Source organism: Gouania willdenowi, chromosome 8 (assembly GCF_900634775.1).
Source record: "Gouania willdenowi chromosome 8, fGouWil2.1, whole genome shotgun sequence".
Lineage (NCBI taxonomy): Eukaryota > Metazoa > Chordata > Actinopteri > Blenniiformes > Gobiesocidae > Gouania > Gouania willdenowi.
The window spans coordinates 9,342,522-9,402,264 of record NC_041051.1 but is presented as its reverse complement, the minus strand read 5'-3'; the positions used below and the strand labels follow the sequence as shown (position 1 = coordinate 9,402,264).

The following is a 59,743-nucleotide window of genomic DNA, read 5'->3' as shown; positions in this document are numbered from 1 at the left end:
ACTAGGGCTATGTGCAATGCACTACAACACTTTAAATATATATATTTTTATTATTATTATTTATTTAATTTTTAATTTTTTTTTATTAAAAGGCAATTCAGGGCTATTTGCAATGCACAGTGGCACTTTAAATAAATTATTATGATAATGTAAATTTATTGTTGCACTCCTGTAATTGACCAACCCTGACTATGTGGAAGTGAACTGGTTTTCTTTCCCCTGTACATTTCTTGGCCCTACAGCATCCTGTCTTTTCTCTTGAGTGTAGTTGTTCTGGTCCCAGTGTTCCATTTATATGAGATGTTACTGTATTTTATGATCCCTATGTTTTTTTGTCTTGTATGTAATCTTTTTATATATTTTGTGTGTTAAGTGTAACATTTTATTACATCAGCCTGTCTAGGGACAACAGATGGAAATTAGCAGTTGGCTACTATCTGGTATATTTACATTTTTTTTTGAATGTTCATTAATATGTATTGTCCCTACTTAAATAAAGAAATTAAAAATTTAAATTGTAGACATTAATATACACCTAATATTATTATACCCTTGCAGGCTCATCTCAAGACCTTTTAATTGCACTATTTAGGGTGTGTTCTTGCAATTATCATCAACATGACAAATACCCTTTAAGGGTTTATTATGTGATTTGTTTGCACTTCAGGCAGTGATGCAAAATGTGTCACTCAGTTGGAGAGAGTAGTGACTGCTTGAAAAAGGGATTTGCATCTTCTTTATAAGTACAATAACAAGCAGGTTGTCTGATTCACTCAAACATAAACATTAAAACACAAACAGATTGTGACATGTTGAGACGAACTGCATCTCAATTTGATCTCCGCAAAAGAAAAAAACAAATTCTCAACAAAAAAAAAATCACATCATAGAAATGTGTAAGTAATAAATATTATCATGTCATTGCAGGATAAGCCATAAACCTTATAATTTATGACATCATAACACATATGTACATGTGTAATGACACATATTAGCAGGGGGTGCAATTTTTTGTGACAATTTGATGTTAAGGGCCTTTAAAGTATTATGTCAAATACTTATTGGATACTACTTTAATCTTATTCAACTAGTGTGAATGGATTTGTGTGGTAAAGTGATATTTGTAAAATGGTGAAGGGTTTAAATGATTTGTTTGCACTTCAGGCAGGGATGCAAAATGTGTCCCTCAGTTGGAGAGAGTAGTGACGGAGGAGAAGACTGTTTGAAAAGGAGATTTTGCATCTTCTTTAAAAGTGTAGATCAGTATAATAACAAGCAGGGTGTCTGATTCACTCAGTCAATTTGTGTATTTACAATCACACAGTGCAGCTTAAACCTCTTTGGAGAGAATATTGACAAAAGTATATTGTATTAACAGAATGAGTGCTTTACTTGGAGTTTCTTTTCTGAACTGATGTAGCAATATGAAGACAATTCTGATATTTCATTTGCAGACTGACAATTTTTAATATCGTGCCCCAGTTCATCATTCTGGGCTGTACCTGGGTTCTGAGCCTGTACCATACAAGCCTTTTCTTTCAGGTCCTTTTTATTGTATTGAACTCCCAGCAGGGCACCTTTCTCTATATTGTCCACTGTCTGCTCAACAAGGAGGTAAAACACACATGGTGTCAGCAATTCTCCAACAATGACAGAGTAAAACTTTACTTTCTCATTTTCTCTTCAGGTGAGGGAGGAGTACATCAAATGGCTCACCTATTCTGGAAATACTACCAGAGAGGAACCTATACAGGAGAGTTTAAATCAGGAAATTGAAATCTTTAGGTGAAGTTAAATAAAAACGCTGTGAACAAGTGACTAAAAAACCAAGTAGGTGAATTGATTTCTTTCTGAATTTGTAAGTTTGACAGTTTGAATTTACAAAAATTCCACTCAAAACCTTTTCTGTTTTGCTTCTTTCAAAAACACCATCATAACTAACATTGCACATGCATAAGGAACATGAAACTTGAATATTCCACATTCCATCAATCATCTTTGCTCCTTTTTCCTCATCTTCCTCTTCTTTTTTTTTTTTTTTTTTAAAAAAAGCTACGCATCCATACTAACAGATTATAAATGTTCAAAAATCAAACTCAAAACTTATCTAGAGGTCAGGGTAGACTATGTGTCCCCGAAACTGTGCAGGGTTTATTCTGCCCTGGAAAACAAACCACAGCTTTCTACCTACAGGTTCATTCTACTGTATTAGGTGGTCTTATGACCTGACCCGATGAAGTCATTGTGGGAGTCTCTGGAATAACCTTAATGTGAGATTTGTTCCTCCTCAGAGTTCCTGAAGGCAGGTCCATGTGGTAGGATCTTGTGCTTGATTCGGACCCCTCACTGTATGTGTTTTCTTTTGTGTTCTTCACCCAGACACTTTGTCCTGGTTTGAGCTCTTGTTTCACCTTCACGTTGTGTCTTTTGTTGAACCAAGTTGAGGCATCTCCTCCACCTCCTGCTTTAGTCTCCTGACCAGCTGCTGTGGAACCCGGTAAGGTCGCTGACTTCACCAGCAATGCTGCCTTCAAGTCTCTGTAGCAGTGAGCCCGCTCTTCATCCATCGCCGTGTAGGCCTCCAATGCCTTCCCCGACAGAAGCGGAACAAGCCGGCACGCCCACTCACTCTCTGGCCAGTTCCAGGTTTTGGCGATGCGTTCAAAACGCAGGAGATAGTTTTCAATATCCTCCCCTGTGTTAAAAGGGGGTATTTTGGGGTCACTGTAGTACCTGTGGTCAGGTCTTTGCTCCTCAAGTGGGTACATTGTCGTGAAAAATAATACTCAACCAGGTACTTTGAAGAGGTTCTGATGCTGGCAGACGGTGTAATGAAGAGTGTGGGTTACTACACCCAACAACCAAACATTTTGACTCATCCTCTCGTACCTTTGACATCCTTGAGCTTGGACTACAAAATCGCAGCGAGAAATAAAAATGACGGATTGTTTTAAGTGTTCGGCCGTAAGTCGATGTCCTAAAATGGCAGTTTTGCTGCAAATACTGTGACATAATACTCCAAAAAATTTAATAAAGGACGGAAAAATCAAAACAGAAGAATATGACCAAAACATAATATAAAGATATCAACGCATCACCTGAAGAGACTATTTTCAACTTTTCAACTAAAGACTTCAAATACAGAAAAAAATGCATTTAAGGGCTAAAAAAGTGGATTACACATGATACGTCCCCTTTAATGTGGGATCAGACAGGGGTTCATTCTTGACCCAATGTTGTTGGCCTCGCTGCCTATGTTGTCTGGTTCAAATTGAACAAATTATCCTAAATAAATGAATACAAATTAAAATGTCGCATTTAATTATTTATATTAGCAAAAGTCATTCAACACATACTGTAAGTATCCCATTGATGAGGGTTTGGCTCGGAGAGAACACATTCACTGTCAATAGAAAAATTATTGAATTCTTTGGTATCAGAAGAAGGGTCATCTTTTAACTACAGTCTCCCTTACTCTGTATTATGATATAGTACTATAATACTAGTCTAGTAAAGGGTCCATTCTTGGCATCGTGTCCTAACCCATTGGATCCAGGAATCACACAATCTCTTACAAAATAAGTTGCAGTTTCCCTTGCCAGTTGCTCAGGCTCAGGCTATAAGAACCAAATCCCAAACCCTTACATTTCTCAGACTCGACCATATTAAGTGTCATCATCTGGCAATTGTTTTGTATAGATGTGTTCCAATGATGTTTGCGTTTGCTGATCCTCTATCGGGCATTTTAAACACAAATCAGTGGCCACAAGAGGTGCACATTTAATCAGTCATCTTCACCTCAGATTTATCAAAAGTTGCAGTATGGGTTATGTTCACCTGTGAGTCCTTCTTCACGTGAGACAAAAAACAATATCTGACCTATTTGCATTGTTTTGCATTGCATTGAAGACAGTATTAACTCATACACACCTGATGAGCAATATCATAATACTGGGGGCCTGTCATGATGAACATCATCATCTCTTTACTCCTGCTCGGTGAGTGTTTGATAACTATCGATATTTAATAGAATGAACATTTGGAGTGAACTTTGTCACAATGTTGAAGTACAACTTAATTTCACAGATATTTTAGTTTAACAAAGTTATTTTAAGAACTTGATGAAATTTAAGTCTACAGTGAGGCCTAAAGTTATTTAAACTGATTTTTCTGGAGTTGCAAAGCAGATAAATATGATTTTTAGCACTAATGTTATATCAGGACTGTACTATAAGCAATGAATACATGGTCCAAAGGTATTAAAAACTACCTAAATCAATAAATAATTCAAGCAGTTAAGACGTCACTCCTAATTTAAACTTTCTGGATCAAAATATAATTTTTTTAACATGAATTTCAGCTGGGATTTCCTTATCAAAGCACTATTGCAATTTTTTTTTTTTTATTTTGTTATTTTTACTTAAAGCAGATGTGACAAACTCATTGACTCTGAGACAAATCTGGTCCACAGTTATTAAAATGAAAGAGTACACAACAATTGCAAGGTAAAAACACCATATAATAAATGTCCAAAAATCTCTGATGGAGTGCTGTACATTTTTGTTCATTTTATCTGATCTTTGTATTAAAACTAAGGTATTAATTAAGGCTCACAATATTGTTGATACTGTACATTTTCCTTTAGAAAGGAAAACTGACATTGACATTAAATTATTAATTATAAAATAAATAAAAAATGTTTACTTGGTATAAAAGGCTATAAAATTTCTGCTTCAGTTCAGCTTGTTCATTTTTTCAAAGGTCCCCTACAGAACGTTTTAGCTAACTCCATTTAAACCTGATTTGACACCCCCTGTCCAATACTTTTTAATATTGTTTTTGTTTTTGGAGTGCTAGTAATTTGAAAACCAATATTTTTTTTTGTAATAGGTTTTCTCTTCAACTTTGGTCACTCTGTCTACCCTCCTGGTAAGGGAACTAAACAAAAATATCAAAGTTTGTTTTATCACTATTTTGATTCAACACTTAGATTTGCTGTTGTTGGCAGGCTCGTGTGATGATTACACAAACATCACTGAACCATGGCGCAACAGAGAATTTACGTCAACATCATTTCCTGGTTTTCCAAAGGATGATGGTCATCTTCTTGGGAAGTGGTGGCGCTTCACAGGGATTGGAGGAGACAGGATTGTCACACAATGTCTTTCAGGTCATGGTGGCTACAGCCGCAACATTCATTTTGCATTTGCATATCCGATTAATGAGTCAATAACAGCAGCAGTGGGATATGCATATGTTTCTTATGTAACATGCCGCACATATGGCAATAAGATGAAAGTGGTTCTCTGTCCTGGAGCATTTTACATATACAAACCGGATAATCATAAAGTTTCCAGCTCTGGTTACCTAACCTGTAAGAAACACTTCTCTACGGTTCCCTTTCAATTTCATGGAGATCAATCTAACTCAGAGAAAGAAGCTTTACTATTAACTGCCTTTGTCTGTGTTTGTTAATTTTGTTAAGATCACAGTCTATGCTCTACAACCTCCTGTGGACCGCTTGCTGAGTGTACAAGTGAGGGAGGCTGTGTTTGTGTGACTGGATACGAGACCATCCCAGAAATCCTTCCTACACCAGACTCATATGGATGCGTTGGTGAGTGCCTTTACAGTTTTTTGTAATCCTCACCGTGATGTATAGGATGTAACAGTAACACATGATTATTAACACTCCAACATCAAAATGTAACAGTTATGAAAAAAGTCTTTATCATTCATTGTCAGACATAGATGAGTGTAAGAAAACTGCAGGCATATGTGGCCCAGACTCAGAATGTGACAATGCAATTGGGTCGTACATCTGTACATGCCTGGCTGGATACCATGGAACTGATGCTTTAACACCACCTGGAAACTCCAACCCATGTACAGGTACCACTTGTTTTTTTATTTTTATATCAGAATATATATGGTATCATTGCAGACTGAAATTATTTGAGCTTTATTTCATTTGTTTATTTAATTAAATGAAGATAATTTCCGCCTGAAATGATGATACAAAAATCTGTGTACCCTTCGTTCTTTGGTTATTTCATTTTAAAACCAAATCATCAAATAAACAGTGTGGTTATTTTGTTTTGCTGACTTAAAACCAAAACATAAATGCAGAAAAATAAAAAAAAAAACAGACAAGCATCGTTCTGTTTTATCATTAATCTTGTTCTGTTTGTGTGATATTTGGATATTTAAGGGAAGCTATGTACGAGAGCACCACTTAGAAGACGGAAGATGATTGTTACCCTGCTGCGTTTGTTATCTTGTAGTATGTTGTCCACCCCACACCGATGACAAAGAGGCATAATTTGTGTGTTGATGACATCTTGTTAAGGAATCTGTGAATATCGCGACAACTTTACTGAACAGTGTTACGGTCCAAATAGCATCCATATAAACTGGTGACTGACTATTGATTGTGAGGCTGGTGTGAGGAACAATAGATGTTAGAACTTCTTTGACACATTTGACACTTTTGAAAAAACAATTACAGCTTTTTTGAGGGCAGTAAAAAATATTTATTTTGCACGTTATAATACCGCTCGTCACTAACAGCAGCTGTCAACACACACGGAAGTTGTGTTGGAAGAAACAAGGAGCACCAGTAGATTCATTACATGGCCTTTAATCACATATCATGTGCATGTTTTTCGTAACATTTTTTTTTGCTCTGATTTATTCCTGTAATAATAACGCTTCAATTAACCAGTTCATCAGTACTGTGACTTATGCATTGCTCCTTTTTTGTCCAGGAGTAAAAGTCGCCCCCGTCTGTGGGTCCACTCTGTGTGGTGTGCTTAAAACATGAAGCCCTTGTCCTAGTTTCTCTTAAATATCCAAATATCACACAAGCATGTATAATGTTAAAACAGAAAAATGCGGCTTGTCTGGTTTTAGATTTTTCTGTATTTCTGTTTTGGTTTAAAGTCAGTAAAACAAAATAACACTGTTTATTTGTTGTTTTGATTTGGTTTTAAAATGTAATAACCAAAGGGTACACAGAGTTACAAAATTATATAACTGTTCATACTGAGGGGAAAGCAGTTAATCAGTCTTTTCTTCTTCTAGATATCGATGAGTGTCTTGAGGACATCTGTGGTGATGGTGGATCATGTGCCAACAACGTAGGAAGCTACACATGTACATGCAATACAGGCTTCCATATTGTACCCGATGCAACTCCTGTTTGCCAAGGTCTGTTTCAACTATCTGAGAAAGAACCATGGCTCAAAGGAGCTCAGTTTTTCATCAATTATTATTTTAGTTTAGTGGGGAAAAAATGGAAAGATTGACAAAAATAATATTGTGAAAAAAATGAGATCAATGCCTATGGAGCATTTTGTCTTGCATGTAGTTAATTGTAAAGGAAAATTACTCTATTTCCTTGTACAAGTGGGTAGATAATCAGATAAACTTCCATTAGTGTCCACTTTATTTTGTCTATGTATTTTTTTTTATACTGTTTTTAACCTATTTTCTCTACGGTGACCTTGGACACCTTAAAAGGCGCCTTATAAATAAAATGTATTATTATTATTAAGATCAAATTGGGGCTTTTGCCTTTAATTGGCCATGTAATGTTAGTGCATACATGGAATTTGTCCTCTACATTTAACCCATCCCTGAGGAGCAGTGGGCAGCCATTTTTGTGGTGCCTGGGGAGCAGTTCGGGGTTAAGGGACTTGTTCAACATCCCACAGTGATGGCCCAGGTGAGGCTTGAAAGGGCAACCCTCCGATACAAGCCTAGGGCCCTTAAACACTAGGCCACCACTCTATTTTATAATCATTGTTATGAAGCTGGAACTTCACTCTAAACTTGATTAATGTATTCGTTTTGAAGATTTTTGAAGGCACATTGAGTGGTTGTTGCAGCCTAAAATGCCCGATTTTATGTCAAGTTTTTAAAAAAGTTGTGGCAAAAGTTTTGACATTCTAAAGCTTTGTATGTCAATTTGCAAAATAACAGATCCAGAAGAGGGCTTCAATTCACAACAATTTAACAAGATGATAATAGCCATCACATTTTTTTAATGGAGAGATTATTGGGCAAAAGATGAGTGAAATAATAGATAAATGCAAGAATGCATGCAGTGCAAAACAATTTAATTCCACTTTCTTGCAACACATCAGAAAACTGACTTGCCTGATGCTTAACCTTAATATTTGTTGGTAAATTTTTCATTTCAAAACTAACTTGTTTACCTTTTGATTCTGATTTTTTCTCTCCTCACAGATGTTGATGAGTGTTTAAACTCTATCGTATGTGGCCCTCATTCTGACTGCAGCAACACAATTGGATCTCACATCTGCAATTGTCAACCTGGATATGAGCCAACAGAGCCGGACCAGCCCCCAAATGAGGAAAACATCTGTGTTGGTAATCATTCTGAGACACTACCAGTATCTCAGAGGGTCCAAATCTCATTCTACATTTTACTCACAGGATTTGGATTTTCCATTATCAAAAAACTTGTAATACAATTTAATGGATATGCTTTATAGGACATTTCTAAAAGGCCCAAAAAATCCTCTCATTTTATTAAGGATTACCCCCATTGCCACTAAGAACGTCAACTCCCATTGTGAGTGCAGATAAATAAGTAAAAGACTCCCGGCTGACAGGAAATACCTTAGACAATTTACAAGCAAAGAAAATTAATCCAGTTTTTTTTTTTTCAAATTGAAGCTGGTGTCCCCAGACTGTCATACAATACCACAGCTGTTCTCTAGGCACCCTGCCATAAACTATCTCAAGACCTAAAAACACAAAGCAGCTCTCTTTGAACTTCTCTGTCAACATCCTCAAAGCAAACGCCATATCCGTAGTACTCTTTCTGTAAATGAAACCATACAGCCGCTCACTAGTGCTCACTCCCTCCTTTAGTAGAGCTTCCACTACGGTGTCCCATAACTTCATTGAATCATCAACGTTATTTTGGTATAGTAGCCACAACTAGCCTCATCTGCCTTGTTCCAATAAAAGGGCACCAGCACACATCACCATTCCTCAGGGATCCTCTCACTGTCTAAGATCTCGTTAAACAACCTTGTTGACAACCCTACTGCCACCTCTCTTAGACCCGTCCATACTTCCACAGGTATATCAGGTGGTAGAGGGGTTGTCTTTGGATCGAGAGGTTGGGGGTTAGATCTCAGCCTATACCTGTCTATGTGTCTTTGGGCAAGACACTGAGCCCTAAGTTCCTCCCAGTGGTCGACCAGTGCCTTGCATTGCAGTTTAGGGCCATTAATGTGTGAATGGGTGAATGAGCTGATAAAGCGCTTTGAGATTACTTCAATGTGGGAATAAAGCGCTGTATAAAATCAAGTCCATTTACCACTCTTCATCCTCTTCAATGCCTGCCTCATTTCAGCCTTACTAAACTGTGTTACTTCCTGCTCCACAACTGTCACCTATTCTACTCTTCATTCTTTATTATTTTCCTTATTCATCAGCTCTTCAAAATCCTTTTTTTAATATTCCGAACACACTTCTGGCCCTGTCAACACATTTCCAGCTCTATCCTTTATCACCGCGGGATGTCCTTCCCATCTCTATCTCTCTTCCTCGCCAACCTGTATAAATCAGTCACTCCCTCCTTTCTATCCAAACTAGAATACAAGTCATTGTGCGTCCTTTGTTTGGCCTTTGCCACGTCTCCTTTCACCTTATACTGCGTCACCCAGCATTCCTCTCTACTCTCTTCAGTCCTCTTAGTATCCAATTTCCTCTTAGCTAACCCTTTTCTCTGTATTCACTCCTGCACTTCCTCATTTTACAACCAAGTCTTTTAATCTACTTTCCTTCCAGATGAGACACTGAGCACTCTTCAGTTTACAAATCCGGATACAAAGCCCTAGCAAGTAATTACAGGCCCATCTCCATCCTCCATTTAATCTCAAAAATTCTAGAAAAGATAGCTGAATAATTAATGCAACACTTAGAGTCTAATCAACTGCTTTATCCACAGCATTTTTGATATAGACAAAAATATTCCACAGAAATGGCAAACTGCTATCTGCTTGAGAAGATCAAAACCTCTCTAGGCAAAGGAAATGTTGTAGGGTCAGTGTACTTTTTTTAATCTAAAAAAGGCCTTTGACACTGTTAACCACGGTATCTTACCTAATAAATCAAATCAATTCAAAATGTCAAATGCTGCTCGGAAGTGGTTTAGATGGTACCTGGTGGAGAGACAGTCATGTGTCAAGGTCAACGGAGTGAAGTCCCACATTAAGGCAAATAACATGGGAGTCTGTTCTTGGTTCATTGTTATTTACAATGTACATTAACGACTTGCCAATGTGCTGTCCAGATGTAGAGTGCCAGATGTATGCTAATGGCACACTCATCTTTGTGTCAACTAAAACACAGTTGACACAGGCTTTGCCGAACGTCTCTAAATGGCTTAAGTTTTCCCACCTAGCGCTAAGTGTATAAAAAAAATAAATAAATAAATAAAAAACTATGTGTGCTAGTCTTTGAGTAAAAGGCTCACACATGATGTATTTATAATAATAATGCATCAGTTTTATATAGCGCTTTATCATAGACACTCAAAGTCGCTTTACAGAATTAAGGCATTATTCTTTCACTCCACACTTAGTGGTGGTAAATTACTATTGTAGCCACAGCTGCCCTGGGGCAGACTGACAGAAGCGAGGCTGCCATAGTGCGCCATCGGCCCCTCCGACCACCACCAACACTCACTCACACACTTCATTCATACTATTTGAGGTCAAGATTAGGAATGAAATCATTGTTGACATTCAATTCAGACTAAATCTGAACTGCTTTCGTTTTATCAGCTGTCCCATCAAGCAGTTTTGCTGGACAGGCATGCAATGATTTTTTCTCATCTCTCTTATTGCTCAGATCATGGTCACAAGCTTCCCCTACCACACTAAGGTGCAATAATTAGTGCACATGCAGAAGTGGTGGAGACCGCCCTATTTAATTTAAATTAACATTTTGCTTGTTCATAGTGGAGAGGTGAGTGCACAGAAGCACAAAATGACATTTGAAGAAGTTCAATTGGAGGTGGGTGGACTTCTCTGTCTGCTGCACAAACATTTAATCATAAATAATAAATAAATGTTTTTAACAACTTAAAAACGTAATACTTTTTTCCCCCTAATTTAATGTGGCTGTTCCATCAGGTCCTGTAACTTAGCTCTGATCAGTCCATGAAAAACAGGCAGATTTGAACAGAAACCGTTCTATTAATCTGTTGACGCCTTTTATCTGAGTTAATACAGCAACACAGTCTGTCAATCAGTCGATCAGCACCATTTGAAGATGATCCACTGACCATCATCCAGCAGGTCTGAGCTGCAGAGTAGCGCTTGTCACGCACACATTTGTGAACATTGTGCCATCATCACTGCATAAATTACGCATCTGATCAGCTGATTCTGGCCTGATGCTCCTGCCATCAACGCGACACGAGAGTTTTACGGTCAAAACATGGAGAGAAAGACACAGGACCTCACTGGAGCGGTGCGTCCGGAGCAACATCCATGCAGCTCCGCGCACAGCATCCTCTCTGCACCACAGCGTGTCACACACACACACACACACCAGACTCCACACTCGCCGCCTCAAGTGTCCAGCTTTTTCTCTCACTCAAACACACTTGACTTTACTCTGCATTTTTATTCAGTGGCTGTTAATATTGACTACTGTTTTATTTAAATCATTTTCTTATACCAGAAAGGTTAACTGGAGCATTTTGTCCATCTCTGTTGTGCTTTGTGTCAACATTCACTGCGGATATGATCTCTGTGTGTGAGTTTGCACCTGCCTGTGGGTCGTACTATTTTCGACGCATAAAACAGTCATAGCAAACAGTTCCTGGTGTGATGAATTGCATTGCGCCCACTGCATTAATTTATTTGCATTTCCTCCTCCCATTTTTTTGCTCCCCTTGTAAGATCTGCCTACTTTACATATTCATCAGAAGGAAACTCGCTAAATGGATTGAAGGCGCAATATGATTCGCAAAAGATGCGTAGTCTGGGGTTTGTACCTCTAGTAACGTTTGCACACGTTTTGATACCCCTAAACCTTTCGGGATTTATTCTCTCATGCGCTCAAGTCCAGAAAGCCACGCAGCAGCGCTGTTTCTGGCTTTGCTTTATTCTCCCCGTCAGTGACTCGGACAGAATGCGGCCGATCCTCAGTCACACTGCAATAATCTGATCAATAATCTGATCAAATCAACCTGTTACATTGTTTATCACCAAAGACATTTCAAATTAAAAGTGAACTTTATCATTCAATTACTTTTACAAGCTTTACGAGCCTCCACCAGTGAGGAATGCCTTATCCCAAGATGCAGGACATATTTTAGTCAGTCTGCTCTCTCTGTCAAAGGAGCAAAACTCTCTACCCACGCATCTAAAATGAGAAACTAGTGACAATGCTTTTAACGATGGACTCAAAAAATGGCTAAAATCAAAACAACAGTCTTCACATTGATAGTTTAACATGATTTCTTGCTTGCCAGTGCCCTATAACTAACTGTATTTGACTTAGAATATTGCTTTTCTTTTATATTTGTAATGTTTTGTACAGTGCATTTTTTCTCCTTACTTTTGAATATTTCTGTTGCACGCGCTCTCGGTATACCCATAATACTGATGCACCGGCTACAACGGTAGAAGCTGAGGAGTCTTTGAATGCATTCATTTTAGTTAAGAACACACACCGGATGGAAAACTATATCCCAGTTGTGTGCAAAATTGTGCAAGAAAGAGTTTGCGGATAACCGGGGGTCTTCTAGCCTCCAGCGGAGCTTTTCCACCTCGATGCTGACTATGTAGCCTTCGGACGGTACACTAGACCGAGCAGACAGTGTGGCCCATACAATCCACAATGGACAAGATGACAGGGTTCAGAGACAAAATGAATAAATCCATGAGTGACAAACTAATAAAGTCAGAGGATAAATGATTGTAGTGGATGTGGGCGGGGCTACTACTATAGAACTGATTGCTTGATGTTATTACAGTACATTATTTTCGGATGAACAATGTTATTTTTGATGTGCTAATTTACTGAACTGTGATTGATGGGCCTGTTTTATTTGTTTTATATTATCTGAAGGAGAAAAAAAGCAACAAGTTCGGTGTTCATTACTTGTATTGCTCAGAAAATTGTTCTAACTTCTTACTGTTTATGATGTATGTTATAGCACTACATACGGACCTGATGTTTTATTTCATTTCTATTTTCTATTATTTGGAGATTGACAAAGGTACACATCAATATTCCCCTGATGGTCTAAACTAAAGGTGTCAGCAGCCCTTGGGTCTTAGTCTCACATACAGAGGAATGGAAATGGTTCAAGTCTGTTAAAAACATTACATATAATTTATAAAGCCACTTTGTTATATATCAATCTTTCGATCCGCCACAATGATGTAGTTTAAATGAAAATACCTCAAGTTGAGGGTTTTTCTTAGCATTTTTGGTGAGATTAAAAACAGATTATTTAGATTAATTAATCACAAAGCATAATTAATTAATCACACAATATTTTCTAATCTATCGACAGCACTAATCACTTCATTTAACTCCGAAATGTATCCATCTCTACTAGGTCACATCCTACCTGTGGGGCATAACCACTAACAACATTGAACACGTTAAAAGTGTCCGCCGTGCAAAAAGCTTCAAAATGCGGCGCACAGGAGGCTTGAGATGCGCAGCAGGACCTCCGACACTCCCTAGAAGCGCGTCCACCATATATTGTGAATGTACACCTGCCGCTTTTGAAGCTTTGGACCCGTTTGGTGTGAATGTGCCAATAGTCCTAACATTGAAAGTCCCTACTCTCAGTCCTAGACTCTTCCTCTTTACACTCTGCTCATGGGCATGCCTTTTTCCCTTCCTTCTTCGACCAAAAGAAGTCCAATTTCCCTCGGTACCCTTTTACTAAACAGCAGCAATAGCAGAATTTACCTGGCCCCTGAACAATCTGGTATGGAAGTCAATTAAGGGATTTGCATGTCTAATGTGAGTGTTCTGTCTGTTGTAGATGTTGATGAATGCATCAAATATGTCTCTATCTGTGGCCCTGAATCAAAATGCGCCAATGCATTTGGATCACACATCTGCACCTGCCATTCAGGGTATCGGCTGAACAACCCAGACATTATAGCCAGTTCTGATAATCCATGCACAGGTGTGTGCACATCACTCACTATCAATCAGTCCTTCAACATTGATGTATATGGTTTTATTACGTTTAAATCCATTTATTCTTCTTTTACAGATATTGACGAGTGTAGCGAGACTTCTGGTATCTGTGGTGTTTTAACGGTGTGCATTAACTCAGCAGGAGCATTTTACTGTTCCTGCTCTGATGGCTTCTACCCTTCAACTGGGATTATTTGGACAGTCGGGGTCACGTTTTGTAGAGGTGTTAAGGAAATGAATTTACATTTCATTTTTTCATCAAGCAGTGTGATATTATCACATGTTCAATGACATCTAACATGTATTTTTATATCCCTGAAAAACCAACAGCACTTCAGGATGTTCTTGATGAGATACACCCCCCAGAGGTAAAAATTAAGAAACATTTGCCATTTTTAAATATGGTTCTCAATTAGCCACAACCTTTCTAAAGATCAGTTTGAAACTATGGAACATTAGACACCACACTTTCCTTCTCTGACCAATTGAAAACATGTTTCTTTCCTGTAGGGGCAAACAAGAGAGCGACAGTTTCTTTACAACATGAATGAGCAACTAGACGACAACGTGGGAGTCATCATACCAGCAGCGGTCAATATACAAAATGACAAACAGAAAAATACTTTTAACAAAGAAAATTGCTATCAACTGAAATTTGAGCTTGAAATTGTATTCGAGCATTTCAGATGAAACATCTCTTTTACACGACTGAGAAAAATGAAATGGAAATAGTAAAAGACCACAGCTGCTAGGAGTTAGTCGTAAACATCTTTTTTTAACAGGCCTGGTTTTGGACATCTTAATACATTTGCATAATTGTCCTCTTTTGTCTTTTTTCTGCACAGACTGTGGCAAATTGTTTCTCAGCATCAATGGTAAACACCATCCTTAAAATACTTTGTCGCATTAAAATAACTTGGACTTTTCATGTCGATGCATAATCTTCCATCTGAATCTTATCTAATACAGGAAGTTTCAGGTGTTGGACCACGGGCTGGTTTAACCAAAGTTAGTAGTATTGGAAATGCTGAAACCGGTACTGTGATCCTTAGCCTCACCGATCAGTTAATCTCTGCGATGGAACAACCAGGTCTAAACCAAACTATGACAAATTTCAGCAGCCCAACAGTCGGTATGTTTTTCTTACTTTAACTTTGATGGCTGCTGTCTCGATGGAATATATAATAAGGCTGTTTAAACTGTCATATCTTTGTGTGTTAGATTTAACTCTTAGAATTGTAAGACCTGGAAACACAAGTGCAGGAAGCTCCTCCCTTACATCTAAAGAAAATAAAATGGAAATCAACTTGGAGCCTTTCACCAAAAACAACAATGGTAAAAAACAAAGTTTTCTTTTTAGATTAGGAAACAAACCATTTTGTAATTTTGCCTTCACTTGCAGTAGTCTTTTTTCATAGCATGACATGAAAAAATTTAAATAAGAAGGACCTTTTTTTAATATCAAACTTGGACCTAAGGAAATTTCAATTATCATCACATGCATATGACATGGAATGTTGGTCTAAAATGCTGTCTTACTATCACCATGTGGCCACTCTTAGGTTCTGCAGCTGTGGCCTTCATGACATTAAATGGGATGGAAACTCTCCTCAGTCATCAATACTTTGAGACAAAGAACAAAACTGAGATGTACTCAGATGTTATCACTGCTATAATCCCCTCCATGAACCACACAAACCTCAGCGAGCCTGTCAACTTCACCCTTTATCACAAACAGGTGCATCTCCAGGTGACACATAGCTTGAGCTGTGGTTGAAAACGCAGTAATTTTCTGTATTTTTCTGGATTACCGGTACCAGGCATTGCCTGAATCAGGTTTGATGACTTGTGTGTATTGGGAGAATAAAACAGAAAAAGTTGAAGCTGGAGAAGAAGGTGAAACCACATCTATGCGCTGGTCAGTGGATGGATGTTGGGTTGCACACACAAATGAAAACTTTACAGTCTGCAGCTGCTCTCATCTGTCTACATTTGCCCTCATTCTGCAGATTGGAAAGGTATTACAGATGTGTAACCAAGTCTGTAGCTTACCCACCTCTCGTTTTAGTCTCGTTGAATACTTTTGTCTTTATTTTTTAGCCTCCCCCACAAAGCAACTTCTTGGAGTGGTTAAACAGAGTGTGTGTGGCTGTGGGCCTGTTCTTCTTCGCTTTGGCTATCCTCACCTTCCTTCTGTGTAGCTGGAACCCAAAGATCAACAACACAGCACGTCTTCACCTCTGCCTTAACTTAGGCCTCTCTCATCTACTGCTACTGTGGAGTGATCGATACCTGGAAGAGGAGGTGCAACCAGAAACTACTTTTACACATACTTTAATTAATTTCAAGTGGTTAATTACTGCTGACCAAACCAAAAGCTGCACTTTTCCTGCTGAAATTAGAATTCACTTTGAAATGAATGGGTTATGTTTCTCTGCAGGTGGCCTGCACTGTCATGGCAGGAATTCTCCATTTCTTAGTTGTTGCAAGTTTTGTGTGGATGCTACTGGAGGCGGTGCAGCTCTACCTTCTGGTTCGAAGGCTCTCCAAGGTCCAGGTCATCCAAAAAGATGGCCTTCCTTGGCCACTTCTCTACCTGATTGGCTACGGCGTTCCTTTTGTGGTTGTTGGTGTTTCTGCACTGGTGTATTCTGATGGATATGGACCCACTGAGGCAGGAGCGTAAGTAGGACTTAATGAGTTACAGTAGTTTCTGTAAGAGAAACTGATACAGTAGCTAACCCTGTGTCCTTTAAAACAGATGTTGGCTATCACAAACAAAAAGCTTTAATTGGGCTTTAACAGGGCCTGTGATAGCTGTCCTTGCAGTAAGTATGCAATGTCTGAGCTGTGATAGTTGTGCTATTTAGGTCCTGTTTACACGAGAACGTTTTCTAGTGTAAATGCAAAGGTTTTGTTGCATTTGTGAGTCATTTCGCGCTTATTGAAACACATCATCCACCATACAGCATCTGACCCGAGTCCAACAGGAGTCTGTGTTAAAAAAATAGAAATCAAGCCCGATTCCTCCCGGTTTGGTCAAATAGCTCTCAGTAGGAGTGCAGCTCTGTGATTGTTGTCAGAATCTGGTGAAGGCATGAAATACGTCTCCACTGAGCCAAGTGATGGTAAAGAAAATCAACAGAAGTTCAGTATTAATTCCAAAGAGTGCACACGGTCACTGTTGCTTGTGTTTGGCGAAAGATTCTCTGCACATGGTTCCTTACAAAATCATACCACCACCCAGTGCTGGCCCTAGCCTCTTTGGCGCCCTAGGCGTGATTTTCTTTTGGCTCCCCCTTATATGGCGTTTTTTTCTTTTTTCTTTATATACCAAATCATTGATATTTACAACATTGTTATATTATTATTATCAGAATAATTTCTAACACTTGCATAGTGGTCTTCACCATACCCACAGACATAAGGAGAAAACATGAGCAAAATTACTTTTTTGACATTTTATTTAATTTTGATAAAAGGGTTTCACATACACATAAAAAAAAACACAAACAAAAAAATAAAAGCCAATTTAAATACCTTAGTAACAGGTTCAAAATAAAAATTATGAATATTATTGCAGTAAGGTATTGCACAAAATTAAGACACAGATAAAAGATAGATATATAGTGGTGGGTCGGTACATCAAATATTCTTTTTAATTTAGATATTTAGGACTAATATTTAGATATTCATAAATAGAATAAAGGCTGTACAAATTTAAGATGTAGCACCAAGCAGATAAAAGTAGATGAAAGTTATTTATTATTTATGAAGTAGATTCACACCGAATACTAATAAAACACAAGTTTACATATAGAACACAGTTTTATTAAAAGCAACTCCTAACATGTACATAATAATACATAGTTCTCCTAAAATGACGTTAAACTACAATGTAATAAATTAATAGACCGCTGTTGCCATGTAATCGATGTTTTTGTTCAGCTAGTATTTTACCTGTTTCTGTTTAGAGCTAGCTGCTAGCATGCCTTAGCATGGCCACTCTGCTAGCTAGTTTGATAATGCGCGACAAGTATTTAATCAATGATAGTCAATCACTGACTTACCTCTGGCTTTTCCATGTTTTACCTCCTCTTCTTTCCGTTTTTTTCTTCCCTGAGCTTTGGTTGTTTAGACATGACGGCACTTTCGACAGCAGTAAACAGTAAACAACTGGTCACGCCTCAGACAACCTGTTAATCCATTGGGGGGGCGGGAGTAAAACTGTTTTTTTTAATTTTCCTTAAAAGTAGTTATTAATAATACTATCAAGTTTAGTATCCTAATAATATCAGTGCTTTGGTTGTTTCATTAATTACAATAATAATAATAATAATTCACTCAACCAATTTGGTACCCCCATGATTGCCTATGCGACGGGCCGGCCCTGCCATCACCTATTGGCCTGGCATGTATACTATACTATACTATACTATACTATAGTTTTCTATGCTTCCAGCGCTCCCATGTAAACAGAGATCATTTTGAAAATGTTGTTGTGTGAATGTGGAACTTTTAGGAAACAAAAACGGAAGCAGAAGCAAAACGCTCTTGTGTAAACAGGATCTTAGTGTCAGTTGTGATCTTTGCATTGATGTTGATTGTTTTTACTCATCAGCTCAACTGCCTTTTGTTCTTTGCCACGTTATGGAGTCTAAGCCCCACCTTGGCTAACATGAGAAGTAATGTGTCTCAATCTAAAGATACAAGGTTAGTGTGTATAGCTGTAGTTTGGTTGTCCTCCTAAATCAAAGGTGATGTGAAGATTATTTAAATGCGTGCCACACTGAGTTCCAGAAAGGCAATGCAACTTTATTTGTATAGTGCATTTTCAAATTGCAACAGAAAACATTGAACAGATTAACATTTGATAAGAACATTAAAATCAGCAGTAAAAACTTCACTGTGATTAAAAATCTCTCTCTCTCAGTCATACGCAGTAGAGAAAAAGAGAGCCTTTAACTTGGATATAAGTCATCATGTTTGAGTGAACTCTGGGCTCCACTATATGACCTGTGTCCATAGGTCTGAGGCACCTGCTGGGTTCATACCTGACTAACTTCTCACTGATGTATTCTGGACCAAACCCATTCACACATTTATACACCAGCAGCTGAACTTTAAAGTTTATTCTGCGGCTGACTGGGAGCCAGTGTAAAGCCTTTATAACTGGAGTAATGTGCTCTGACCTCTTTGTTCTGGTTAAAACCCAAGCTGCAGCGTTCTGAACCAGCTGTAGCTGTTTGATGCTCTTTTGGGGGATTCCTGTTACAATAGTCAAGTCTGCTAGAGATAAAAGCATGGACCAGTTTCTCCTGAGTCATGAAACATTTCACTCTGAAGATGTTCTTTAGATGGTAGAAGATTGGTCACCGTACGGTAAGATACGGTTGCCGTACGGACAATTGGTACAGTTACCGAAGTACAAGTATGTAGCATCTTAGGGTTAGGTTTAGGTTATAACCCAATATTGCAACAATTTTTAGGGTTAGGGTTAGGCTGAGGGTAAGGTTTAGTCTTAGTCATGCGACTTAAACTGACCAGTGACTGACCTATCATGTGACCTAAACTGGCCAAATAGGGGCGCTGCGTACGAATAGAATGTTAGTATATTGATATGGCAACCGTACGGATAGCCACTGCCTAGATTTCATCTGACTGCTGAATGTTAGTTCTGAGTCAAATAGAACACCAAGGTTTTAGACATAATATTTAGCTTTTAAAGATGGATAGTCAAGATACTTGCTGATAGCAATCCTTTTTTCTCTGTTACCAAAGACATTTACATCCATCTTGTCATGATTTATTTGATGGAAGTTTTCACTCATCCAGCAGTTTAATTTTTCTAAGCAGTCACGCAACACCTCTATGAGACCATAGTCATCTGGGTTCAGTGATAGATATAGTTGTATATTATCTGCATAGCTCTGATAACCTTACAGCTCTGTAGAATTTGTCCTAAAGAAAGCAAAGTAAGGACAAAACATTTCAAACACAAACAGGTTTTTTTCATAGATTAACTGCATTTCATAGATAATGAATATAACTATAGACTTGCAGGCTAGTTTAAATACTACATTTGCTATCATCATATATGTGTAATGACACATATTAGCAGGGGGTGCAATTTTTGTGAGAATTTGATGTTAAGGGCCTTTAAAGTATTATATCAAATACTTATTGGATACTACTTTGATCTTATTAAACTAGTGTGAATTGATTTGTGTTGTAAAGTGATATTTGAAAATGACATCACATTGTAGATATTTATCGACAAATAATATTATTATATCTTTGCAGGCTAGTCTCAAGAACTTTTAATTGCACTATTTAGGGTGTGTTCTTGCAATTATCATCAACATGACAAATACCCTTTAAGGATTTATATGATTTGTTTGCAATTCAGGCAGGGATGCAAAATGTTGGAGAGAGTGACGGAGGAGAAGACTGCTTGAAAAAGGGATTTGCATCTTTTTTAAAAGTGAACATCAGTATAATAACAAGCAGGGTGTGATTCACTCAGTCAGTTTGTGTATATACAATCACACAGCTTAAACCTCTTTGGAGGGAATGTTGACTAAAGTATGTTGTATTAAGTAACAGTGATTTACATGGCATTTCTTTTCTGAACTGATGACCATTCTGATTTTTAATTTGCAGACTGATCATTTTTAAGATTGTGGCCCAGTTCATCATATATGACCCATGTTGATGTTATTTAGAAGCACAGTCCTACAAATTTGTTGTGTGCTTTTAAAATGAAGAGGTATTCTTATAAACGTATACCCACCCTCCTCCGTTTAAAAAAAAAGTTACATCGACACCTGCCTAACAATGTTTGAGACCCGGTCCATGTAGGAGGCTTGTCTGGTGCAGCCCCGTCAGCCAAAAGATCGAGAAGCCAAAGCACCCCCAACCGGGCGCCACTACCCCACACCAGTGCCACCAGCACAGCCCCTATGACGTTTGGAAACTTTAAACGCCGGTTATCAGTGTCCGCACTCAAACCCATAGCCGGCATTTTTATAAACCTTCGTTTTTCATGAAAAAAACTGTGTGGTTCCGTGTGGATGATGGGGCAAATCTGAGAAAATTATATCCTTTTTGCAAGACACCCTGCTACGTGTGGACAGGGCCCCAGTCTATGTTATAAAACCTCCAAAAAAACATAATTTGCTATGCTGACTACATACTCAATACTCACTGTACTTCTTTATTAGCAATTCTCTCAATCCATCCTATACTCTACAGATTGTAGGTTCAACAGGTGATTTTTTTATGGGAGGGGTGGGGCCGAGAGGCATCACAAACCGCCATTCTCAGCTGATAGCAAAATTTTATATTAATAGGTGATTTTCAACCCATAGAGGGCAATCATTCTTACATTTTTACATCCAAATATGGCAACTCTTTGACTAAAATGTCAAGAGTTGGACTAGGGTCAATCAACAACACTACTACATGCCCAAATACATTTTTTTTCAGCGCTGGGATTTTGTGGTTTAGTTAGTCTTAAATTTTCAAAACTATTTTGATAATTTGACTGAAGATGTATGTAACCCAGTCGTTGATGGCGGCCCTCCCTAAACACCCTGAGACTCTGTGTTGTGTTTGATGTTAGTTTTGTGGTGGGTGTGATGCAGGAAGAGACAGGAGTTCAGATTTCGTGGACCAGGATCTTTTATTTTGGCACACACTGCTCATAGAACAACTCCACATTTACTTTTGGCAGCAAACAATGAAATAAAAAATGAGTGCAAGAACATTCTTGCGCTTAACATAGATTACATACAAAAATAAATAAAATATAAATCTATTAATAAAAATAAAGTTCTGCACAATTTCTTAAGAAGGCACTTATGACTTCATGAGGTTATAAACAAACTTCTGGTAACAATTTAGAAATACACTGAAATAATTACATGAAAAGCTACTGTTGAAATTAAAAGTTATCCTTAAAGCTGATATCCGGAGGATGAAAAGAGAGTGAGAAAATTCAAAAGCAAACGTCTCAATGTCTCTCCCTAAACAGCTCCACTTCCTCTGCTAATCTACCAGAAGCCACACCTCTACTTTTGTGCACGCGGAACATAACAAGGTTGCATTGATATAATGCTCCTGTGGGTCCCTCCACCTTCGAAAAGCAGGTCCGAAATAAACTGCTGCTCAGAGTGATACCTGTTTGCTGTTGTGACGCGCGACCTTGTTTTTGTGCACAGTTTACGTACGTGCATTCACTTTGATTGACAGTCGTCGCTACAGGAAGTCGAAGCCTAATGGCTGGGCAATCGCGGCGCAATTTTCTATTTGTATAGGGGTTTATAGGACTAATATACATTGAGGTATGGGAATGACCACCGGCAGTAGACCATAGTAAAAGACGAATTAGGTATTTTTTCGCATTTCAAAAGAATGATACATAAACATAGATTTCTCAGAAACTCCAAATATCAGCTTTAACACTTACACCCTGTTTCAACAATGCTAAAACTAACTGAAAAGGTGTTGAATTCTTACCACACAAAACACAAGTACAACTGTATAACACACATACCAGTCAGTACGTAACCATATTATATGAACACGTTCATTAAAGATATTGGCTGTGTGGCCGTTTTAAGTGTGAACATTTATATTTTACCCACAGAATAATTTACTGTGCTCACCTTATAAGTGACAGCAAACAATGAAACCAAAATGGCGCCCGCACTCAGATTAACCCAGCCTATGGTGCCCTGTGATGGACAAACTACTTAAACAGCCGAATTTTTAAAGGAATACAAAGCGCACCAGCGATACCTTGTGAACAACTTTAGGCCTCTAACTTACATGTACAAACTGCTGCTTTCACAATCCAATAAAACATTGTTTATGTTTTTCAGGGTGATCATTTTCAAGATTGTTGCCCAGTTTGTCATACTTGGCTGTACCTGGGTTCTGGGCCTGTACCAGACAAACCTTTTCTTTCAGGTCCTTTTTATTGTATTGAACTCCCAGCAGGGCACCTTTCTCTACATTGTCCACTGTCTGCTCAACAAGGAGGTAAAACACACATGGTGTCAGCAATTGTCCAACGTTGAGAGTGTAAAACTTTAACTTCCCATATTCTCTTCAGGTGAGGGAGGAGTACATCAAATGGCTTACCTGTTCTTTCAGAACAAACATAGAGGAAGGGGCAGTGGTGAGTTTAAATCAGGAAATTCATATACTGCATTCAAAAGCAGCTCACTCGTAATTACAAACCAAGTTGATGATTTGACTTCTTTCCCAATTTGTAAGTTTGATGTTTTGAATTCACATAAAATCTACTAAGAACCATTGAGCAGAGCAAGGCCTGTGAAAGAGCAGAGGGCATGATGAGACTGAAAGCGAAGAAACCTTACAGATTTACACTTTACACTTTTAGAAACAGTGTTTTGCACATTTCATTACTTTTTTATAATGTACATATTGATGTGTTTATTCTCACAGAGGGAAGCACAATCCGTCTCTGAGGACATCGACAAGTTTGCTGGATAGTTGAAGGATGGATCCCTTTATAAGCAGAGGAGAGAGACATGAAAGCCATATTTGCTGTGCACATCGTTCAATAAGACTGTGTTTAAGGACAGCAATCTTTAGTAATTTGACATTTAGAAAAAATAATTTGTCAGTTTTATTGAACTTTCTTAGTTTAACTAAATACTATGTTTAATTTTGGCTGATTTTGTATTGTGCCAGTACATAGCATTAGTTTCACATGTTAGCCCCTAGTGGTGTCATTACATGACTGATGATTTGTAATACCTTGAAGATCTTTCTCATAAAACATACACTATTATATGTACTTTGTTGAGCATTTACTGTTGTACCAACTAAATATGTCTGATCTTAAAGTTGAAGTTGACTGTGACTACCCTGTATTGATTGATCAAGTTTCTAATTCCAGTCCTGAAGAGCCACTTTTCTGGATGAAGATAAGATGATTTATATCTACAAGTGTACAAGCGCATAATAACAAAAATAATCAATGCGCACTCACTCAAATGTTGTATTGTTCATTAGAACATCTAAGATTTAGAAATTATAAAACTACATAGGCAGGCATGTGGGGGGCTCCACCTGGGGTGCTTGGCCACCTTTGTTGGTTGGTCTGTGGCTGGCGGAGTGGCCTCCCCTGGGCGGTTGGTGGTGCTCTCTTCCTCAATAGGGTGGTAGGTGCTACCTATCTGCAGGCGCCGTCATGTTGTTGGGCTGCGACGGTTCTGGTGTGGTTATTGATGTGTGCTTCGCAGCTTTTGCTCCTTGTGGCAACAAGGTGGGCTGCTCTGGATTGATCTATGGCAATGGTTTCTCCTTGGAGTGCTGGGGTTGTGGCTGGTGCCCATTCGTGCTTGTAGGGGTGGGGGTTGACATGGTAAGCAGTGTGCTGTCCCATTCACACCATTTACTCTCTCCAGTGGCCCGCTGTGTGGACGAGCTATGTTTTATTAAATTTCATACAATAACTCATAATAAAAAATAAAAAAAAAAGCCTTTTCATCATATATGTACAGATACATACACAAAATGTGTTCTCTGCATTTGACCCATCACTCATTCATGAGGAACAGTGAGCAGCCACAGTGTCGTGCCCAGGGAGCAGTTAGAGTTAAGGGACTTAACATTCCACCATGATGGCCCGGGTAAGATTCAAACCAGTCACCCTTTGTTTACAAGCCCGCATCCTTAACCACTAGGCCACTACTGCCCAGTGGTTAGGAAAGTCCAGGTGTGACAGGGGCGTGGGCCTCACTGGTGACTCAACTGCTGCTTCTGGCTGCTGGTGAGGTTGCATGCTGCCTTCTCCTTGGTGTCCTGGGCCTTCCCTGGGCTGCCTCTGGGCCTGAGGACCAACCTCGACTGACTCGGCTGGCTTCCTGGCCAGGAGATGCTGCTGGCTGGGTGAGTGGGTGTGGGGCAGTCTTGGGAAGGTTCATTTTCTACATGAAGTGGTTTAAAGTTCAGTTCATACATTTAAAAATGAACTAGTTCAGTTCACAGTTCATAATTCAAAATATTAAATTTAGTTCTCAGTTCCAACAATGAACATGGAGCATCACAGGTTTTTTGCTGCATGCTATTACCCAGGAAAGGTAGTGTGCAACACCAGAGTAGCTCCAAGACAATGCTTTAATCCAGATAACCACAGTGCTGTAGCAAGATTTAGTGTTTTTCCCCTACATACAGTAATTAGAGCCAGTTTATGGTGTGGTTCAGTCGGGTTTTCGGCTGAAAGACTATAAAAAAATCAGGTTCTTTGCTAAAAGAAGTTAAGAGTGCCGTTCGTTTACAACGTCAGAATGAACGTAATCAAACAAACATTCATCAGACAGAAATACTGTACATTTTGTTTATGTTCACCCAAAATATGATCTAGTTAATGAACGTTTGTTCAATGAAACCGTTCACGCACAACACTGATGTGGGGGGCATCTGGGGCTGGTTATTAGGTCTGTTGTTCTCATCCACCAATGGTAGATGAGAACAACAGGGCTAAGAACCAGTAGGACTTCAGTTTCCAGACTTCTAAAAAGCTGCTGGCTAACCAACTGGACATCATTTTTCACAAACACCAAAAGAGGGCAAAAGTCATAGAAGTGGCAATATCAGCTAAGGCATACCAAGATGCAGAAAAACAGCAGGAGCAGATGTGGAATGTCAAAGTCCTCGTGGTCCCAAAGGTCGAAGGTTACTAAATAGTACCTACCCCTACTGTGGTTTTGATCTGATAAGCCTGCTAGTTGAGCTTTCATTGTGAAGGCCTCCATTAGCATTGAGCATCTTCTTGCTTGTGATTTTCTTTTTGAATGCCCCATTTGTATGTACACTATATTACAATACAATTAAAAAAAGGCAAAAAAAAAGTCCAAAACAAGCAAAAACAACAACCCTGAAATCTCAAGTTTTCATTTCATTTTCAGACTCAGAGTAGTGGCCATGGTTACGTGATGTTTTTTTATTTATTCGGAATTAGTTATTTCAAATTAGTTATTCGGAATTAAAGTGTTCTGTTTGTCTGATTGTACTTTTGAAGCAGCAGCTCAACAATATACGGTTTCAGTTTGATTGGCGGAGCAGAAGAAAGATAGAGGAGATAGAAAGGAGGTAGAAGTCCGTACTAAATGCCAGCGGTTAATGCAACAGCTGTTCTACCTTCACTATACAGGACGATGAGTGAAAAATGAACTTTATAATGATCCGCACGTCATTAGTGAAGCTCTGGTGCGTCATGTCCCACAGCACTGATGAAGCCTGTTCCGTTAGCCGAGGTCCGTGTGCGTAATAAGTCTGTGTCCGTGTAAATGTCCTCATGTTTCTGTTCAACCACTCTTTTCATTATATCCATGTGTTTTAAGGCTTTTATTAAATAAATAGTCTTTGCTGGAGTCCGGAGGGCTATCCTGGACTATGTTGTCAGCGCATCGTGTGTGCACAGAACGACCAGAATTGACTTAAAGCTAAATTAAGTGTTTACAAGAAAGAGGAATTATTTAATTTGGAATTAAAATCGGAATAAACTAGCCACCTAATTTGGATTTAAGTTTAATTTGGAATTACATTTGCAGTAGGAATTAAATGTTTATAAGATCAGTTTAACAAGGATTTCACTTTTGTTTTAAAGAGGAATTAAAGCTCTAATGAAAAAATGGCCAGTGTCACCTGACCAGATAATCCTCATTTTTGATTTGCATTGTTTTTGTTTGCATGCACAAAGAAGGATTAAGACTTGTTCTCTCTTAACAAGCCTTTAGTATTCAGTTCCTATTAGTACCTTTTACGTTTGTCACAATGAACTACGGTATTTTCTGTCTTCTGTATGGTGAGTAAATTTTCACTGACTTTGGTTAACAAAATGTTAGTTTTTTTCTTCAAACATATGTGATTATTATGATTGTACATAAAAAAACATGACTTTAAATGTCAATGCTAATTTAGCACGTTGAACCAATAATATTAATATGGTTTTTGACAAATTCTTCCATGTACACAGGTTTACTTTGCTTAGTTGATCTGCACTTGAAAATAATCAATTCAACTGTATGATTTTTTTAGACTTTCAGAAGCATTTGATGCAGTTAATTTTGATGTCATATTGGCCAAGTTACACAAATACGGTTTTCAGGAAATCACTTACTGTATAATTGTTTATTAGGTAAGTTTCCATGAGTAAACTATTTTTTCTGTTGAGAGCTGATATTCAAGCAGAGCCAAACTTCACTGTGGGGTCCCACAGGGGTCCTTTCTTGGACCAGTGTTACCGGTTTACCAAGCTACCGGTATACCTATTTATATAGGGAACATCTATAATGTTTCAAATCTGCTTTTGCAGATACGACCTGGTCTCTGTCACACTAAAACTTTAATTCCTTGATTTAGTATACAAATACAGGCCTAGCCATGTGTTGCATTGATAAAATTAAACAAATGATCAGCCTTCTGTGAAGGCAGCTTCTCCATACTGTTGTCCTTCATTAGCACTCATAACAGAGCCACCGTTGTCGTAAAACAGGTTGGATTTCAGAGGTTTGACTAAATCCTAATTCAGACATAATCCATCGGCTCTAAAAATATGTTTGTATTCCCCCCAAAAAATAATGTTTTCTGTGAAACTTAGAGAATGTTCCACACATGCAGCATATAAAAACTTATTCAGAGAATTGATGCATGAGAAGTTCATGCCTTCTTTGCGGACTGAAGGAATCGGACCACCAATATATACTCTCTGCAAACCGCTCACAATTTCTAACAGACAAACGAAATCCTACTTCAACACCTCAGACTGCTCCTTACTGACATTATTTATTCCAAAATGAATCACAACATTCTTCACACTTGGGTATTCTTCCTCCACGATGTGCGAGCTTTTGTCAGCCAGATCTGATGCCATGTCATTTGGTCAGCAAAAAACGTTCACGTTTTTGGTGAAAACAGTCATATCACCAATGATCAGAGTGTCAGATCCTTGAGTTGTCTATCATGTAGCTTTTGTTTTCTTGAAGCTCACTCAGTCTTCACCTTGCTGTAAGCTTGTGTGTTGTTCTTATAAGAGAAGAACTCTTGTTCCTTCTCATTCAGCAGTGAGGGAAATCTATTTCCCAGCTTTACAAGGAAACTGGGCTTGGGGTTTGGTGCGTCTTCCTTCACTGACAGATCTCCACTTCTGTGCATGTGCAGACAAGTGAGTTGAAGTCCAAGCTGCTCTTTGTTGATGAGGCAGTGAAGGACAACCACCAGTGATGTCAGTGCGCTGTGCTTTTCCAGTTAGCCTTTACACTGGACTGGACGTTCTCCTTGGTACAGATTCAAGAGTGTTCCAGGCAGGTTTTACACAAATTAGCTTCTCATCATGAACACAATCTTCCTTGGGTCCAATAGCTCCTTCTGAGCTGGCTGGTAAGAAGCTGGCTTCATCATCCTCATTACTTCCAAACTGATACACAGATGTTTCCTTTCTGGAGGGTTGCTGGTTAAAAAATACGGATGTTGCTCGGGTAGCTGGAGAGATGCTAGGGCACCTCTCTAGCACTGCCAAGGTGCCTTTGAGCAAGGCACTGAACCCCAACACTGCTCTGGTCTTCCCCCATCATAGTAAAAGCAGTCCCACTCTGATATCTCCATTAAAGATATAGAGGACAATTTGCCTGAAGTTTAGAAAAGAAATGCACAGCACTCTACCTGCTCAAGAGGGAACACCAACATGGGTGTTTGCAAGTTGGAGAAGATTTGCACTTACTACCACTACCAGAAACGTACAAAACCCTGAGAGCACAGAAGAACGGCAGATTCATTGAGACAGACATACACTGAAACCTCTGAATCCCAGACCGGTCTGCTTCCAAAACCCATTAACCAGATAAACCCTGTTTCCACATCTGAACGTAAAACTTGACCCCGTCTCATTTAATTTAAAACTGCCACAACACTTCGCAAATCTTGCAATTTGGTCTGCAGTTCAATAATCCCCTGGCAAGTGTTACAATATTCCATCTTGTTCTCAAAAGACAGCCAATCCTTTGCTCAGAGTCAGCCTATCTGTCCTCAAAAGTCGGCCAATCCGTTTCTCAGACCAAATTTGTAAGCTTTTTCCTCTACATTCTTCCCAGATCTTTTAATTGAACAGCTCCAAGGACAGATGACAAGAGTAGTATAATTTCAATGTGGTTTATTTACAGTTACAAGTCAAAAACACACACACAGGTGGCAAGCAGAAGAAGCTTATGTCTGTGTGTCTTTGCCTGTGTCTATATCTATCTGCGTCTGTTCAAAAGTAAAAAGGAAGTACAGTTATCTTCATGGCTGGGTCCTCCTTTGTACCCAGCGGAGTCTGGTACAACCGTGTTTTAGCCATATATCACAGGGCAGTCTAGCTCCACTCTTCTCGCTGCCCTTGAGAAAACCAAAGCAACAAAGTGTCGGGGCCTACCAGAGACAAACACTGAAAAATGCAGAAATAAAAGAAAAATCATTGAAAAGCCACTTTTTTAATATAATATTAATATTCTCTGGATACCCTGTCGGAATTGAAAATAAAGATTAGGTAACATTATCAGAGAATTGTTGCTTCAGCAGGTCAGTAACGTAATAAAAACCCAATGATGTAATCACGTAGGATATTACTGGCAAAAATAATTAATTATTGGTTCAGAAATGATACATTATTGGCTTTAATTACATTTAAAAACTAAATTTGTTTGTAATACTTTTTTGGCAATTATTGTGGTTATTACGTGATAGGAATAACATGTCTCTAAGAGATGAGGTATTTCATGTTTTTTTTCAATTTATTGTGTGTGTGTGTACGCTTTTACAAATGTGTGTATTTTGAATGTTGTTTTACTGCCAGCCATTATATAAAGTGTCTCTGAATCTGATTTATTTCAGCTACACTTGCTGTTCCTGTCGTTTTTGGTTATCCTCCTGGTAAGAATATAGTTTCTCTGCAACCAAACACGTCAAATGTACAGACTCATGTTAAATTTAAGTGAGTGCATTTTGTCTGTTGTCATGTATGTTTTGTATGTTTTCACCCAGGTTCTTGTGATGGATACACCAATATAACTGAATCGTGGCGCAACTTTAAATATTATGGCAGTATATCACCTGGCTATCCCAATGATGATGCAAAACTTGTTGGCAGTTGGTGGAGGTTTACTGGTATTGGTGGTGACGTTGTTGTGAATGCGTGTGTGGGCACTTGGAGTGGAGGAACCATATCAGTCATCCACATTCAAACAAGTGACCATCCATCTGAAGAGTTAGAGACCCCTTTACGATCAAGGGCTTACGGCAATATCGATACTTACTGCAACGATGTTACCATGCAAGTTGACATTGTTCTCTGCCCTGGAGGGTTTTATATTTACAGGCCACTGAATCACAAAGCCCCAGAAATGGGGTACTTAACAAGTGAGTTGTAAAAGATTTGATTAACCATGTATCCCAATTAATGATAATAAATGTGTCAGAGCATTAATGTAATTAAAGTGAATAGGCTTTTAAAAGTAATACCCAAGCAAACAAAGTGTTTTCCAATCTATATAAAAGAACAGAATTACCGGTAATCAAACACACCTTTTGAAACAGTTTCTGAAAGTGTTTAATTCGTAAATTTACAGTATACATGTCTTATCAATAAATCCTGCTCTATATTCATGGATAAACTAACTTTTCTTTGTTCTATTTTTGGGTGAATTAAAAATGAGAGTTTCTAGGAGAAAGGCTTGTGTTCCAAATGCAGCTCGCCACCGCACTGAATTCACCTCGAGTGTGAACAATAATTAATTGGTAATATTGAGTTACCGGTAGTTTAGTTCTCAATGTCTTTAACTGAAGGCTGTACATCATAAGCAGTTCTTTGCATTTGACACAAATTTGATGAGTTTATTAAAACTAAGACCCAATCATATATACTGTGCTGTATTATTCTGACAAGAATCCCATCAGGCACCATTGAGGTTAAAATGGGCCGCATGTGGCACCTGAACAGAAATAAATGTTTGAACCAAAGTGGATGTTTTCTTTTCAAATTATTTTAGGAAAGTAAGTTGTCTGAAGTTCCCCACCAATAAAATATTTTCATACTAACTCAATTCTTTTGTACCCTCTACTCAGTGCACTCAACCTGTAGACCGGACAGTTGTGGACCTTCAACAATATGCACCGTATTAGGGGGATGTGTTTGTGTTCCTGGACGCTTATTATCAACTGTATTTCCACCTACTCAAGACTCATTTGAATGTGTTGGTAAATATGTATTTTTTCTTCTTTTCGAATAAGAAAATGTATTCAATTCAACTGAACTTTGTTCATATAGTGCAAATTACAACAATAGTCATCTCGAAGCGCCTATCAAAATATACAATTCTGAAGAGAATAAAACAACAAATCCACATGAACATGCATCAGCTACTGTAGGAAGAAAAAACGTCCTTTTTACGGGACGAAATCTCCAGCAGAACCAGGCTCAGAGGGGGCAGCCGTCTGCCTCGACTGGTTGGGGACGGAAAGAGAAGAACAGAACATGATAGAGAGAACCGTTGCTGAATGTGCTTGCATTTCACAGAAGCAGGGTATCCTTAAAACTGAAAAAAACAAAATAATATTTGCATGACCTAATAATTAATAATTAATTAATTAATTAATTAATTAATTAATTAATTCGAGATGTGGTGTGTATTGCACATCAACACTAGATTACTTAATTTATTACCTCTTTATATATATATATATATATATATATATATATATATATATATATATATATATATATATATATATATATATATATATATATATATATATATATATATTAAGAGGTCTTTTTTAGAGAAACACATTTCATTTAAAATGCACTTTTCATTTGCAAAAATCTTATAGAGCTACAGAAACAGTACAGTTTTCTTTTTTTTTTTAAATGCCTAAAATTAATCTTGGTATGAGGAAGCAGAAAAAAGAATCCAAAGGTACCACCCCTTCCCAAAACAACCTTAAGAAGGTGATGTTTGTAAAGCAGTTGCTTATACAATCAAATATAACATTTGCATGTGCTGTGGCTTTAGGAAGGTCTTTTGGCTACATGCAAAACACTGGCAAGCAAAGTTGTTACATATGACCTGTTATTGGGAGTTTTTAAAAAAGAACATTATCACAAAGTGTGAACAAGTATAAAAGTGGTATTTATTGTTTTCATTAAAGTGTGGTAATTTATATTTCTTTTTCAATCTGTTAGATATTGATGAGTGCCTAGCGCCTATTTGTGGACCTTTTGCCAACTGTACCAACATCATTGAGTCCTACTCATGTGTCTGTATGGAAGGGTATGAACCAACCAACCCAGGTCTTCCAATTAAATCTGACAACCCGTGCACAGGTACAAAGCAAGTTTAAAATATGCTCTAATATCTCAAGCATAAAGTAGTATTGTTTTACAATATTTTCCTTTATACTTGATATACAACACAATAACAATGCCAGATGGTGTGTCTTTAGACTCACAATACAACAATAGATTTTTATATTTAATAATGAGACATGAATGCAACTCTAGCCAGAAATTCAACCACCATAGGGATTGTTTGCAGCTCACTGTGTTTCTATCGTTCCACAGATATTGATGAATGCAATACAGGTTTTCCATGTTCAGGATCAAGCAACGCAGTCTGCAATAATTCACCTGGATCATTTCAGTGCGAGTGTATCGAAGGTTATGAATATGAACCTCATTTAGATGTTTGCCAAGGTCTGTAAAACCCTATGTATTACAAACTATACATTTTGAATCCTGTATAAACATATACTAAATGTAGATTTTCCACTCACACACTAATTTCTGAGTATTTTGATTTTGCATTTAATAAAAACTTCCTTTTTTTTTTCAGACATAAACGAATGTGAAACCCCTGATTTTTGTGGCCCTGGTGCAACATGCACCAACTTAGTTGAATCCTATCGCTGTGAATGTGATCCTGGCTACAGCCCAAATGATGCACTTTTAGAAGTCAGCCCAACAAACAACTGTATCGGTAATAACAAAACAGCTTTGTAAAAATGGTAGAAGTACATACTGTTCAATGTGGATGAAACATTTAAAAAAAAAATGTTGTGGTAGTTGTTTTATTTTTTTAATCAGTATTCTTACATTTGCAAAGATACTGTAATATACAAGGCAATTCAAAGTGCATTACATGATTAAAAATTCACCTCTCATTCATTAGCAATAGAGAAAAACTTGGATTTAAAAAATATGCACATGTGATGCTGACTTCAGCTCTGCTGGCAGTTTGTTCCACAACAACTAAAAGCAGAGTCACTCCCAGAATTCTAAACCATGACTGTTAGGTTGATTGAATTCTTGCCCATAGAAGTGGATGTGAGTGTCTGTGTTGCTCTGTGATGGACTGGCACCCTGTCCACGGTGTAGCCCCGCCTATTACCCAATGAGAGCTGGAGATAAGCACCAGCAGACCTCTGGGACCCCTAAAAAAGGAGGAAGTGGATCAGAAGACAGATGGAATATTGTCATAACTTCCAAGGAACTGGATAACACAGAACTAAGCCTTAAAACGTCAGATTAAAATGCAATTTTTCCGTAAACTCTTAATTGGAGTGAAAATACGAAAAGTTACATGACATTATGGCTCCAAAACGGCAATTCGCACATAATGAGGGGTATTACATATGTTTGAAGGCTAAAAGTAAATATATATGACTCCAAAGACTATTCTCATTCAAATTTGTATCATTCAGCTTCAGACGTATCATCAGAGTCGGCGCCAGACAGTATTAAATGATGGGGCATTAAGAAAACTTCAAGAATAACAAAAACAAATGAGCATTTAATAATTCATCAATTTTTATTATTTAATGACAACCTAATGCTATATAAACATAGCCACTAAAACAAAGTTAGCTCGCTAACATACTTCTGATGAAGTGGCCGCTACAGACACGGTGCTCAGCAGACTCTGCTCCTGACGACCGCAAACGTAGGTTTAAAATCCACTTTCTACGGCCTTGTTCTGTGAGCTTTTTACATTTCGTAGCTTTGTGAAAGACAATCTTCTGTACACTATCAAATCTTTTTTTCCTTTTCTCGATTAGAGCAGGAGTAAACTACAGAAAACATGGGCATTTTGATGATTTCAGACGGCAGATTCTTAAGCTTCACTTCCTGCCCTCCATCTGAATTTTTTGCTGTCGCTTTGTCGCGATGCAGCAATGTGAGTGACGTCACGTGAATCAACAGAGCAGGCCATAGACATACACACATTTTATTGGCTCATCCTAACATCAGCTGGGGGGGCGGGGGGCACGGCCCTTGAATACCCCCCCCATGACGCCGACACTGCTTTAAACCTCTCGAAGAATGGATGAAAACATGAGGTCAAGAGTTGTCCGCTTCGATGGATATTACTGAAAAATGTATTTGATTTTATGGTTTTATAATTTCATTATGAATTATAACGATCTAAATGTTTCACTTCTAATCCTGTAAAGCACATTGAAATACCCTGTGTATGAATAAATTTACCTTGTCTTGCCATCATGATCAAAAGTTGGTCCAAAGTGTTTTGGTGAGGTCAAGCTTGTTTGTTTTACACAACTATGCCATATTTGTAAAATCGTTATGTTTCACTTTTTTTTTTTTTTTTTTACAGCAAAATACTCAAAGCATTTGTGTATTTTAATTATGTCTCATCATTTATATACATATTACAGACATTGATGAGTGTGAAACCACTTTGGCAAGTTGTGGACCTCAAGCTACCTGTCAGAACTTCAACGGCTCGTATAACTGTACCTGTGAGAAGGGTTTCGCCCCAACGGATCCAGCTTCACCAGCTAATGCTGCCAACATATGCATAGGTAACAGTTTGAAATATAAACCAGTTGACTAAATACATAGATGAATGAACATTGGAATTGTACACAATCGTATTGCAAAAAACATATTTGTCCATTTTGGAGATTGTTTATCTGTCTTTTAGTGCTGAAAGCCCCACTATAGATCTCTCACTTCTTCTTTCTAGATGTTGACGAGTGTGATGTTGCTGTCAATCCATGTGGAGAGCAACATACTTGCACTAATGAAATTGGATTCTTTAATTGTTCTTGCTTATCTGGTTATGAAGTTGTATCTGAGGCAACTCCGATTTGTCAAGGTTTGTAAAACACTACATGACTTTATTTTACATTAATATTAAACAGATGTCAGCAATTACTTAGCTTTTGCTTTATATGGTATTCATTTCCCCCCTTCAGATATTGATGAATGTGACACTCTGGAGTTATGTGGTCCCAATGCATATTGCACCAACTTACTTGGATCTTACAGCTGTGCGTGTGACCCTGGTTACGAACCAACTATACTGCAGGAGGAACCTGATCCAAGCAACATCTGTACTGGTATTATGAAACAGACCTTTGGGTTTGTGTATGCATTAATGTCTTATTCTGCTGTTGACTGGCAATTCTTTGGATATGACAGCTAAGGTCAGTAGGAATTAACTTGTTGCAAGTCAATCAATATTAATTATATAAGTAAACAAAACAAGCATTCCCAAACAGTAGAATAGCCGTATTTGTGTAAGGTGGAAAAAAGTCAACGTAACAAGTCTGAAATTGCTTTCAACTTGCTATATTGATATTAGAATTATCTGGTAACCATCAATGACACTTAGAAAACTGCAAAATGATTCATGTATTGTCATAACTGGCCCTTCAGTCCTTTTTTGGTGGATGTTCAACAGTTCCACAATGTGCTTAACAAACAAACATTGTTAATATTATTATTATTCAAATAGCTATTTAAGTAGCTAGAGTGAGTTTGCTGCCAAATTCACCATCGTGCTTGTTTCATACATACTTCAGTATTACAATGTGTTCCTTTAGTAAGCTATACTCATCCCTGTCTTCACAAATAAATCAGAATGCAAAGTGTTTCAGTACTAAGTGCTAAGAATGTGGTAGGAAACTACTCGTCTAACTTTATAACTCACCTCAACCACCCAGATATTATAGCCAGCTCAGCCATCTCATCCACAGATGAGACGCCATGTTATTGACTTATTGACCCGGGCGACCGTGGCTCAGGTGGTAGAGGGTCGTCTTCTAATTGAGAGGTTGGGGGTTCGATCCCAGTACCTGACTATGTGTCGAAGTGTCCTTGGGCAAGACACTGAACCCTAAGTTGCTCCCAGTGGTCGACTAGCTCCTTGCATGGCAGTCCTGTCCCACTGGTGTGTGAATGTGAGAGTGATTGGGTGAATGAGCTGATATGTAAAGCGCTTTGAGACTGCTTCAGTGTGGTGATAAAGCGCTATATAAGTCAAGTCCATTTACCATTTACCCATCAGGAAAACCAAAACCAAGTGGATCATTTTTAGTTGGCCTTCCTTTCCACACAGTTTTCTAATGATGCTGTGTATGTTGTGGCAACTCTCGGAACAAGCGTGAATTTTCATTCTATTCATACACCAGGGACCTCATGTACAAAGAATTGTGTGAAATAAGCATACGTCTCAATCCAGAAACAGGCGTACACTTCTAAAAATTCAGATGTCTGAATCTGCGCATAACACTTGATCCAAACGCCTCTTCAACCCCATCGAACCTGCCTGCGGGGCCAGCTCCAACTTCCGTGACACTCACGGGTCTAAATGTTGTAAAGAATGAATGAAATCACACATTCCATGACTCTTCAAAATCCTAACAAACTCAGCTAAAACTGTAGTCAATCCAAAATCAAAACAAAAGACCACAGCACACACACCAGGCCATTATGTTCAAAAACTTGGCAAACTCTGCCTTTTTCCACTGCTATGAGTCACAAAATAAACACAGAGCTTTATAACAAGAGCCGACATAAAACTACATGCCGAGCTGAATCCACTGATACAGAGGTTGGGTATGTTATGTACCATAACACCGCCACAAAATCAGAAAATATACAGTGGAAAAAGTCAGCAATGATGACAAATTGTGTCTTACCTTTGCTGTTTATTATCAAAAGTTGCTCCAATGTGCATTAAACTCCATATTTTTTATGAATCCAAATCATGTCGTCAAGTACTGTAGATACCACAATTACATATATCCAGCCAGTTCTGATTGGCCAGGACTAAAGCTCACCCCCTTAGTAACTAAGTAAGTAATCTTTATTTATAGAGTGCTTTTCACAGCTAAAAAAGTGTTTTACACAAATTTCTCTAAACAGAACATGGAAGAACAGTAACAAATAACATGGGCGACAAGAACAGGAGAACTGTGGGCCGCCAAGGGCATAGTGTTTAGATGAAAAATGGGAAAACATCATAAGAAGAGGTGAGGGGGAAAAAAGACAGTTCTCAAAAGTAGAAACAAAGTACAAAACTAGGAAACTGGGGACAGGGCTGGGCAAAGAGGGGGAGAGGATATCCAGCCACTGATATCCAATGTGCAGCCAGTGGGCATTTTTCCACACTTCCATGAGCAGGAGTTTGTTCAGCGTGACAGTGTGAGAGGTCATAGCCCTGCCCCATCCTTCAGAAATCACTTACAACCTTCCCAATACGACCACCAACGTAGCACAGACTTTCCGGTAAATCAGGAAGCCGCCGCCTCTAATGAGCAGCAATCCTGATACCATGATTCCGATCATGTATAAATCTTCGACATCCTCCACAAAAAGCATAGTCAGGCATATAATCTTCCACTCATTCCAATAATCCATCGTATACCCACTTGCAAATGTTCCATGCGGGCAAACAGGCTCACCAGGGCCTGACCTCCTCGTTGAGAAAATCTGATCAATAGCATTAAGAGACCAGCTGACCAATTCCATAGTTAGCCTAGTTTTGGAAGCATGCAGAGAGCGTTTCCTGAGACAGAGCAGACAAAGCAGACAGCAAGGTCAGATAGGAAGGAAAGCAGGAGGAGAGAATGCGACTGCCTTTGTCAAGTAGTAAGAAAAAGTGTTTCATATCAATTTCTACAGGCTCTGAGTTTTACAACGCTGTCTCAAACACATTTTTGGGGTACGTACCTTTTGTACATGAGGCCCCTGAAAGCTTTCTTTTTTTGCATTAATCAGTGGAGCCTCCATGCTTTAGGATACAATTTTTTTTTTTTTTTTGTGTCCACCAGTCAATAATTTGTTTCTAATTTCAAAACATTGCATTTCACTGCCCTCAACCCTGCTTCCAGATTCTACACTGCAGAATGGAAATATTTCTAAAATATCTGCAGTTTTAGATAAAGCTTGATAAGAAATTACAATTCTACACTCTTATTATAAAACGTGTCTATGTTTTCTGCTGTTAAAATTAAACTCATGTGTGCAAGTGCCAGTAGTGGTAATCATTACTTTTTTCAGTGGTATGACGCTATTGCTGATTTTCTACTCTATTATGTGTCCTTTTATATACATATTTGTTCTGTTTTTACAGATATAAATGAGTGTTTAGAGATTCCCCCTAGATGTGGACAGGGAACTTTGTGCCTCAACGCAGAAGGAACATTTCACTGTTTTTGTGGTGAATTGTTCTACCCCTCGACAGGACTATTGTGGGAGGAGGGCATCACAGTTTGTAAAAGTTAGTACATTCAATTTTAAAACGTATATATATACAATTGACAATGAATAAAAAATGAGGATTTACAATCTTTTCCAAAATTGGTGACAGGTGTACAAGACATTTTAGCAGAAACACCACCAGTTGAGGTAAGACAAGATATCTTTCAATATTTTTATTGAGTTAAAGTTACATCTATTTTCCAACTTGTGAGGTGGAATATTACTGCCTTAGCAAAGCGAAAGTGGTTAGCTTAAAATACAAAAAAAAAATAAAAAAAATTAAAGGTCTCGTCCTGAAAATGGTTGTCAAGTTAGTTGGGAGCTTTTAAAAGTAGGCTTTAATTAAAAGAGGGAGAGGTTGATCAGATAAAGGGGAAACATGTATGAGACAACCCAACGTGAATATGACAGAACCAAAATTCAAGACACAGATACATTGATTTAACTGATGCATTATTTTTCAGGGACAAACAAAAGGAAGAACATTTCTTCTTACCATGTTGGATGAACTAAGTGAAAACAAGAACTATTTACCACCAGGGGTAGGTTAAAGTGGAAAACTCCTCAAAGAATTTAGATTGTACTGAAATGTTTAAAGGTTGAAAGATTCAGAAACAATAAACTTGAGTAAATTCAGTCAAGTTTTATCTGTGTCTAACTCATTCCCCTGAATCCTCTTGATTTCTTCGCAGAAAGTCAATAACTTTTTTGCTGCAGCCACTGTATGTATAATAACATCATATGACCATTTTGTTACTATGAATCTTCCTAATAATGAATCTGACCTTTATTTTTTCCAGCAAGCAGCAGGTATTGGACCACAAGTTGAATCAAACACGCTGGGTAACCATGGAGACGGGGTGACTGGTAGTATAATTCTTGCAATAGCAGAACTTCTAGTTGCTGGAAGTAATCCCTCAACTGTAGAACCTTTCACTGTAACAATGAATAGTTCAACATTGGGTAGGTGAAACTTTGTATTACCTGTAGTTATTCTAGGTTCCTAATCCTGATAGATGGATTTTTTTTTTTTTATATGTTTAAAAGAAATGAGTTTATTGACAGTTAATGCAAGTATGAATGGAAGGCCTTTGTCACTCTCTACTACTGCACAAAGGATGGACATCCACTTGGAGCATCTTAACTTTGATGGTAAAATATGAGCACATTTGTGAAACTTCAGTTTCTTCTTCATTACTGATTGTTTCATTTTTGCTGTTTTGCCACTAATAGGTTTTAAACCAGCTGCTTTTCTAAACCTGAAAGGATTGGACCGCCTTCTTAGTCATGAATACTTTGAAACAGAGAACAAGACGGAGATGTTTGCAGATGTTTTTACAGCCTTTTTACCAATGAACACCACCAACCTCACACTGCCCGTTAACTTCACAATCTATCATGACAAGGTGCAGCAGCAACATCCATATGTTGCACGTTATTTTTATGACAAAAACCTTTTTCATTGCATTTTATTGTCTGATTTGTATGACTTTGCAGAAACCACCAGAATCAGGATTGGCCACTTGTGTGTTCTGGGAAGATAAAAGAACAAACATAACGGAAAATGAAAAGCCTGGTGATATTATTCATTGGTCAGAGGAAGGCTGCTGGCTTTCTTACTCTGATGAAAACCATACAGTGTGTAGCTGCTCTCATCTCTCTACCTTCGCACTCATCATGCAGATCGGGGAGGTATATCAAGCCTTTGTCAACAGATTTGCTTCAAATGAACTTTTTATTTGAAGTAACTGCAGCCCTTCCAATGATAAGCACAGTGTAGGAAGACAAAATATTTTAAAAATGATTATATGAATTAATATTCATATTAACATGAAGATTTGCAAGGAGTGCTGGTATAATTATACAAATGAGATTATTAATAATACAAGCAAGATGATAATAAGTGTCACGGCAAATTTGCGGTTGACCTCATTTGGAGATATGATTTATTACTCTGGTTGAATGATGGAGTCCAGTCGCAGCGTGATGATTTCATATAAAAAAGATTTATTATAAAACTAAATGAAAAGAGTACAAAGAAGCTTCCATCCTGTAAGAATGAAAGGCAGCCCACAACAAGGATGGTCAAAAGGCTTCGGGCAGAGGAAAAAGCAAGACTGCCTAAAAAGTTTTTCACACACATTTCTACACCGTTTAACCGTCCTACCCCCCGGCAGATAAGAAAAGAAGCAACAGGGAGGAGGTCAAGTCAATTTGTTCTGTTCGTTCAGAGATGGCGCTCGCGGTATCGGGGGTGATAGTCAGATGTGCGTAGGTGTGTGTGTGTGTGTGTGTATGATGTGAATGTGTGTAAATGGATGTGTATTGGATGTGCATGTGAGACTATGTGAGTGTGTGTGTGTCTCTCACTAAAAGGGTGCCATTGTGTCTAGCCTTGAGGGATAAGATGTGTTTTGGGAAGCATGTAGCCCCTTGAACTATTCAGTTGCTATGAAATAGCTCACAGTTTCAGAAAGGTTGGTGACCCCTGGTGTAGTTGGTTATGCATGGGTGTTTTTAATGCAATGTAAGAGGTGCGAAGGGAAAAATAAAAACAAGGCATAAAAAATAAACGGAAAAATTAAACTAGGTTGACTATGATTTTGGGGTTTTATCAAAGAGCTTTAGTTTGTTTTTACGCCACCTTTGTAACAGCTGTACATGCGTTTTTACCTTTCCTTCGTCAAGCTGTGACGGCAACGGCTCCAGTTACGTCGCTGGCGAAGGGAAGCCTGTTTGTTTCCGCATGGAGGATTTTTTTCTGGGATGGCACAACTCGTGGGACACCGTCTTGAGCTTGTTATGGGGCTCTCTTGCATTGGCAGCAGTTTCTTGTTGTGATGATGATGGCACGATAAAATTACTCAAAAGTTAGTGGTTGCAAAGTTATAAAAAGTTGTAGTTCAAAAGGAGGAAAAAGTTTCTTACTTTGTTTCAAAACAAAAGGTTGCTTAAAATTAAAATTCAAATTAAAGTTGGTCAAACCAGAGGTGGCCCAGAGGACCCGACCTCACGATTGAGGTTAATCTTTGTTCATCACTGTCTCACTTTCTGTTTGAGCTGCTGATGCCGGTGTCTGTAGCGACAACTTGGTCAGAGGTATGTTAGCGAGCTAACTTTGTTTTTTGGTTGTGTTTATATAGCATTAGGTTGTTGTTAAATGCTCATTTACTATTATTTACCTTCTTTCTTTCACCATTTCATTGCTTAATAGATTTTAAAAAGATTTACCAAGATTTACCTATTATATCACAAATAAATCATTCATATTATTCACAATATACTAATTAACATTTATGGAAAAGAGCTGTTCTTATAGAAAGATATTTAATGAATAGTTAAAATGAATATTTTTAGAATTTGATTTATCACACACAAGAAGAAGAAAATACGCTTTGGTCAATAAAAAGATGTGTGATTGAATATTGACACTTTTTTCCTAAAAAAAAAAACATGATTAACACTTTTGGATTGTGTAATCAAAATTTATATCTAAACAGGGATGTTTCTAAGATATAAAAGATGTGGTTATATTTTTATTGATTTTTTGACAACACAAACCAACAATCATGAACAGTGATGGCATATTTAGTTTCCTCTTAAAGTTGTTAGACAAAATAGTTCTTCATGTAATACTATTTTGAAATTAAAGTTCACCATCTCTTCATTAGTTCCTTGACAACAGTGAGCCTTGTCACAAGAAACATTGGATGACTTTGTTGTGAAGTGTAAAATACATACAGATATTCTTGAAGACCATTTGATTAGGGTCATTGTTTAATTGTTTATAATAGCCATGATGCACGAACCCTTTTTTAGATACAGTAATTGTGTCTGCTCTGTTTTTCAGCCTCCACCAGAGAGCACTTTCTTGGAGTGGTTAAACAGAGTGTGTGTGGCTGTGGGCCTGTTCTTCTTTGCTTTGGCTATCCTCACCTTCCTTCTGTGTAGCTGGAACCCAAAGATCAACAACACAGCACGTCTTCACCTCTGCCTTACCTTAGGCCTCTCTCATCTACTGCTACTGTGGAATGACAAATTTGTTTACCATGAGGTAACCTACTAGGAAACTAATGAAACATGTTTTTCACTCTACTTTCCTCATCCGTGCAAGCAGTGACAAAAGTGTTATTAGCACTTTATACATGCATTCTATTCTCTAAAGGATAAGCTCTAAGGTTCATCTTATGTTTCTCTGCAGGTGGCCTGCACTGTCATGGCAGGAATTCTCCACTTCTTAGTTGTTGCAAGTTTTATGTGGATGCTACTGGAGGCGGTGCAGCTCTACCTGCTGGTCCAAAGGCTCACCAAGGTCCAGGTCATCCAGAAAGATGGCCTCCCCTGGCCTCTTCTCTACCTGATTGGTTACGGCGTTCCTGTTGTGATTATATGTGTTTCTGCACTGCTGTATTCTGATGGATATGGACTCACTGAGGCAGGAGCGTGAGTAAAACAACAATGCACAAAATGATTAAATTCATTAACTTATGCTTAATATCATATTGTGGTGTGTGTTTATAAATTGCAGATGTTGGCTGTCCCAAAAGAGGAGTTTTAATTGGGCTTTGACGGGGCCTGTGATAGCTGTTCTTGTCGTGAGTTAATGACTTAACTGTGGTATTTATTATCAATAATGAATAGGTGCTTTCCCCCCCTCAATATCAATGTTTTCCAATTCTTCAGCTCAATTTTATTTTGTTCATTGCGACTTTGTGGAGTCTGAGACAGACATTGGCCAATATGAAAAGTGGCGCCTCTCAATCTCAAGATACAAAGTAAGTGTGCTTGGTTGAATTTCTGTACTTAAATAATAATGCTATTAAACTTTATTGTAAATGAGATAGAGGATACATGGACAATTCCTAAACTGTTGCTTAGTTTTGATGATAAAAAAAAGATAGCAGAAGTTACTTTACGTTGGGTGCTGAACAGAGTCGGCGCCAAGGACACCCCCCCAGATGCAGGCTTAAAATCCACTTTTTACGGCGTTGTTCCGTGAGCTTTTCACATTTCTCACCCTTGTGAACCACAATCTTCGGTTCTCTTTTAAATCTCTTTTCATTTTCTTGGTTAGAACGATTGGAGCAGCCCTAAACTACACAAAATATGGGCATTTTGATGATTTCAGACGTCAGATTCTCAAGTTTCCTGCTTTCCATCAGAATTTAGCGCTCTAGCTTTGTCGCAATGCAGCAATGAGTGACGTCACGTGAATCAACAGAGCAGGCCATAGACATTTACACATAACAACAGCTCTAGGGTACGTTCATTAGCACATACGTTAAACACTTACACCACAGAATATTATATCTATGGAGCAGACTCTCGTCCGCTGTCAGTGAATGGACACATTCAGTTGATAGCCAATCAGATATCTTTGATTAATTTGCGGGCAGTGGGGGGCACTGCCAGCGAATGCCCCCCCATGACGCCGACACTGGTGCTGAACCTAAGCCCATCTGGCCTTTGCAACCTTGACTTACAAGAGCAAAAGGGTTGTGTCATGACAAGCTGCTCAAACATCTCCCCTGTCCAGGTGTGCTGGAGCCATTTTGGTTTTTTTCCTCCTCACCTTCACTTCCTGCTCTGTCTTATAGGCATGAGGCTCCGCCTCCTCAATCTCTGCCTTTCATTTTTTAACCAAAACTGAACCTCATACAATTCAAATAAAACAAGAGTTTAACAAATTATATTAAACACAATTTTTCTCTTGCAAAACAAATGAAATACATGTTAGATTTCTACATGTACAAGATATCCATTTTTTTTTAAAGTTGTTAGGGAGCTTTTGCTTCCTAACATTTCACCCACCCAAATGTCAGGTAAACGTGAGAGATAATCGACAATGATGTTTTTCCTACCAGGGCAGTGTTGCAGGGTGAACTGGTATTGCTGAAGGGCTAAGCACCAACGTAGGATTCTCGGATTTTGATGCTGCTTTGATTGCATCCATGTCAATGGTCTGCGATCAGTCTGTAAAATAAAATTCCTTCCCAAGAGGAAATATTTTAGAGAATCAACCGCCCACTTTATAGCTAGGCCTTCTTTTCTCCACAGTAAAGTACTTCTCATTCTTACTCAAGAAGAGGATGGTTTTTTCTTTACCAGGGTCTCCTTTGGCTAGCACTGCTCCTAAGCCAACACCAGAGGCATCCATCTGTACAAGGAACTGCTTTCGAAAAGTCAGGACTCTGTAGAACAGACCCATCCCTGGGATCTGATACGCTGTGTATTCTTTGCAACTGGGGTCAAGAGGCACTTGCCAGTAACCTTTACAAAGATCCAAAGTTGTGATATAACTGGCTTTTCCCAATCTTTCAAGCTGCTCGTCATTGCGTGGCGTTGGGTACAAATCAAAACAGGAAATGCTGTTCAATTTCCTCATTTCAGAACAGAAACGTGGTTGAGCAGAGTCTTTTTTAGGAACCAACACTATTGGGGTTGACCACTCACTTTTGGAAGGTTCATTCACTCCCATTTCCAACATCATCTGGACCTCCTTCGTCAGTGGCTCCATCATATGCTTTGCAATCCTGTATGGCTTCCAATGTACTGGTTTAGAGTCCTTTAAAACTATTTTATGGGATATAATTTTTGTCCTTCCAGGTTTTGCTGTAAACAACGGAGGAAAAGATTCTTTGAGCTCACCCAGCTGGCGCCATTGCTTTTGCGTCAAGTGCTCTGCACTCTCTCTCTGCAGGGCCTCATGTCAGCTTCAGCTTCCCGGGTAGCCTTTTCTTCCAGTTGTATGTCCTGGATTATCATGCTCCTCCCTCTTCTCTGTAGGGTTCCTTTGATTACATACTTTCAATAGGTTAACATGCAGCAGTTGTTTATCTTTCCTTTTATCAGGACATGCTATTTCATAAGTCACAGGAGGCAAGGCAAGGCAAATTCATTTGTATAGCGCATTTCATACACAAGGCAACTAAATGTGCTTTACATGATAAAACATTCAACAGCTTAAAATCAATAAGAATTCAACAACATGACCAAAAATCTCCCTCTCAATCATAGTAGATAAAAAAGTGCCTTTAACTTTGATTTAAAAATGTTCACATGTGATGCTGACTTCAGCTCTGCTGGCAGTTTGTTCCACTTCTTTGCAGCATAACAACTAAACGCAGCATCACCATGTTTACTGTGAGCTCTGGGCTCCACTATCTGACCTGTGTCCATAGATCTCGGAGAGCTGCTGGGTTCATACCTGACTAACATCTCACTGATGTATTCTGGACCAAACCCATTCACAGATTTATACACCAGCAGCAGAACTTTAAAGTCTATTCTGAGGCTGACTGGGAGCCAGTGTAAAGACTTTAAAACTGGAGCAATGTGCTCTGACTTTTTTGTTCTGGTTAAGACCTGAGCTGCAGCGTTCTGAACCAGCTGTAGCTGTTTGATGCTCTTTTGGGGGATTCCTGTCAGAAGACCATTACAAAAGTCCAGTCTGCTGTAGATAAAAGCATGGACCAGTTTCTCCTGATCTTTCTGAGCCATTAAAGCTTTCACTCTGGAGATGTTCTTTAGGTGGTAGAAGATGTTTTTGTGATAGATTTGATCTGACTGCTGAATGTAAGATCTGAGTCAATCAGAACACCAAGGTTTTTGACTTGGTCTTTAGCTTTTAAAGATCGAGACTCAAGATACTTGCTAATAGCAGTCCTCTTTTCCTTGTTTCCAAAGACAACCACCTCCATCTTGTCATGGTATACCAGCAGTTTACTTTTTCTAAGCAGTCACACAACACCTCAATGGGACCATAGTCATCTGGGTTCAGTGATAGATATAGTTGTGTGTCATCTGCGTAACTCTGATAATCAACCTTACAGTTCTGTAAAATTTGTCCTAAAGGAAGCATATAAAGGCTAAACAGAAGGGGTCCAAGAACAGAGCCCTGAGGAACCCCACAGAACATTGGTAATCTGTCAGATTCAAAGTTTCCAATGCTTACAAAACAACTTTGCTCCTCCAAGTATGACTTAAACCATTACATTACTTTTCCATTTAGTCCAACCCATGTTTGCAATCTGTGCAACAAAATTGTATGATCTACAGTGTCAAATGCAGCACTTAGATCCAACAGAATGAGAACAGATACTTTTCCTGAATCAGTGTTCAACCTTATGTCATTGATCACTTTGATCAGAGCAGTTTCAGTGCTGTGATGAGAATGAAAACATGACTGAAATTTAGCAAATATTTTGTTGAATGTTAAGAATTGACTCAGTTGTTTGAAGACCACATTCTCAATGATCTTGGCCATGAATGGAAGGTTGCTGATTAGTCTATAGTATAGAGGCATCCAGTGTATAGCAGTTAATTATTTGACACAAATCAGTGACAATTGACTTTACAACAGTTTTAATGAAGTTTGAGGGCATTGTGTCAAGGCAACACGTTGATGGATTCAGCTGCTGAACAGTCTCCTCTATTGTTTTTGGGTTTACTGTAATATACTCTAACATTGTAGTTGACTCATCCCTCAGTGGTTGAAGCTGTTCAAGCTTTTTGTGATTTTGATGGTTTGTTCTTATGTTTGACCTTATTGATTGTATTTTTTCATTGAAATATAAAGCAAATTCATTGTATTTTCCAGTTGACAGTTATTCAGGGGCTATCTGATCTGATAAAAGACTCTTAAGAAACTGAAAAACTGATCTGTAAACTCAATTTATAGGGCTGGGCTGGGCAACCCATAAAGGACAAATATTCTTACATGTTTACATTAAAAAATGCCAACTGTTTGACTAAAATGTCAAGAGTTGGACTAGGGTAAATCAACAACACTACTTCATGCCCGAATATATTTGTTTTCAACACTGAGGTTTTGTGGTTTAGTTAGTCTTTAACTTTCTAAACAATTTTGATCATTTGACTCAAGGTGTACAAACTGCTGTTTTTCATAAATCATGATAGACATTCAATGCTGTTGCACACTTGGTTTCATAATCTAATAAACAATTGTTAATGTTTTTCAGGGTGATCATTTTCAAGATTGTTGCCCAGTTTGTCATACTGGGCTGTACCTGGATTCTGGGCCTGTACCAGACAAACATTTTCTTTCAGGTCCTTTTTATTGTTCTGAACTCCCAGCAAGGCACTTTCCTCTACGTTGTCCATTGTCTGCTCAACAAGGAGGTATAATTTATGGCAGAACAGTTGTTTACCTGCACAGGAGTTACCTTAGAATTTTCCTACAAATTTTTTTCTTCCACATTTTTAGGTTAGAGAGGAGTACATCAGGTGGCTGAGCAGTTCTGCTTTTAAAAAAAGAGGAGCATCAGAAGTAAGTTTGATTGGTGTTTAGATTTGTTGACACATAAGTTGCTTAACAGAGATGGTGGGATTGGGTAACGTCACGTTTTTCATCCATTCTCCAAGTTTGAATCCAAGAATAATTCAAATGTTGGCCCAACCACATGTTAACAACAATATGTTATTATTTTTATTTTGTTTGTATTTTTCTGAATAGAGAAATCCTGTGACTTCTGTTAAAGGGCATGTTTTTATACATCAATCAGCTGATGAAGTCAATACATTACAATTACAGACATTTCTCACTATGTGCTATCCATAGCTTACCAAGGTACCATGTGGGACTATGGAATTTTTAGTGTGCCAAGGGTCATGAGTTTGAAACCCAGTAGACTAAATTAGTGTTGGGTTCTGTGTTTTAGTTCACAATCACTGCAGAGACGTCTTCTCTGCTACAGAACAGCTTTCATACCACACAGGGATGCCGGAGCAAAATACATTTTCCACCTCACATATGTAGAAGGAGGTCTGGACTGAGCCCCAGAAACCAGCACGTTTCAGCCTCCTACAGAAGTAACGCCTCCCTGGTATGGCCCTCCTCACCAGGTGGAATGGGTTGGTGCTTTTGGTGAGGTTTTCACTTTGGTGTACACCCAAGTTCTTGAAGCTGGACACCACTTCCACCACAGCCACCATAATGTGCAGGGGGAAGAGGAGGGGCAGGCACATCCTGCACCCCCATAACATCTTCTTGGTCTTCTTTGTGTTGTTCTTTTGGCACCAACCTTCCAGGTGTTCCACCTCTTTCCTGTAGTAGGACTTACATTGTTGTTGATGCATCCGACTGCAAAAGTTGCATACACAAACTGCACAATATGACAGCCCAGGTGTTGGGGTGAGAAGATATATTTTAGAATCGTAAACAGGAGGGGGCTCTGCTTCACAGCCGTAAAGTTATATATTATACACAGTGTTAAAATTGTTTAATTAGTCTGACGTCTATCAGAGTTTCATTTAACAAGCTGCAGCAGCTGACTCGCGCACCGCGGCACACACACAGCTGATCAGCTCCACGACGCACCCCCTTCCATGACAAGGAGTGGACGGCACGGATAAAATATAATTAAATGTAACACATGTTTCCTGTCTAGAACTGGTAAATGTGAACATATTAGAAATGCTGATGGTCAATCTTTTGGCGTGCTCGTGTTCCACCCCCCCCGTGAAAGCGTGACAGTGTTGCTTTGAATAGATTCTTTTCGTGAGTCTCTGCAATATTATGACTGCGTGTGGCTTAAATTGTAACTAAGTCCATATTTCTTGTGCAATATAATGTTTCACCTTCTCAGGGCGCTGCACTTATTCCAGGTTCAGAAGCGCGCAAGAGGAAAAGAACTTAAGCAGACGGGAGAATACGCGTAAGGCCATATTTGAATGGGCCCACATTTCAGGGCCGCTTCAACCAGAGTGCATAACTGGGATTAAGGCGCGCAGTGACTGACTTAAGTACAGTACGTTAAAGTGATGGAGCGACTAAAAAGCGCCACTATGTTCAAGCAACTCATCACAGGCGACTGTAGTCATTTCAGTCACATTTGGTGTGAACACACCTTTAGAGCTTGCGAGTCACCAGCCCTAAAGGCGGCATTCCCTGACCTTCAGCAAAGCATGTACCTCTGCATTTAGCTAGGGCTTCTGGTTTGGGTCGCTGGTCACAGTCTTGGTGATGATGACGTCCTTTACACACTTGCTGATGTGACCCCAGATGTGTAATCCTTTAGATCCACCTTGCTCTCACAGACAGCTGCCTCCTTAAAGACACTCCAGTCTGTGCACTGGAAACAGTCCTGGAGCACAGAGGTAGTGTCACTGGGCCACACATTTGGGGATTAAATGTTCTCCCATTTCAATCATTAAACATGTAGTTTTTTGTAATTAGGCGTGTCTAGCACAGTGAAGGCTCAAACATACTCGGGCGCACTATGTGCACAACGGACTATATTTCCCATAATTCTTAGCGCTTCTCTGTAGTCCTGTTTTAAAATCGTACTTTTGTAGCTTGTCTGTCTGTCTCTCCTCTAAGCTTGTGTTCATTTATCCTGTTCTGTTTCACCAGGCTAGTGAAATGCAGGTCAATATTACATTTATTGCGAATCAATATAATGCCGAGCAGTGTTTTGTGTGACACCAAGTACACAGACAACTCTGCGCGGTCGTAAAATCTGAGCTTTGCAGTTATTTGGCCTGGCCCATAATCAAGGCATTTTTAAAATGTCCCCCTAGTGCCAGGTCAGCAGAATGCAAGGGTTTAGTTACTTCAGTAACATTAGGACCTTCAGTCTGTGCACTGTCCTGGAGCACAGAGGTAGCGTCTCTGGGCCACACATGTAGGGTTAGCAAGTTTTCCCGTAGCTTGCATTGCCTCTTTCCTGCGTTCTGAGTATCAGTCCTTAAACATGTATTTTAGGTTGTTTGGTGTCTCCAAGGTCTCCATGGTAATGAATGTGTTTCTATGTCTTGGCACAGTGACTGTGGATGCAATAACTTTTAATTGTTTCTTTGAACAGAAAGATCTGCCATCAGTCTCTGAGGACATTGACAAAGTTGCAGAAAAGGTGTCCCAATGAAGATCAAATGGGCAGACATGAAGAGGAGAGAAGCACAAGCTCTATAAAGATCAATTTTTTTCCTGCTCATATTGTCTCTACAATAGTTCATGTAACACACACACACACAATCCTTGAATACGTCTGCTTTAGCATTAGATGAGAACAACTATCTTCATGTGACCCAGCTGCCCAGCTGATCAGTGGTGGTCTAGTGGCTTGCAATGGGCAATCGACCTTAACCCTAACTGCTTTCTGGGTGCTACACCAAGACAGCCCACTGCCCCCTAGGGTAGGGATGGGTTAAATGCAGAGAACACATTTCATGTGTGTAGCTCTATCTATGTGATAATAAAGGTGATCTATCACCCTTGCTTATCTTTATAGGCATGTGCACAGATAAAGCCCGAGAGGTGCTCAAGCACCTTCCATCTTGCCCTGCATGAGAAAAGTGCCCTGTCTGCTGGAGCCCAATTTTGTATCTATTCATTTAAAAATATAAATTACTCTGTCATTACTGTAAATTACTCATCATCAATTTCCCCCAAATGTGTTTTGATATCTGACGGGGCATTTATTTAAGTTCTTGTGATAATTATTCCTTGACCAACTAAAATAGCTGTACAGTAGAGAATATGTATTGTAAAAATACTACTACTACTGTGTAGTAAACAATATCTTGCTGTGATTTTAATTTTTATTACTGTATTTGGCAAATGAAAATTATTGTATTTGGCAATAAGCACCAGTGCTTTAACGGACACTTACATTTGAAAATTGCCAAATACATTGTTCTTGTAGGAGTTCTAATTTTTCTTCCGCAACTTCCTTTGTCCTGGAACTCCTCCTCGGCTTTTAATGTAACACTAATGACACATAAGTCATCTCATAGGGGCAATGTCAAGGATGTGCAGTCAACCTTTTTTGGAGCCAAAATGTCATGGTCAAGGTCGTGTCAAGTGTCAAGAGCCTAAATTTTCCATATCTTTACAAATATTTATAATACAAGTTTGATGCTTACATTCACGAAAAGCTCATCTCAAGTGGACTCTTTTATTTAATTGGACCGAAGCTGTACTACCTACCAGTAAAAAGGTCGGGTGGGGTCAAAATTTATGACATCACAAAAAATATATATATGTATACCTTTTTCCCTATAACTTGGCCACAAATTGAGATACAGTGCTCAGACTGGTACCATTGAACAACATTTCCTTTCAATGTGTGGCCTAGACTTTTTCTCAAGGTAATATTTAAGGTAATTGTCAGTCTTCTGTTTTTCCTGCATTATTGCTTTCAGTTTAATTAGTAAAAAGAGCAAACTTGTCAACAAATCCAGATACAGGTTGTGATTTTTTGTCAATTTTTTCAAATTGCCAAACACTTATTCGCCTAGTTATTTATTTTTATTACTATAATTATTCATAGATAATTTTCACAATGGGTGCCCTTTTTTAATGGTTTGAGCACCTGCCCCCAAAAATGTCTGTGCATGTGCCTGCCCAGCTAAGAGATATTTATTTCACATAACGCACTAAGATTTTCCTGTTTTACAAAATGATTTCAGCTAGGGTGTTAGTAATTAAGAAACAGCTTTGGTAGTTGCTCCATTATGGTCCCATCTTATCACAAGGTAGCGGGTCTTCACAAAGGAAGTACAAGTATTAGTATTTTATATAAAGCCTTTGTTGTTTATTGTAAGTTATTTGTACCTCTTTAGTTTTAGAAATAAAAGCTAAGATGATTTTACGCAAATTTGACTGTGTTTGTTTGATTCTTCAAATACAAAAGCTGTGCTCTTTTTCTTTCTCTCTCTTTCAAAAAAACTTTATTGGCATAACAAACATGTTTACATTGCCAAAGCAAGTGTGACATATATGCCGATTTTGCAAGTTTCCCCTCTTCCAATGACTTGAGAGTTCTGTAATTTTTATTGTAAGTACACTTCAACTGTGAGGAACATAATATTTTTAAAAAATCTACAAAAACACATTGTATAAATTTTAAATAATGCATTTGATACAATAGAAAAAATAACATTAATATTTAGTACAGAAACCTTTGTTAACAATTACAGATGTCAAACGTTTCTTGCAGTTCTTGACCAGGTTTGCACACACTCCTGCAGGGATTTTAGCCCACTCATCCAGATCGGGGCAACACAGAGTTCCAATTTATTAATTAGTTAATAATCTCTAGTCTTTGTAAATGCAAAAACTTCCCCACTGTATATTTTGTTTGTCTGGACATACCGTCGAAGGTCAACACTACATGTTGTGCAATATTTTTGCAACAGCTTTGCAACTTTTAAATCGGGGGGCTTTCACCTTTAATTGGCCATGTAATGTTATTACATTAATGGAATTTGTCCTCTGCATTTAATCCATCCCTGAGGAGCAGTGAGCAGCTATTTTGCGGCGCCTGGGGAGCAGTTCGGGGTTAAGGGACTTGCTCAACATCCCACAGTGATGGCCCAGGTGAGGCTTGAACCGGCAACCCTCCGATTACAAGCCCAGCATCCTTAACCACTAAGCATTTATTTTATTGCAAAATTGTGACCATCACCAGTCCTACCAAAGGAAAGGTAAGAAATTAGTCAGGGTAGGACAATGGAAGGGGTGGGGAAGAGTTGACTATTTTAAGGTGATACTGCAATGTGATGTCACCATTGTACACTTAGCCAGTCTGGTGACAAGTGTGAAGAAATTGAAGCGGGTGACACAGCACCCAGTGGTGGCCGTGAACAGAGGGAAGGAGTGAGTGGTTATACCTAAAATGGTTATTTGGGATCAACATATCTATGCTTAAGCCCAATACAAGCTCATCCCACAGCCCAAGGCATACTAGTGCACCCACAACCAATGTGTGTGCAAGAACCCCTTCTGTGATACCAGGCTCCGCCCGGGCCTGAAAGTGCAGCCAGGCAACAACAGGCGCTAAGGAGCCCCGGGCCACCCCACCCTTTTCCCCACCATGCTCCCATCTTCTCTCCCCTATAAAGAAACAATCAGCACTCGCCCCTCAACTTGCAGGCCCGGGATCCCTCTTCTCCTCAGGCTGATAAGAGCATGATCCAAACAGCCAGCTGTGTTCAAATTAGAGCGACATGTTTCTGATGTGTGCTGGGTCCGGCTGCAATAGCCTTATTTGTAGGAACAACCAGGAAAAGTCAGAGTTAATGCAGCCTCTTTAATTCCTGTGGTGACAGGTAACAGAGGCAAAATTGTTAAATTAAAGAGAAACAAAAAGCTTAATAATAATAATAATAATAATAATAATAATAATAATAATAATAATAATAATAATAATTTGGTTACTCTAACATGTCATTCAAAGAGTCCATCAGTGTTTCCAGTAAAGTATTTAAAATTAGCTCTTCTTAACATTAGCTCTCTTGTTAACAAATCACTAATAATTAATCATTTGGACTTTTTACTTCCTTAATGAAACGTGGTTAAATGATGGTATCAGTAATACTATGAAAGTGCACCACAAGACTATTTATTTCTATAAGTTACTTGCAGGAAAGGTGGTCGAGTAGTTGCCATATTTAAATCAATTTTTCAGTGCAAATAGATAATATTTGGTGATTTTACTGTAAGAGTTCTGTTTTTAGTCATTTAGACCCTCAAAATATTCTGGAGAATTCATGGATGAGTTTACTGAACTGCTGTCAGTTGTATGCACTGAATACACATTTTAATAATAACAGGTGACTTTAATATTCATGTAGACAATAACATAGACAATACTGCCAAAGAATTCTGTGCTTTAATGGACACTTTTGGTCTTATACAACATGTGACTGGTCCGACACACACTCAAGGTCACACTTTGGATTTCATTATCTCTAAAGGTGTTGATATCTCTGATGTTGATGTATGAGACTCTGATCATTTCTGTGTCTTTTTATATTTATTTAGAGACTACAACAACTGCTACTTCTTTGTTTTAAGAAAATGTACATCAATGACAACACGTGCACAGGTTATGGAAGCCAGGAGTGCACAACTATTAAATGTGGACTTTTAACACATCATATAAAAATCCAACCATTCACTGTGTTTTTCAACGGGGTTGCTAGGAGACTCTGTGGCGTAGTACTCTTGTGGATATTGGACTTGTATTGTGGTTTAGTGAAGAACTGGTGCCCTGTCGGTGGCAGCACTGAAGCTTTGGATGAGAGATTAGCCGCAATGGGCATATGTCGCCGAGAAGAAGAGGAAGAGTTGACAAGGGAGAAGGTGGCGCTGCAAGAGAGGAAGGCGAACCCCGAGCATCTCACACTCGAGCAGAGCATGTGTCGACCTAAGTGGACTATTGAGAGTGTCGCAATCGTGAGAGAAGATGATCAGTGACCAAGTGGTGAGACACGACTGCACCACAGGGCCTGGCGTGCCCCCCGCACACAGGGGAATGCTCCACATTCTACTCAGTGCAGGGGCGAACACACACATGCACACACACACACACACACACACACACACACACACTCACGCACACACATACGATACACAAACAAACCTGTAAATAAGTTCATATTTTTTTCAATGTAAAAATTGTAATGGCACATTGTTATATATTTGTAAAATAATAATGATTTTTATAGAAGGAAACAATGTTCAGTTGTTGAGGTGTCACTAAAGCAAAAAAAACATTAGCCTCAAAGTCTCTGTTCTGCTTTTTTTTTTTTCACAAAAAGCCTGTTTTCTCAGCTTTTTGGTCAGAAACTGGCGTTTTGTGTGAAACCTACCTATATTCAACTGCTGATTATGGAAGAACGAAACAAGCTAGAAAAAAAAGGAAAAAAAAAATACTGATGAAAGTAGAGAGTCTATTCTTTCAGAATCTGATTCATAATCAGATTTTACATAGTCATTTAAAAAATATTCTGTGGGTCTTTAAAGATCAGTCAACTTGCTCTAAAATGGCTTGCAGTGAGGGGGTATCTGTTCTGAAAATGGTTGGCAGCCAATGACTTAAATCAGTTAGGTTTATATGCGTCACTGAGACCTGGCTCAAAAAATTAAGATTATGTTGCGCTTAATGAAGCCAGCCCTCCAAAGTACGATAATCACCATTATCCCTGTGAGCGTGGTCGAGGATGGGGAGTGGCAGCAGTTTTTCACTCTAGCTTGTCAGTCCTTACTAAAACCAAACTTAACCACAATTAATTTGAAAGTCTCTCTCTTGAAATTTGTAATCTCAAAAACAAAACACAAAAACTCATCTTACTGGTTATAGCTTGCCTTTCTCCTGGTTCACATTAAGAGTTTCTTCCTGAATTATCTGACTTTCTCACTGATCTGGTGCTGAATAATGACAAAGTTATCACAGGGGTTGACTTTAATATCCATGTTGATGATGAAAACAATTGCCTAAATAATTATTTACCTCACTGTTAGATTCAATTGGCTTCACACATAATGTAAACAAATCAACTCATTATCTTAATTGTGCCCTGGACCTTACTCTAACATATGGTTTAGATATTGATCACCTGACAATCTATCCTCATAATCCTATTCTTTCAGATCACTTTTTGTTATCCTTTGAATTTAGAATATCAGCCTGCTTAAACCCTGAGAGAATAGTACACTATAGTAGATAATTGACTGAAAAACTGGAGCTAGATTCAAAGATTACCTCTGATCCATATGACAGGTCAACAGAAGTAGTTATCATTGTCTTACGACAGAGAAAATGGATGATCTTGTCACTGCACACAGCTCTGGATGCTGTTGCTCCATTTAAAAAAAAGACGTTATGTCATAAAAGGGATGCTCCCTGGTGTAATTCTGAAATCCATCTTTTAAAACAGGCATCATAAATAAGGTGGCTTTTTTCAAACCTGGTAGAAGCTTATATAGCCTGGAGAAAGAGTTTGTTGGCTTATAAAAAATCTTTAATAGAGGAAAACAAAGATAATCCACTGTAGCCAGGCTCACCAAAAGCCACAGCTCTATTCCTGTCCACCTTAGCAGTGATGACTTCATGAACTTCTTTACTGATAAAAGTCTAACAATTAGAAACAAACCTGCAGGAGTGCTCAATAATTTCTTTAAGCAGCCCCTGAAATAATTCCAACATGCAGCTTGTATTTACACAGTTTCACTCCTATTGGTCTATATCAGCTGTCCTTAATAGTTATTGCTTCTAAACCAACAACCTTTCTTTTGGATCCAATCTCAACTCAACTGTTTTTCCACTGATTAACATTATTATGGTGAACTGGATCAACACATCTCTAGTAACAGGTTATGTACAACAGGATTTTAAGACAGCTGTTATCAAAAATCTCCTTAAAAAGCCTACCCTTGATCCAAGTGATTTGTCCAACTATAAGTCAAGATCCACTCTCCCTTTTATTTCCAAAAAAATAAAAAAAATAATATAAAAATCATTGCAGCCTTGTAATCTACATAGGAACAATATATACTAGAGCTTTCAGTCTGGCTTTAGAGCCCATCTCAGCACAGAGACTGCCTTAGTAAAAGTAACCAATGATCTCCTTTTAGCCTGGTCTCAGTTCTGGTCCTCTTACCCTGGTATTCCACTGGATAAACACTCACCCTTGCACAGAACAAACGATAATCATTGTGGAGCCACGTTGTGGACCCATCCGTTCACACAAAAGTTACATTCCTCTGTCTAAAGAAGCAGATAGTTTGTGATAAGGTCGCCTAATGGCCGTCAGCACAGCCGCCACCTCGGAGGAAGTGAAGTCCGTGACCCATGATTTAAAGGATGTTTGGGATCATGGGAATAATTTTAAATAACCATGAAATATTAAATAACCATGAAAAATGTACTTAAATAACTTTTAGCAGTACAAAAACGTTTTTATTATTGACCTTCTTTTTTAAACCCAAACAAACTGTGATACAGTGACGTCATATGACCCAGAACCAGAAGTAGCACGCTCAATACCGCGCTCATTACCAAGAGTGCCGTAATCTAAAAATGAATGTTTTGAATGTTTTGCAACACCAAATTACTCCAAAAAAACAGATGCACACACTGGTGGTATTTGGAAGCCGTTGACAAAGTTTCAGATAAAACTCATACCGTGTAGGGGAAATATTAGCTCCACAAACACACACACACACACACACACACACACACACACACACACACACACACACACACACACACACACACACACACACACACACACACACACACACAAACCTTTGCTGCTTTTTATATAGCAATTACATTATTTAGTTTCACAGCTTTTTTTGTTTTGTTACATGTTTTAAGGTATTAGAATATGAAGTGTATCTTTTGTTGTTGTTGTCCTCGCCACATTTTTTAGCTACAGCCAACAGAGAAGAGATAATATCTGTAATATGATCTAATATGATCTGTAGTGTTTTATTTTGAAATGTAACCAGATTTTTTAATGTTTAGTAGGTGGTTAACTTCCTGTTTCACTGCATTTGCTCTGTGGATGGAGCAGACACGTAGCGCACCGGACCCGGTGGAAATTAACACATAGACTAAAAGTGGAAACCTATGAGCTCCGGTGGCGTGGCGGAGACGTAATGCAGCGGACTCGCATCCAGTGGAAATTGGAGGTTTGATCTCAGTCCATCCTTCGATATAGTGGATCATAATTTATTGCTGCTGAGACTGGAAAATGTTTTTGGGATTAAAGAAACGACACTAGGTTGGTTTAAATCCTATTTATCAGACAGAACCCACTTTGTTCATGGTAATAATCTCTCCTCAACGCACATCAGAGTGAATCATGGAGTTCCACAAGGTTCAGTTTTACGACCAATACTACTCTTTACATTATACCGTATATGGCCACCCGCTAGACAGTACGAGTCCTGGAGTCCTTAAATAGAAATGGAAATATACAGTAAATGGAAAATATTATTGTTAAATGTATATCCTAAACGTTAAATCTAAATCTAAACGTTAAATCTCAATGTTAAATGCAAAATTTTGGATCCAGTGTGTAGAAACACAAAGGTGGATTGATCAATTTCTTGCTTGCAAGATAATGTGTTTTGTTGTGTGCTGGCGCCTGACGTCACAGACAGCTGATAGAGTCGGCAGTAACGTCTTTATTAATAAAAGAGCTTTTAAAACACATCTAAATAAAGTATGCCATGCTTAAATTCAATGCGTTATTTTCTTGTATCGATAAAAGCGATTGATTACCTTTTAAAACTATTTTTGATCGATTTGGGTACATTGTAACATTTGCTGGTTAGTCTGGTTGGCAGGGTGGCCTCACCTGGGCAGTTGGTAGTGCTCTCTCTCTTGTTGGGTTGGTAGGTGCTACCTATCTGTAGGCGGCTTCATGTTGTGATGCTGTGCGGGCTGTATTGGTTCTGGTGTGGGCATTGACGTCTGCTAATTTCTGCTCCTTGGGGCGATGGGGCGGGCTGCTCTGGATCGATCTGCGACAGTGGTTTCTCCTTGGACTGCTGGGGATTGTGGTTGGGGCCCATTCATGCTTATAGGGATGGGGTTGACAAGGTATGCAGTGTGCCGTGGTTTGGGTCTCTGGCCTACAGGACTACAGGATGGCCTACAGGGCCAGTCACTGGCGGCACCTCGTTGCTTCCTGGCTGGGTGAGTATAGGCAAACATGGGTGTGGGGCAGTGTTGGGTTTAGTTTCTACTTTGAACTAGTTTAAAATTTGTTTCACAATTTTAAAATGAACAAACTTTTTAAAAAATGTTTCTGCATGCTAATACTCACAGAATGCCAGATTAATCCCATTGTTGCCACCCATTCAGTTGCCAGCTGCAGTACCTCCCCTACAGTTTATTCTGAAAGGGATCCTCTACTGATACTGGTTGTTGCTGTATGTTTGTGCTTTTCACTAACCTTTTCGATCCAGCCCACTACCCTGTGGTGTTAACACATGATTAACACATGAAGTATTTCTCTTTTTTTCTCTTATATCCAAGCTCTTCACACCATGGCTGTGTACAAATGCTCACAGATTCTCTTCTCTGCATCTGTATGGCCTAAACCCCACTCTTTTCCATGTCTTAGTTTACAGTAACATCCAGGAATGTACGTAGCATTTGCTTGCAGGCCAAAAGACAAGAGATT

At 38.6% G+C, this 59,743-nt stretch overlaps 2 protein-coding genes across 2 annotated transcripts; both read left to right on the top strand.

The window, feature by feature from the left end:
* The first annotated feature begins 3,967 nt into the window (after nucleotides 1-3,967).
* LOC114468627 (adhesion G protein-coupled receptor E2-like) lies at nucleotides 3,968-23,835 on the top strand. Its single transcript, XM_028455634.1, has 23 exons — nucleotides 3,968-3,998; nucleotides 4,891-4,929; nucleotides 5,009-5,374; nucleotides 5,486-5,617; nucleotides 5,746-5,892; nucleotides 7,084-7,209; nucleotides 8,251-8,394; nucleotides 14,060-14,206; nucleotides 14,297-14,443; nucleotides 14,551-14,588; nucleotides 14,731-14,811; nucleotides 15,066-15,095; nucleotides 15,190-15,352; nucleotides 15,442-15,555; nucleotides 15,783-15,958; nucleotides 16,041-16,238; nucleotides 16,321-16,524; nucleotides 16,661-16,902; nucleotides 16,982-17,048; nucleotides 18,842-18,933; nucleotides 23,106-23,265; nucleotides 23,339-23,404; nucleotides 23,695-23,835. Exons 1-23 carry the CDS (start codon nucleotides 3,968-3,970, stop codon nucleotides 23,740-23,742), a joined length of 2,958 nt encoding a protein of 985 aa, XP_028311435.1. The 3' UTR covers nucleotides 23,743-23,835.
* A 3,159-nt stretch (nucleotides 23,836-26,994) lies between these two features.
* Nucleotides 26,995-52,282, top strand: LOC114468626 (adhesion G protein-coupled receptor E2-like). The gene is made up of 25 exons (XM_028455633.1): nucleotides 26,995-27,064; nucleotides 30,127-30,165; nucleotides 30,277-30,651; nucleotides 31,357-31,488; nucleotides 32,474-32,614; nucleotides 32,852-32,983; nucleotides 33,123-33,266; nucleotides 34,963-35,109; nucleotides 35,274-35,405; nucleotides 35,506-35,649; nucleotides 38,670-38,816; nucleotides 38,907-38,944; nucleotides 39,262-39,339; nucleotides 39,490-39,519; nucleotides 39,598-39,760; nucleotides 39,845-39,949; nucleotides 40,031-40,203; nucleotides 40,295-40,489; nucleotides 42,648-42,851; nucleotides 42,999-43,240; nucleotides 43,326-43,392; nucleotides 43,481-43,572; nucleotides 47,779-47,938; nucleotides 48,024-48,086; nucleotides 50,623-52,282. The coding sequence occupies exons 1-25, from the start codon at nucleotides 27,034-27,036 to the stop codon at nucleotides 50,680-50,682; spliced, it is 3,234 nt and encodes a 1,077-aa protein (XP_028311434.1). The 5' UTR covers nucleotides 26,995-27,033; the 3' UTR covers nucleotides 50,683-52,282.
* Nucleotides 52,283-59,743: the final 7,461 nt, after the last annotated feature.

Excerpts from the sequence above, each read along its gene's own strand:
- LOC114468626 (XM_028455633.1), top strand. The coding sequence starts at position 27,034 with ATGAACTACGGTATTTTCTGTCTTCTGTATG. Across the intron at positions 38,945-39,261 it reads CAGAAACACCACCAGTTGAG|GGACAAACAAAAGGAAGAAC; the intron begins GTAAGACAAGAT and ends ATTATTTTTCAG. Across the intron at positions 40,490-42,647 it reads TCATCATGCAGATCGGGGAG|CCTCCACCAGAGAGCACTTT; the intron begins GTATATCAAGCC and ends TCTGTTTTTCAG.
- LOC114468627 (XM_028455634.1), top strand. The coding sequence starts at position 3,968 with ATGAACATCATCATCTCTTTACTCCTGCTCG. Across the intron at positions 15,353-15,441 it reads TTTCAGCAGCCCAACAGTCG|ATTTAACTCTTAGAATTGTA; the intron begins GTATGTTTTTCT and ends TTTGTGTGTTAG. Across the intron at positions 23,405-23,694 it reads ACATAGAGGAAGGGGCAGTG|AGGGAAGCACAATCCGTCTC; the intron begins GTGAGTTTAAAT and ends TTATTCTCACAG.